Source organism: Olea europaea, unplaced genomic scaffold, assembly GCF_002742605.1.
Source record: "Olea europaea var. sylvestris unplaced genomic scaffold, O_europaea_v1 scaffold1333, whole genome shotgun sequence".
Taxonomy (NCBI): Eukaryota; Viridiplantae; Streptophyta; class Magnoliopsida; order Lamiales; family Oleaceae; genus Olea; species Olea europaea.
In genome coordinates this window covers 148,558-204,500 of record NW_019230814.1, presented here as the reverse complement: position 1 = coordinate 204,500, position 55,943 = coordinate 148,558, and the positions used below count along the sequence as shown (strand labels likewise).

The 55,943-nt window shown below is 35.2% G+C and overlaps 2 protein-coding genes, 1 long non-coding RNA gene and 1 pseudogene across 3 annotated transcripts; 3 read left to right on the top strand and 1 right to left on the bottom strand.

Annotated features, from left to right (window-relative positions):
• Positions 1-6,410: 6,410 nt before the first annotated feature.
• On the top strand, positions 6,411-10,877 carry LOC111375071 (annotated as a pseudogene).
• A 22,891-nt stretch (positions 10,878-33,768) lies between these two features.
• Positions 33,769-35,763, bottom strand: LOC111375070 (LOB domain-containing protein 20). The gene is made up of 2 exons (XM_022997857.1): positions 35,191-35,763; positions 33,769-34,170 (listed from the first exon to the last, which is right to left on the bottom strand). Exons 1-2 carry the CDS (start codon positions 35,557-35,559, stop codon positions 33,832-33,834), a joined length of 708 nt encoding a protein of 235 aa, XP_022853625.1. The 5' UTR covers positions 35,560-35,763; the 3' UTR covers positions 33,769-33,831.
• A 12,168-nt stretch (positions 35,764-47,931) lies between these two features.
• Positions 47,932-49,390, top strand: LOC111375074. Its single transcript, XM_022997860.1, has 6 exons — positions 47,932-48,029; positions 48,107-48,233; positions 48,352-48,427; positions 48,472-48,639; positions 48,751-48,899; positions 49,211-49,390. The coding sequence occupies exons 1-6, from the start codon at positions 47,932-47,934 to the stop codon at positions 49,388-49,390; spliced, it is 798 nt and encodes a 265-aa protein (XP_022853628.1).
• Positions 49,391-53,308: 3,918 nt separating this feature from the next.
• Positions 53,309-53,739, top strand: LOC111375069. Its single transcript, XR_002699251.1, has 2 exons — positions 53,309-53,462; positions 53,628-53,739. It is a non-coding gene; the product is annotated as an uncharacterized LOC111375069 (long non-coding RNA).
• The last annotated feature ends 2,204 nt before the right edge of the window (positions 53,740-55,943 follow it).

Here is a 55,943-nt window from a genome sequence, read left to right as displayed (position 1 = left end):
ATGTTGAATATCGCTTTGATCTTGTATTTTAGTGCTTCACTTGTAATATTTATTTTTTAGGAGAGTCGTTCAGTATTACCTCCGTCGAGGATGTCACCTCTACTGAGAAGATCGCGTCCACCAAGGATGTCACCTCCACCGAGAAGATCACGTCCAGCTACGCTAGAGGTTCAGATGACTGAGTCCAACGTCGATCCAGATAGAGTACGTTACTTAAAAATAATTTATCGATTGTCGTTTAGATTTTTGTGTTAAGTTATTCATTTATAACAGTTATTTTTTCAGGAGGGCCGTCCAGTATCACATCCTACACCTAGTCATCGTGCTTCTACGATTGATTTGTTTGAACTCCTAACGGAGATGAGAGGAGACACGGTAGAGTTACAGGATGATGTCGCGATACTCTGAGCCGGGTTTGGAGATTTGGTAGAGTTACGATATGATGTCGAGATTTTACGAGCTGGAATAGGAGACCTTCATGCTGAGGTTGCAGCGATACGTGGGGACATAGTAGGCCTGCATGAGATGGGAAACTTTAGGGATGGAGGAGATGGCGGAGGGATAGGTCAGTACCAGGACGGAAGGGATGACGGAGGGATTGGCGGTTATCTGGACGGAGGGGCTGACGAAGGGGCTGACAGTTATCATGACGGAGGGGTCGGTGGTTATCAGAGGGGAGGGAGTCAAATGGGGTATGTTGACTCATCGTGGCCATCAGTTGCTACATTTGATTCATTTTTAAATGACATGATGGGGACGGAGGAGGAGAGGGTACCCGAGGATGCCAAGGGGGTACCGAAGGAGGAGAGGGTACCGGAGATGGAGGTGGTACCTGAGAGGGCGTCAATCGATGTAGAGGGAATACCCGAGGAGGTGGGGGTGCTCCTATAGGGGATATTCGAGGATGCATGGGGGTACCGAAAGAAGAGAGGGTACTGAAGGTGGAGGTGGTACCCGAGAAGACGTCACCCGAGGTAGAGGGGATACCTGAGAAGGTGGGGATGCCCCTGTAGGGGATACCCGGGAATGCCGAGGGTACCGAAAGAGGAGGGGGTACCGAAAGTAGAGGTGGTACCCGAGAGTACGTCACCCAAGATAGAGGGGATACCCGAGAAGGTGGGGTGCCCCTGTAGGGAATACCTGGGGATGTCGTGGGGTACTGTAGGTGGAGAGGGTACCAGAGGTGGAGGTGAAGGTGAAGGTGGAGGTGGTACCTAAGAGGACGCCAGACTCGCTGAACGTAGTCTTTGTGTCAGAGGAGGTAGTCCCGATAACTGGCAAAGGGATGGTCCCGATGGCCGGGGAGATGAAGATCCCTGAGACGGAGGAGGAGAGGACGCGTGCTGCTGACGTACTGGAGCTAGTGGTTGGTAAGAGACCGAGAGTGCCATCACAATACGTCATTTCTCCCTTTACCGCAGAGGCGAAGAGGAGGAGGTTAGTCGACGGGACGCATCTCAATTTATTCAGGGAGGTAGACCATGCGAAGTGGAAACCCTTCGAGACGGAGTGAAGAGCAATTAGGCCTAGGTAAGTTTTGTGTTTTATAGAATTAGTATAGTACGCAGACGCTGACACATGTATACTTCTTGTAACTAAAATTTATATTCTTATTTTTTCAGGGCCAACCGCATGATTGCTTAGAAGACGATCTCAAACGCTTACAAGTGGTTCCACGACATCACCACTTTGGGGGCTTAGCTCGCCGACGATGTAAGCGAAATTAAAATATTGTTATTTATTATGTATGTTCAATTTTAATTTTTGAATCAAATTCATAGAATAACTCTTTTTTATTAGTGTTTCTTAATGCAGCACATCGACTTGGCCATGAATTTGCTACGAGATCGAGCTGAAAGACATCCAAAATCGTTCAACACTGATAGCCAACTCATATTGAACACAGAGTTCATCAGTGCCGTTGACATTGAATACTAGTCGCTCCAAGTTATGGGTAACGAGTACACGTTGCTGGCATATATGATCGAGTGACTCGTAGGGATGTGTTTGTATGTCGGAGAAAAGTCATGGGAGGGCTATACGCATCTGTACATGCCGATGTGCGTGAATCATCACTACATTGTAGTGAAGATCGTACTCATCGACTCCACTATGTATGTGTACGATCTCGATCATTCATGCCTGACACAAAGTCAACTCGAGCGAAAATCTGAAGTCGGTGTCTATGATAGTTTCCATGATGGCTAGACGAGTGAACATCTCTGTGCAGGAGACACTGGCTACCGTAAGGGACATGATGACGGCGAGGCAGTAAATATCGTAAGTGTTTGTGATTTTATTTTTTTAATTTACAACTTAGGTTCTAACTAAACAGTTATGTGCTAATACAATCTTGTTTAATTGTAGGGGTGATTGCGGTATGTTCGTCATCAAGTACATAAAAAAAATTTTAGTGTAGCACATAAGGTTAATGCAATCAACTAGACATTGATACAAAATTGGAGAAATAAATTAGCATGTGATTTGTTTGAATTTAATGGGGATCCATAAATAATTGTACATATTTTTACATTATTTTAACATTGTACATTTTATTCATTCATTTGTAATTACGAAAAAAATTGAAAATGTTGATTATTTATGTAATATTTAATTATTTATTTTACAGTTTATGTGTTTATTTATAATGTTTGTGTGTATTGTAAAGAACGCAGTGTGTCTATAAAAATTTCGAATACTTCAATTTCAAATAATTAATATAAATAATATGCATAAATAATGTGGGTAACAAATGAAACTAATAAATGAAATATTTAAATAAAAAATTTAATCAAGTTATTAAAATAAATAATATGCATAAATAATTAACGTCAATGTTATAAATAATTATATTGCCAATAGTTATTAACAAATGTAAAATTATACATCTGTTATATTGTCATGCAGATAAATCTGACTTGTACAATATTTTCTAGTATGCCCTGTTGCACAACACCTACCGTACTTACGAGGCTAGAGAAACTATTTGGTAGATGATATTCTAGATGTACATGTACGTTCAGAAGTACGTGGTCTGACTACTGGTGGCAACAAGTTATTCAATGGGAGAATGTGGTCGGGAACTACCCAATCGACTTCGTTTCGTACAAGAAATATTGTCTCCTCATATGCTAATCTCCAATAATCAATCAGATAATACGCACTGCATAAGGTGTGTGATGGAAATCCTCTATATATAGCCACTGCAACTGCATTTGTACACGGAAAACTCTCCAACTAAAACTGTCTATACATGCACGTGTTATCATTCAAATCCACGATGTATTCAAAATTACCTGCACATCTCACGGAAAAGCGAAATTGATCCAGTGGTTCTACATATACCTTTCTCGCCACATCTAGAATCTTGAAGAGTTTATCTTCCTGAGTCGGGATTAGCACACTTATACAAGTCTGTGATTTCTCACGTCAATCATGAAACCACTGTTGTAACTTGTCACAAATGTTCTCAATCATTACAAGAATTGGTAATTCTCGATCTTTCTTGAATAAAGCATTAAGCGACTCTACATTGTTCGACGTCATCATGTTGTATCGACGTCCTGGAAAATGTGATCGTGCTCAATGTTCCATCCCCATCTCTATTAGATACTCCCATGCAGCATGTGATTTACTATCCATTTCAACCATGAACTTCTCGAACTCTTCAAAACTGTAAGCCTTTACAGCTCTCCTAAACAACGCAACGATGCCCTTGCCTCGATACTTGGTTTTCAGGTTTTCCTGTATATGGTACATACAATAACCACGATGTGCTTTGAGGAAGACTTCGGCGATACCATTTATTATTGACTGACCTCGATCGGTTACGAATGCAAGGTTTTCGACATCTCCAATTACTTCTCTCAACTTTGTAAAAAATTAACTCATTGCTAGATCATTTTCTCCGTTGACTATGCTGAACGCAAGAGGGTAAATTTGGATGTTGGCATCTTGACATGTTGCAATAATCAACTTGCCCTCGTATCTCGCTTAAGGGTTGTACTGTCAACTAGGATTAGGGGTCGCATTGCGTTTCGAAATCCTCGAACGCATTGTTCAAGGACCATAAAGAAATACTTGAAGCGATTATCGTCATACTTCTCAATAAAAAATATCGATCCAGTATTAATTATTCTCATGTTATAGCAATACCTGGCCAATGTAAATAAATAATAATCATGATTTAAATAATCTATTCAATATGAAATGAATAGAAAAATAAGCAATTCAATTAAATAATTAATTACATATTAAATAAACAATTGAATTACATAATTACATAAACAATTGAAATAAAATAATTAATAATTAAATAACAAAGAAATAAACACCAGAACAATGAAATACCTGGCCAATTTAGCATAACTCTCCTCGGTCGAACCCATCAAGTCCTCCAATGCACGTTCTTTGACCTTCCAAACCTTCTGATAGTTCATGACCACCCCGTACTCTCGTTGAACGTCATTAATGATGTCCGAAAGTCTAGAAATCGTTCGTGGGTCCCAAAACTTGTGCATTATTTCTCGACCAATGAACCATGATCGGGCCTACTTATGATCATTTTTACGAATACTCACTTCGCAAATATGTTCCCGTACATACTTACGAACTATAAAGACCCCATTTGTGTCCATCTTTGTCGCTCGCAAATGCCAATAGCAATTGTCATCAACGCAGATAATTGTGTACGTCAACTTTTTTGATTTCTTTACTTTAAACTCGAAGTTATGCCTTAAAGCAAGCTGGTGCACAGCTTCTTGCAATTCTTTCTTTGATTCGAACAGTTGCTCGACATATACGTCTTCATCATCGAGAGTCAAAAGTGAACAATTAGAGGACCGTGGACTCGGTCCGGCCTGTGAGCTCCCACCGACTTATGTCTCGCACGGGATAAAGCAATCAAATCATCGTTTGTAAATGTGTTTTCATTCTCGTTGTCTTCAACTGCCGATAGAATTCTGTGCGTAACAGTGTGATCATGGTGAGTAGCATTGGTCTCGGGAATAACCACGTCATCTTCATGAACAATCTGAATTGTATCCCAAACATCATTTACATTACGATTCTCTTCACCGAAAACTTCACGTTCACCTTCGGGGACATTCTTCCTCAATAAAGTTATGCAAATAGGAGTCGACTTTCGGTATTGGTTCAATTTAATTAGATGCTTCATCTCTACTTTAAAAGTAACTTTCATAGGTGGAATCGGAATGGTTGAATGCTTATGAAACAAAAATCTCAATTCCATATCGTACTAAGAGGGATCGACGTTAAGTATGTTTTGTATATCATGGTACATTTCTGTAAAAGATGTACTCCGTATTATAAAAATTGTTTTAACCACATATCCTTCACTCGTCCATTTTCATTCCCACTGAGCATTTTCATTTTTTTGAAATTCACCGAAATAACAAATTGGGATATGCTGATGCTATATCTGCCACAAATTAAAAATATTAGATGATAGATTAAACATAAGGAATTAATACATAATTTTTTAAATTATTCATTTCATATTTAATTTAATTTTATACTTATAATAATTCATTGATTATTTTAATTATTTCAAAAATATTTATTTCAATTAGTATTAAATATTCATTAATAATTACAATAAACAATATACATTAAATATGAACAAATGAATTATAAAATCTTAAACATTAAAAAAATAATTAAATAACAAAAAAAATGTTGGAGGCCTGTATGTTCGGGGTGGATGGTTCTGAGCCGGCTAAAATTTTTTCCCCAACGACATACTATGAATTTTTCCTGAAATAATATGTATACAGATGAATTTTTTCTTTGTTTTTGCTAAAAAAATAATATATCTGTGTTTAATACTGTAATAATTCATCTGTATTTATCGAAATCAAATTTAAATATTCAAACGATATACTACTTTAACTAAAACGAAATTAAAAATACGTATTTACACTTACAAATTTCGAGCGCCGACTGTAAGTAATGTTTTTTTGTTGAACCTTTAATATTTTTGTGAGATTTCAGTGTTCTAACAGATGAAAGAGGAAATTTCTTTTTAACTGTATTGAAAAAACTGATAAGTAAAATTGATTTTGAAATTTATGTGGGGAAGTGATTGAAATAATTTAAAATCTTAAGGGTATTATTGTCTTTGAAAAAATTAACGTATTTTTATAATTGTGGAACATAATAAGGGTACAATTATTTTTTTAACACAAGACCAATGTGATGAATGTAAAAAATAATAATAATAATAATAAATAAATAAATAAATAAAAATAATAATAAATAAAATTGGTCAAAGTAAAAAAATTGTCCATTGACTCAGCCCATTTGGAAAGTACCCCAGTGAAAACCCCCTTATTTTCCATGAGTCCGCTTCTTCAGATACGTCTCCTTTCCCACGCTGCTTTAAAGAAATCCGACAAGGAAAAAAGATAAAAGATCGTTCTATGAAAAAGTGAAAGCAGAGTGACAAAGGCAGAAATGCAGGAAGAGATTTGTAAAAGACGAAAAGAATCCAAATCAGCATTGACTCTTTCCGTGCAACAAATCCTACTCTTTTTTGTTGCTCTCTCTCTATATAAACAGGTTTATACATGTATATGAGTATATTGTTTTGAAAAACATATTGGGTCGGCATCTTAGATTAAAAGTTCATCTGGGTTTTCTTTCTTTTAACTTGTAAGTGCATTTCCTGTTTCCACCGAGTCAATTAAACCCTTTTTTAGTTTCCCTACTCTGATTCTCTGTTTTGTCATTATGAAGTTCTTTTTCTTTCATATTTTGGCGGGTTTGTTGTATTAAATTCCATTTATTGCGTTTCTCTAGTCGTGCTACATGAATTTATTGCTCACAGATTGGGCCACTGAGAAATGTTATATGATTTTATAGTGAGATGTGTTCAAATTCATGGTCATACTTGCTTTCTTAACGAGTAATTTTGTGTCCAAATCTTGTACTTGATTGATATATCAAAAGGGTCATCGAGTTTCATATTTCCTCTTGAGATACAAAAAATAAAAATTACAGTGTTCTGGTCTTTTATTCGCTGTTTGGATGTCAAAAATGGGTCTCCTTACTCACAAGTCACTCTCCTTTTTGTTTTTGATGACATCAGTAGTGTTCATATTATCTTGGTTCTTCGTGTTAAGATGGACTGGTCTGCATCACTCTGTCGATTTTACCACATTACCAAATTCGAAGCTTTTTGCATTGGCTTACAATGAGAATTCTGATGAATCCTCAGTAATGAGCGCTTCAAAGGATAAAGAAGAAGAAGCAACTTGGAATAAGCATTCCAAGAATTGTAACCCCAAGAAAATTCTGAAGGTTTTTATGTATGACTTGCCCTCAGAATTTCATTTTGAGTTATTGGGTTGGAAAGCCGAGGGAAAGAATATTTGGCCAGATATTCGTCCAAAGGTGCCTGAATACCCTGGTGGATTAAATCTGCAGCAGAGTATAGAATATTGGTTAACATTGGATCTTTTGAACTCTGAATTTGCTGAAAATTTGAGTGGTCGTAGTGCTATAAGAGTGCGTAACTCAAGTGAAGCTGATGTGCTTTTTGTTCCTTTCTTTTCATCCATATGCTATAACAGGTTCTCGAAGCTTAAGCCTAACCAGAAGAAGAGTTACTAATTATTTGTTACAGGAGAAATTGGTTAAGTTTTTGATTGCTCAGGAAGAGTGGAAGAAGTCTGGTGGAAGAGATCGTATAATAGTTGCACACCATCCAAATAGCCTTTTAGATGCAAGGATGAAGCTGTGGCCTGCAATAAATATTCTTTCAGATTTTGGAAGGTATCCCCCGACCATAGCTAATGTTGAGAAAGACGTGATTGCACCATACAGGCATGTTAGCACAAGTTTCATTGATGACTCATTTGATTTTGATAGTCGTCCAACTTTGCTCTATTTCCAGGGAGCTTTATATCTAGAAGATGTAAGTTCACTTTTATCCCTTGCACATAGATGCTCCATCATCAATCTTCACAATGCACATTTTGTTCTAATTTGTTTTTATATCTTAAATTATGTCATGTAGGTTTCCTATTTTGATGTTAAATTTTCTTCGTAATTTTATTACGATATAGTTGGCCGTGAGAATTAACATTTCGTTTTCTGATATTTTATCCTTCAATCTTCATAATGCACATTTTGTTCTGGTTAGAACTTAGCTCTGGCTTAACCTGCTAACTTAAGCGATTCAAGATAACAAAATTTATCCTAAATTTCACTTCCTTTGATCCTTTGATGATTTACAAGCGGCTAAAAGTGCTACTGTTTATCATAAGCATGATTTTCTACCAAGGATTTTCTCTCTCAAATAGATTTAATTGATCTAGCATTGGCATTTTTATTGTTTGTTCAGTTAATAGCCGTATGTAATTTGAATAACCAACAATTGAGTGTAAATATGGATTTTATTAGAAGAAAATTAGGATAACTGCCTCCTAGTTATGGTGGTACAATTCATCTTCTAGCTAGGAAAAAACTGAAGAGGAACATACAAATATCTATTAAAAGATTCTTCCAACTTAGATTGATCATATAAAATGGGAAACCCTTAAAATTCTTTATCTGTGAATGCCCAAAGAGAAGCTAAAATCCTTCCGTATTCCATACAGATAAACAATCCAATTCTTTTCCTTCAAAATATCTGTTATAACCATCGACTATTCAAGTAAACTAATCAATGCAGAAGAAGTTGTTTGCTTTCTGAAATAATAGTTCCTGGTCACTGCAAAAGGAGTACATGAAATGAAAGGAGATTTTGTCTTCTTTCATCCTTTTTTTCCTTTCTTTTTTCTTTTGTTCTTTTTATTTTTTATTTTTGAGAGATCTGTTGTTTCACTGGTTGTATCTCTCTCCCATCAAAGGCAAAGAAGCTCTACCATCTATTTCCTATTCCAATACAGTGAATAATTTTCCCAAAAGAGAAAAGGAGTTCTGCTTTGAGGCCAAAAGACACCAATATTATGAATTGCCCATTTAGACATTTCATGTCTACAGGGAGATCACTGGACCAACGCATGGCTCCAAAGATGAATCTAAAATGAGCTACTAAAACAAGATAAAAGAATGGCTTTCGTACACTCTTTTATAAAATGGAAGGGAAGGTTCATGGAATCCTTATATATGCTCTTTTAGTATCCCAGGCTTTCCTACATCTCAGATCATGCTCTACTTCTCAAATTTGCAAGTTGTCCAAAATTATTGTGGTACTATTTTTTTCGCTTACACGTTCTTAAGATTAATTTCACTGTTTCCTATTATTTGCTTGTTCTGGGCTCTGTAAGTTTTTATCTGGTTTAGGATTATATGTAACAATTTAGATGTCCCAATTAGGAAGGGAGCCTCATATGGGCTGTACTCCAGGGCTGTTCGTGGCCCAATTTTTTTCATTTTGTCTTGATATAAATTGAGTAAAAAAATTTAGCCCACAGTAAATCTTGCTAGCTGTCGAACATGGAGTTTACAGCATTATAAAGGTCTTTGGTTAGTAAAATATAAGCTTTATTGTGTTATGATGTACAAAATCTAATTGTTCTTTGCTAGTTTATTATTCATTCAACCTCAAATTTTAATTAAAACCAGCTAAAAAACTGTCTTTTTTCCCTTTCTTTCTTTATTAATTATCAAATTTCCACTAATATAATAGAAATCAAATATACTATAAGTTGACAATTTTGTCTACACTTTTCTCCATCGAAATTCTAGGCCACCCCAAACGCTACATCTCGATCGTCCCTGATCCCAGTGTAATGATATATTGATTGTGGATTGCTTCCTCCATGTAAGTAATATAAAGTATTCAGGATAATTTATAATGCATTTATATGTGAAATAGCTCTTTATCCATGTCATTACTAATCTTCAGTAAAATAGTGTTTATCATATACTCCAGAGCAATGAATGCACTTCATTGATGGCTAAATTTTGAATAATGCTATCTACCACCATTGGTACTAGAGCACAAGTCTAAGTGGCCACACTTGATTGAATCATGTGATCTTACATTTAGGTAAATCTACAATTTATTGTCATGTAGTTGCCGCCGAGACCCATGCTATCCGGCTAAATGTAGACAATCTGGTTTCAAATGTCCGTCTTCAATTTATTCCGATTTGGCTAGATTTGCTATTAAAAAAAAAAAAAAAATCAGTTGCTTTTGATACTTACATGTCTAATGCTTCTGGATTCTTCTTTTACAGGGTGGAAAAATAGAGTTATTCTACATGTTAAAAGACGAAAAAGACATGCATTTCTCATTTGGAAATGTCCAAAAAGACGGTATCAAGCAAGCCACAAAGGGCGTGCACTCGTCCAAATTCTGCCTTAACATAGCAGGTGATACTCCATCGTCAAATCGTCTATTTGATGCCATTGCCAGCCACTGCGTCCCTGTCATGATTAGCGACGACATTGAGCTTCCCTACGAAGATGTTCTCGACTATTCTGAATTCTGCATATTCATCCGTACATCAGATGCTCTCAAAAAGAATTTACTCATAAACCTTATTAGGAGCATTGGGAAAGAGGAATGGACAAGGAAATGGAAAAGGCTGAAAGAGGTAGAAAACTTTTATGAATTTAGGTATCCGTCAAAGGACAATGATGCTATTCAGATGATATGACAAGCTGTTGCTAGAAAGGTTCCGGCTATGAAAAGGAAGCTTCATAAGGCTAGGCGATTTTCTCATACTATTGTCTCTGGACAAGGAGAGGTTATGTCAGTCAATATCCCGGGAAACTTTTGGTGACCATTGTTGATTTTGGCTTGAAATTGTTCGACATATCAAGGTTTGTCTTGAAGATGGTGGATGCCGTTTGTGGACGTGCAAGTGTTCGGTAGAGGATGATTATGAGCAAAAAACATGGAGAAGTGAAATTGGAATTGTGTGTGGGGGCGTGGGGGGTGAGGGGGAGGGGGTNAAAAATCGAACCGATGGTGCAATGAGACGGATATGATATTTGATTTTAATGAACCGGTTCGGGACGGTACGGGTATGTTATTTTAACTGTCGCCCCGAACCTAACCGATTACCCGTTAAATTTATTTTTTTTCATCTAAATAGTAATCCAATGCAAAACATATATTTAAAAAAATATATCTAATTTTGCAAACTCCACAGAGGCATTTTTTCTTCCTTTTTGCAGTTGATAGTTATCAACTCACTCGCTCTTGTAGCGAACTCAATCAACAATTTCAGTTTCAAAAAACTTATTCTCTTACGATAAATTTGATCATTTGATTAGTTTTAGGCATCTGAATTGACTTGAAATTAAGTATACATAATCTTTGTCTTTTTTGACTTTGTTATTAGTAATCTAGACATCACCTTTGGTACCGTAAATCACTGCCTTCTTACAGATATAGGCTCTATCGGCCCTTTGTACAATTTTGATCTGGTAAATGATCAACAACGCAAATTGTTTGAAGTGCTCAAATATAATTCACTTGACTATCTGTTGATAACCATCATGTGTGACTTTTTTTCATAATTTTTTTTTTAATTTGACAATTGGACCTATGAAAAATAATTTATTTTTATGGTTATTAACTGTCCCGAACCGAGTCGAACTGAGATACGAACCGAAATCGACTTACGTGGTTATGGTGCGATTGTGATATGGCAAAAAGAATTGGTGGTTCAGTGTAGTTTTGTCAAAACCGATCCCGAACCGAACCATTGCCAACTCTAATCAATTACATTGCAATAAATCATGACAAATGGATCGTGTTCATAAAAATATGCACGTATTTTTATTGAGTGTTTTCAAAATACTCACTCTTACTCTACTTTTCATATTAGAACGGGTTGTATGGTTGACTAGAAGATTGACTGAGTAATACTTATGAGGTTACCAAGTAAAAGTTTTAGAAAGGATTATTGCCAATTTCTATTTCAAAAATAATTTTATGTTTAATTCCGTGCATGTTATTTTAGTAGTTTCGACATTTAAGTTATTTAACATGTTAAATTGGCAATTTAATTCATAGTATTTTAAGTTAGATAAAATTCAAAATTTTATTTTGAATTGTTGAATTCACGTTATTGGTTATCGATCAAATACCAAAATTTATATATTAGTGTTAAATTCCGTTCAAACTATAAAAGAAAGATTTTGGTAACACTTTGAATCTTTTAAAAAAATAATAATAAATAAAATAAAATAAAATAAAATAAAACAAGGGGTAGTGGATTTGGGGCGTTACAGGTATCATGATGGCACTTTCCTTTTCATGGGTACCCCTAATGCACTTACCTAAACTCAATATTCTCACGTCTAGGTGTGAGGTGTGGACATAATGCTTTGACTTGACAGTAAACTCGAGTAAGCGGCCAATTGCTAAGTTGATCGCTTAATTAGCACCTAGGCTCTTTATTAATTTTTTATTTTTTCCTCTTTTTGTCAAAACTTTATATTTGATTTTAGTTTATTAACTTTATTTTATTTTTTTTCTTTTTCCTTTTTTTAAAATGCGTTTATTTGACTTAATTTCAAGTTTTTAAATTGACTTTATCCGTAAAAAATTCCAAAATGACTATATCAAACAAAGATTTTGATCTAACTATGGTGCTATTTACTATCTATATTATGTATTTGTTATTTTGAGACTTTTCATTCTTGATGGAAAATTTGAAAAAATATATGAAGTTCCTATAAAACTGTTAAGTATGACTTGTCTGGTTGAAAGTTTAAACTTAAAAATAGTCTAGCGTTTGCATTTCAAAAACTTGAAAATTTTATAATGACTAATTGTAGAAATTATTAAGTAAATATAGTATTTTATAATTTTAGATGTTTGGTATATATTATTTTATTATTAAATAATTTTTAGAATGATTAAAATTTTAAAATAATATTAAAAATAAGTAAACGCTTTTTTACTCCTAAACCTCGCATAATTCGTAAAGCTTGAAGATTTGCTGGCCTTCATACCTAGTCATACTTTACACTTTTAGAATACTGCCTAAACCTACTCCTTCCCACTTTTACGATAAAATACAAAAATTACATACACCGCATATAAAAGACACAAAGAAAAAGAAAGAAGTAATCCATTTTCTAGTAAGTGTTTGACAAACCCCAATTTGATAAAGCACTTTTTCTCAATAAACAATTATCAAGGTAAATACAAACTTTCGTGCTTCACAAAATTCTGAATCGTGTTTTGAATAAAGATATTTCTATGGTGATCCTAATAAGTTCTGCGTTACGATGGACCAAGTTTAGTAACGCTATGCATGGTATCGTAGTCACCATAAGTTCGACCTTGATTCCATGTCCCACTTACGATAAGTTGTCCTAAGATGTTATTTATTCTTTCACGTATTCAAGATTTTTGTATATTGAGATTCATGTCTCAAACCTCTTTGTTGTTGTTTATTATGCCCATGCTTGGTTTTGATTAAAATTTAATTTTAATCTAAGTCAAAATCAAACAATCGATATCAATCATATTTTTTATGAGTTTTACAGCTTTTCAACCGTACATTTCAAAAGTTTCTATCACAATCTACTAAAAAATCTAATTTTAATCCCCACTAAACATCTTCTATAGGTAATTAAAAGCTGGTTCGAGCGCGAGCGAAGCTAGAATGTGCCTACATTGGCGAAAGAGAAGGAGTAAATTAAGTAGGTTAAGAACTTTTATGACTGTTATTACTGATTTCAAGTTTTGTATTTTTAAGTAAAAATTATGTTTTTCCTTTATGAAAGTTTCGTTATTTTACAATACGATTTAATGACTCCAATGTTTAGGTTTAGATCTTTACAATATGGTATAGAAGCAAGTCTACGTTTCTATAGACTCTTTAAAAAATAAAAAATAAAATAAGAATTTTGTGGCACACTAAAGCATGTATTTACCTTGATAATTACTTATTGGGAAAAAAAAATTGTGCTCTAACAAAGCAGAGTTTATTAAACGCTTTCTTAACCAATCATAGAGAGTGGATTACATCTTTATTTTTCCTTTTTTACGCAAATTTACCTACATGTAATTTTATATATACGTATATAAATATAGGGCAGATACAATCTTACCATTTCTAATTCATGAAATCAGAAAAAACAAAATCTCCAATTGTCTTAATTATCCTCAAAGATTTAATAAAACGTTGATTTTTTATAATCTTCTTTTATGTACATTTATTTGCCCTGAATTAAAAATAGCAAAAAATTCAAAATTTCCGTGTCTTTACGATCTAAAATCAAAAGCTCCAAAAATTATACATCGAGCCTCGAAACTATGAGCAAGTGTGCAATTTGGTCCCTAATTTATGGAATGTCATTGATTTGGTCCTCTTAACTTTTATCATCTTACACTAAGGTACTAACTCAAAATTAATGGTTATAAAGGGACTTTTGGGTGTAACTTAGATTGCATCTCATCCTAGCATTCTCAAGTTGTCTCTTCAGCCAAATTGTGTGGTGTTTCTTTGTTGCAAAAATTTTGCAACTTATGAACTATAACATAAAGTGAGATTTCTTTATAAGTCAACTCATACTTAATATTCAATGGTTGATATTTTATCACGGGGACGTACTTCTTGAGTGCCAATATATGGAAGACGTCGTGTACTACAGAAAACTTGGTGGCAAAGCCAATTGATAAGCTACATTCCCAACCCGTTTGACTATCTTGAAAGGTCTAATGGACCTTGATCGAAGTTTTCCTTGCCAAATTGTAAGACACCTTTCATTGATGTGACTTTAAAAAATACTCGATCACCAACAGCAAATTCTAGTTCCTTTCGTGCATAAATTTTGATAGTCTTGAATGATATCCATACTAGCTCAAATCTTTTCAATAGCCTGAACTATTTGTTCCACGATTTCAAGACCCTAATATTTTACATTCACCAACTTTGTCCTAGTGAAAGAGCGAAAAACATTTTGAAACAACTCGAACCTCTGTTCCCAACCCGTGATCATATGTATTGTCTACTTTAAGAGGGTATCTGCTTTCATACCCCCATGGATTTTCGTCACGTCCTATAGGATTTGAATTCAAAACATCTATCATATGATAGGCTTAAGTTGAATACTAATAACAATTAGCTACGTATAATATAACGACTTGGATACAAAAGTCGAGTCGTTGCAAAAAACTCTAATACCAAGACTCAAGTAAAGTCTCTCGTAAGGTAGAGGTCAGGTCCAATATTGAAAGACGTAACATAAATTCGTAAGGGACAAGAGGACAGACACTTGAGTGGACAATACGTACGATATAATAACTTAAGAACAGAGCCCAAGCCGTTGCAAAAAAGATGCATAGTTTACTGTAACAAACTAAGCATCCATGCCCAAGCCATTATATCATTTGTATTGTCCACTTTAAGGGGGCATTACCCTCTTACCCTACAATGATTGCTATTGCGTCCTTCAAAATTTGAACTCAAGACGTTTCAGCCTTCTAAGAGACTTTAATTGAATCTCGGTGTCGTCGATTTTATCCTACAAGTGGACGGATCGTAACAAGTAGTAAAGTAGACATTTTGAGTCCGAATCATCGTTCCAACGAGGACTATACTTTGATACTCAATTTATTATTTTTAACTTCTATTTGAGGAAAATAAACGAGAACAATGATTAAAAGTGATTTTTATTCTAAATACTTAAAAGTTTGTGAGTGCAACAGAAAATGAGTGATAATTCAAATAATAAATGGGTATTAGGACGGAAAAACTTCACATATTGGTCACCTTTATTTCTAATATTGAGATTCATAAAATCTAATGTAGTATTCGGTCGAATTTTTCTATAGTATTCAATTTACCCCTCTCGAGTTCTAATTGAGCCTATTTAAATAATTCAATTCCATATCTTTATGCGAATCAACATTATTTAAACGATATAATAGTTCTAAGAATTCATATAGGACTGCAGCAATGAACATAGGTATCTCTACACGTTATATTAATTTACCGAATTTTAATATGTGGTCTAAATCAGAATCTGCATCTCTACGCAATTATTGTTCATGAAATCATTGAATAATTGGCTAGAAAATTCAAAGCATTAAGAACATGATTAAAACCCACACATATAATCATAACGAACAAGAATCTCAAATAAAAGAAATAAAGGGTCCTAAATAGGTTACATTATTTGCCTTGACAAAGGATTTAGTTACGCATAATGAAAGAAGAGAAATAACAAATTGTTTTAGAGTACATCACCGAATTTAGAATTAAATATGTAGAAAAAAAAGTAGATCTTACACCAAGAATTCTTCCAATTGATGCTTCATACGATGATTTGTCGTTGTTTTCTCCCTTTGAATCTCTCACTTTTTCTCCCAAAACGTGTTTCTTGCCTCTTAATGTGTGGAACCCTATTCAAAAGTGTAAAAAAAAATTGTATTTATAGGTGCCTCCTCGTGTGTAGAAAGTATGATTTTTATGAACTTCAAAACGGGCCAAAAATGCGCCCTAGATGCACCCAGGCGGCGCCACGGCGCCTTAGAGTGGCGCTACAGCGCCAAGTCTCTATTTTGGTGGCGTCGGGTGAAAAATTTGGCTGCGCTTTTTTCAGTATTTTTATCATAATTTTTTCTCCCGATTTTCGATTGAGGCGATTAAAGATGAGTTGGAAAGCTAACTCAAAGAGCTACAATTTTTCTTTAGACATCATTCTCCAATTTGATCGTTTGCTATATCAAAAATGAGTCTCAATGTAAGGCTGAAATTCTAGAGCATAACTTTTCGGTTGGAAATTGATTTGTGATCATATTTTGCCTAAATTTGATTTTTTCAACATCTTTCTTTATCTAATTGACTCCTAACGCTCTCAGATCTTCATCGTGAGGTTCGACACAACTTTTGAATATTTGCACTTTAGTCCCTGAACTTTGGATTTCTTACAATTTAGCCATTTTCTCCAATTTTGTCCACTTTTACTTCTTCCTTCAATTTCTTGTATCATCATTGAATTACGCATTCAACACAAAATGCTATAATTTAGACCATAATTCATCCGAGAAGCAACTAAATATCATTGTTTTAAAGTCTTGAATAAATGTATAAAATACACTTATCAAATACCCCCAAACATAAACATTTGTTTGTCCTCAAACAAAATTATCATCCAAATAACTACGAACACACAATCATGTAAGGGATAATTAGTGGACAATCAAGGTTTTTACCTTAGGATGCGAGATTTTGATATTTATTCCACAAACATGCTTCAAAGTCACAATACCAGATCGATATATATTCTTCTAGTGCAAAACCAACATGTGTGTGAAGAATTAAGAAATCAACCATGACTGTACAAGTTTCAATTCTCGACCCTTAATGGTCATAAATGTCCTTTCATCACCCATATGATTCACACACCCCCAAACTTGTTCTTTTTCACTCATTCCCAATGAGTAATCTAATATTGAATATTTCATTACTATCCTCACCCTTTCGAGTTCAAGAGGACGTTATTAATTGCAAGTCAACACTTCAGTGAACAAGGATTTTCCAATTAATTTGATTGCTTCGACCGCCACAACTCAACTAGCTAATTATCTTGCATCAAAAGTCAAATTCCCTCAAATAACTGTTAGGGCTTAACCAAGGTATTTAGTGCTTTTGCTCTTTTCATGCACTTGCTTTTTCTATTTTTCACTTTTTTTTTTTGGTTTTTTATTGCATTCTCTTAATTAAGCTTTATAGATGACCCCTATAGCAGGTTTTAGGCTGATGACTCCCAAATCAGATGAGTTTAGGGCAACATGTTTTAAACACCCTTACAGACTTACTGACCCGAGTCAAAAAGGTTTCAAAGAGAATCAATTTTTGTTTCAAGTGCAGCTCCATCTTTTATTGCCTTTTAAATGACTCATATAGCGAGCTTTAGGTAGATGACACCCAAGTCAGACGACTTTAGGGTACCAGGTTTTAAGATACCCTTGCAGGCTTAATTACTCGAGTCATGAAAATTTCGAAGAAAAGTTTTTAGATTTCAATGTATATACCTTGATTAGTGCAATGCCCATTTTACACATTTATTCAAATAAACTGACCTCCAACTTAAGACTTTCGCCTCGTTTTATCATGTTAGTCCAAGAGAATTTACACATAAATTTTCACACATGGAATCGACATTCACATCCACATCTTCCTACAATTGTAAAATCACCCCAAACTGTGCTAAATTTGATCTAACAATAGATAATTTATTATGGTTTAGGTAAGACATCTACGTCCAATTAAATCAACCTATCTAACAAATGAATCAACTTGTTTCATCATAGTGTCAGACTCAATTATAGTGCACATATAATATCAAGTTTTGGAAAGTTGAGTTTCAATTAATCTAGCATGCATCCTTTCCACAATTCATAAATCAACACCAAATCTCAAATTAAATCATTATTGTTTGCCAGACTGTCTAACTCACACAAGCACACAACTGAACAAACGAGATTTTTTTTTAAATTTTTTAAAATTTTCGATTTTTTTAAACAAACACACAAAAACATAAAAACATAAAAATAAAAAAAAAACTAAAAGTTTTTTCACCCCCCCACACACAAAAACATAAAAACATACAAAAAAATAAAAACTAAAAGTTTTTTCACCCCCAAACTTAAAACTGACATTGTCTTCAATGTTATAACGCATAAATAAGCACATAAAGGGAGTAGGGAAGAAGAAGGTACTCCCTAAATTTTTCTGTTGAATGTGTGAGGCACTATGTGTAACGGTTGGATACTCTTTGTCATCATGCTTTCCCTTGGGTCTATGTTGGTTTGAATGTTTTACGACGTCATGTTCTTGAAAAATAAAATTTCGCAAATTAAATAATGGAACAAGGGTTACTTAACTCAAACAATCAAAATAACCAACAAAATTTCAAGGGCTTACTGGTAGAAAGGGTATGGGTGCTGACTCCTAAATAAACTAAACTATCCCATAACTTGAAAACAAAATAAATAAAGGAAAGAAAGCTTGGGTCGCCTCCCAAGAAGCGATTCTTTTAAGTCATTAGCTGGACTTTGTGCTGCTATTATTCTGGAATAGTTAGGTCAATGCTCTCTTTAGTGGTGGGAAAATCTTCCACATAGTGCTTGATGCCTTCGCCATTTACTTTGAAATTTCCCTTTGTTAGATGACGTAGTTCAACTGTGCTGTAGGGAAACACTTGAGAGACCGTGAAAGGGCCTGACCATCTAGATTTCAATTTTTCTGGAAACGGTTTTAAGTCTAGAATTGTATAAGAGCACTTGGTTTCCCACTCTGAAAATTCGTTGCCTGATGTTCTTGTCATGCTATAGCTTTGTCCTTTCCTTGTAGATGGATGCATTCTCATATGCTTCTCTTCTGAATTCCTCCAATTCATATAGTTGTAGTATTCTTGTTTCTCCAACCTTTTCGAGGTCCATGTTTAATTGCTTCAACGCCCAGTATGCTCTGTGCTTAAACTCCACTGGTAGGTGGCATGCTTTTCCAAAGACTAGTCAGTATGGGGACATTCCAATAGGTGTCTTGTAAGCAGTGCGATATGCCCATAAAGCATTGTCTAATTTCTTTGACCAATCCTTGGGAGATGTATTCACATTGACTTCTAGAATTCTTTTCAATTGTCTGTTAGAGTTTTCCAAGTTGATGTTGTACCCCGTACTTATGCAACACTGCCTGAAATAATCGATTGTGGAAGTGCGTTCCACCATCACTTATAATGGCTCTAGTTGATCCATACTGGTTAAAGATATGTTTCTTTATGAAGTCTACCACCACCCTACGTCATTTGTAGGCAATGCTTTAGCTTCTACCCATTTAGAGACATAGTTCACTGCTACTAAGATGTACTTATTGTTGTAAGATGATGGAAAAGGACCCATAAAGTCAACCCCCCAGACATAAAATATTTCCACCTCCAAAATGTTGTTAGTGGCATCTCGTGACGCACTGATATGTTATCTGGTCTCTGACATTTACACATGGCTGCTGAAATTGTGGCAGTCCTTGAATAGTGTAGGCCAAAAGAAACCACATTGAAGTACATTTGCTGCTGTTTTAGTGGAGCCAAAAATGTCCTCCATAAGCCAAAGCATGAACCCGTGAAATGATCGAATTCATCTTATCCTCTAGCACATATCTCCTGATGATCTGGTCTTTGGTGATAGGTTATTGGATGAAAGAAGGCCAAGCTCAAGTAAAACATTTTGGAAGCTCTAATATGCAAGAAAGATATTGGATACTTGTGGCTAGAAGAAGGCAAGATAATATGATTGACAACATCATTAAAGACTTCAAAAAATCTTTCAAAAGAAGTTGTGGAAGATTAATTTGCAAAAATATAATAATTTAAACAATTGAATTATAGTTAAACAAGTGCCAACTTAATTGGAACTTACTTAAACTAGGCATATACAAATGGTTGATAGTTAATATGTGCCAATCTAGTTGGGATGTATTTAAAATATAATCACCCAATTATAAAGAATTATTGAATTTTTTTGGAAGTTAGAAATAAACCAATGTAAATCAATTTAATTTTTTACTCCCATTTATGTTAATTTCATCTTTGTTATTTATAAGATGATTGGAGTTTAAATATAGTCCCTATTTGACGAGGATTAAAATCAAATTTTGATAAAAATTGATGAAATATGTTATTGATAAGTTTTGTATCTCATAAAATATGTGATTGAAATTAATTGTTGATTTGGATCTAGAATAGAATTTGATTTTAATCCGTACCAAGAAGGGGCATAATTTTAATTCCTCCAAAATGCACAATAAAAATCTTGCAATCCAACAAAAAATTAAAAAAATTTAAGTTGCTTATTTTATTGTCTTGGCATACTTTTTATTGAAAATTTATTTTTGGAACAATTTTTGAAAAGATAATTAGTCTAAAATAAAGGATAAAACCTAAAATAATTAATTTCATGATAAATGTGACTATCATGTTAAAATATCCATTTTCTTATCTTAACATTAAAATAAATGTTCAAAAGCAATATATTCAACTTTTGAATTGAATTCTCGTGCCACAATATGGAAATAACATAATTCTTGCATTCAAAAGTAATTTACTCTATCACCTTTGCTATTTTGCATTAAATTCTTGGCCACGGTATTATTTAGTTACAAATAACAGCTTTAATTAAAACTGACGATCGAAATAGAGTATTTAAGTTTAAGTACTTGTCTGGTAGGGATTTTAATAATTGATTTTTTGGCCGTTAAAGATAGAGTTGGTCCTACCTGTGAGAAAAAAATTCAAAAATGACGATTAGAATAGTGAAATAATGATAAAAAAAAATTGATTTTAATTGGTTTAAAATCTGTATCAAACAAACACTAAATTAAGGACCACTACTTATAAAGGAGGTCCGGCTCAGTCCAAACTAGACTTGACATCTTCGAGGGACCACCGATAGTGTTCTAGTTCGTGGGTGATCCCTCTGGTCAATACAGATTTTTGTGGGTCAAGGTCGTATGGAACAACTTGGTTCAATAATGGATCGGGTCATTTTTTTTATCACAAACACTTCCAAAAAAAAAAAAAAAAAAAAAAAAAAAAAAAGAGAACTTGGGTTTAGACACAAGTTTTTCGTTCCTGAAGCCCCAATAATAATTTTCCAACAGAAAATGACCGATTGAAAATTCGTTATTATTTTGTGGGTCTTCGATAAATTGCCAACGAATTTTTCGTAAGTAAAGTGTAAAACTTTTATCAATGGAATTTTCGTAGGTAAAGTCTTTTCATTACCAACAAAGTTTCCGTTGGTAAGATTATTTTCCATACCAATAGATATCTACACTTTACCAATGAATTTTCCATTTGTAAAGACAATACCATTATCAATTGTATTTTTATTGGTAAAAACAGTTGGTAAATATCTACCATTACCAACAGAAATTTGGTTGGTAATGGTAGATATTTCCATACCAATAGATATCTACACTTTACCAATGAATTTTCCATTTGTAAAGACATTACCATTATCAATTGTATTTTTATTGGTAAAAATAGTTGGTAAATATCTACCATTACCAACCGAATTTTCGTTGGTAAAAGTATTACTATTACCAACTGAATTTTTATTGGAAAAAGTCTATGGATACCAACCACGTCCCATTGGTAAAACTCTAAAAACTGTATTATTACCAACCAAATTTTTGCTGGTAAAAATATTATCATTACCAACTGAAAATCAGTTGTTAAAAGTCTACCTTCACCAACCGAATTTCCATTGGTAAATGTCTAAAAACTTTAATATTACCATCCGAAATTCTGTTTGTAACTTTGTTCAGAGGTGAAGCTTAATTTATTTACATTTTAATAAAATTAACTAAAAATTTATGAAATCTGCTAATTAATACTCAAAATTATCAAAACCCACAAAATAATCAAAATCGTCAAAATGAGCTTTAATAGATTAATCTATTACATCGAAATTTCAATGTATGAACATCATGTCTTACATATCATTATTTCGTGATCCCAAGCTAGAATGTTGAAAGTTTGGAAAATTTATTTCGCTAAGCATGCTTCGCACTGTTTCTCGTATCTCAATCTTATGATTTCTTTCAAATCTTTCAAGATGCACAGTGAGATCTTCAATCATTTCGTTGTTTTCTTCTATTGTATTTCGTATACTAACCAACTTTGATTTTAACTTATTCATCTCTTCATCATGTGAAAATGTTGAATGTATACGTGAAGTGGTGTGCCAAGAACATGCGAAGTAGGTTGTAGAGGATTAAAGCCATAAACACAGTCCTTAGATGAACTATTGACATAGTTCATTCATGAGTTGCTCATCTCTAACGGCGACACACTCTTGATTGAAGCCTTACAAGTATCTTGTGAAAAAAAAAATATTGCTTGTCATGCTCACTGACCCTTTGAAAACCCACAAGTGCACGGGATTGTGATCAAGCAATAAATGGTGAATTAAGTGTCGAACTCACAATAACTATGTGTTTGCTCGAGTTAAAGTTATTAATACCCTTAATCGAATATTAATATTGAGTTGTAACAAATCGATGTCTAATTTGTCAACTAACTCCAAAGCAAAGTAAAAGCGATCAAATTTGTGAGATATATTGTTAAGATGTAGAATCTTCCTTGTTAATCCATTTTAGTTCAACAATTTAAAATTATTCTTGTTGATCAATGTTTCTTTTTTAATTAAAAGCTTTTCTCAATAGCAATAATATCTAATTCTATATGTGACCTTCCTATATTTTTATGAAAGGTACGAACATGCAAGAAGAATTAAATGACTTAGAACATTTATAGAAATCATGTGAAGTACAAATGTATATATCTATCCCTCACAATACTTATCACTACGTGCTAACTATCCTATTATCTCTCTCGATGACATTAGAGCCTACAAACAATTCAACTAATGGCCAATTATTTGAAAAGCAAACTAAACCATAATAAATATACAAACGTTCAAACAAATTAACGTCAATCCAATTATTCAAACCAAAAATCTCATAAAAAAGGGTTCATCTCATCCTAACAATGTAAAAATCTAGCTGAACATATTGAAATTATAAGGAAACATTCTAAGTTTAATAAACATCACTTGGAAATTAAATAATTGAAGAGAAGTCTTGAATGACTTCAATGAATTCTTGTCATCTCTTAAATTTTCCTTCTAAGCATTGTGCAAATTTCTTGGAATGAATTTTACTTGATAATCTTCTTGCAATTCCACAATTGAATTCTCTCACAAATATAAATTTACCCCCTTTTGCCAATATATTTCTTTAAGAATCTTGAAGTTATTATTATTATTATTATTATTATTATTATTATTATTATTATTATTATTAAATTTTATTATTATTATTATTATTATTATTATTATTATTATTATTTTCATAAAAGAGGCTCATCTTGGTATAGAAGACATTTTAATATTTATATGGCTCGAATCTAAGTCAAAGATATCGTCAAAATCTCACTAAGTAGAATTTTAATCATATGAGAAGACTTCGAATTTAACTCATTTTTATAACTATGCAATCGTATAGTTCATTGTAATGCGACCACATAGTTCAATTATTGGGCTTCAACATTTTTTCTTTTGAGCAGCATGGGATTGCATGCCCAAATGCACTATGTGACCGCATAGTACAATTTTTGGCTACCTTCTATATTCTTTCACGTTTTGGTCCTTGAACTTTTATTGATCATCTTTTTCCCTCCCTTTTGCCTATATTTTTTGCCCTCCTAGCTTCCAAGTGCATCAAATTGAACCCCCTAGCATCTTCAATCTCAATTCATGGTCCAATTCAACTATTGGATTGCTGCAACTTGGTCCTCCTCTTCTGGATTTCACTATTTTTTAGGACTTTTCCTTTGTTTTTTTCAATTTCTTGTTTAACAATTGAGTTTTATCTATTTAACATAAAATACAACAATTAAAAATATGTTTCATTAAAAGAACAACTAAATATCGCTATTTTAGGCATTGAATAAATGCATAAAATACACTTATCACTTACTATATGAACAAACTATGAAATACATAGATTCTAATTGTACTTGCATAAACTTATTTGGATTTTTTATCAATAAAATGGCCAAGTCCATAATTCTTCCTGTAAACATAATTGAAGAACTCTAGTTAAGATTTTAGATGGTCCATATCCTTCTCCTAAAAATACGCAACTCATTAATCATAATCAGTTAAAAATATAAATGAACTTTAAACTACAAAATGTAAATAAAATGTTAGAAAAAATACCAATCTCTTCTTGGTAGTCACAAAGGAGACTAAACCGGTAGTATACTTTTTCATTTCACCATCTTGTCCTTGTGTAAGTTTATTCTAACATGCAATCTTCTTTTCCACGTGTCATACACATCGACATTAGTCGCCATCGGCCATACATATTTTATCGTTACAAATTAATAAAAAAATCAATTATAGACATAATGAATAGCAAACTTAATAATTATAATAAATTATAATTACTAGAAATCGATCTCATAAACAATCTCTTATGGGTTGTGGCATTGAGCAAAATATGGCATATGGGCCATAAAAATATGCTTTGATGGTGGCGATGAGTCGCACGATACAAAAAGGTTCAACAAACCAGCATAAATGATATAAATTATAATAAAAAAATTGATAAGTTACACAACCAAATAAGAAACACAATCCTATTTTGCTTTCCTTTTCAAGGTAGAAGACTTTGAAGTTTCGATTAATGTCCACAATCAGAGTGAAAAAGGACTCCTCTCGAATGGGAGCTGTGGTTGAGAAACAAGACTATTGTAGAAGGTCTTGTTCCTCACACTTGGAAGCAACCAGGTTGAGGAATGACCAATGAGAAGCTAACAGACCACCCTCTATTCTTATTCATTTGCATTTTTTATTTAAGATCGCATTTTTTATTTAAGATCTCAGAATCTGTTTTTTAGCTTGTTGAATGCATGCATGTCTCCACCAAAATGGAAAAGGATTCTTAGACAAAAAGGAAAATGACTCAAAGTTTATAATAGACTGTACCTCAGAACTATTAGTCCCACAGTATAATTCATCAAGTAAATAACATGAAAGAAGCACCCATAATAATCGTCCAAGACATTTCCCGAGCTAAGCATTCAATGACTTTTAAAACAATGCTTACTGCTCGTGGTAGGCTTCATGTTCCCTTGAATCATAAAACATCCCCTAGAATGATAATTCAGAAAAAAGTTGTGTACATGTCTCATCCTATCTAATTAAAAAACATAATCCTAAAAATAATCAACATCACCATCACATAACAATTAGTTTCACTTGTTTAACATTTAGCAGAGTACCTTCCAACTAATAGACATTTCCACTATGCTACCCAAACATGAGTGCACAATGCACAATATCAAACATAATATATATTACAAAAGACCAATAAATATGTTTCCAAGTGTTTAAAAACCAAAATAAATGTATACTCATGTGCCTTTTTCAATTGTTATTTCTATATGTTGTGATTGATAAGCAGGCATAGGAGTGCCCTTATTCCTAACCCGGCTAGTCCTTTTTCTAGCTTTGGGCACAGCATCTGCATGCTCACTGCCCAACTCATCATTGGGAGTATTAGGCTCCTAATGTTCATTATTGCTCTATATAAAACTTGCACCATCACCACGGGTTGATTAAAATATAGTCCGTGTTTGGTGGGAATTAAAATCAAAGTTTTAGTAGATTTTGATAAAAGTTGATGAAATATGTTGTTAATAAGCTGTAAGTCCAATAAAATATGTGGTAAAATTAATTGTTGACTTTGATTTAAATTAAATTTAGATTTTATATATGTACCAAATAGGGGAATAATTTTATTTTCACAAAATGCACAATAAAAATCTTACAATCGAACAAAAAATTAATAGATCGACCGCGCTAGACGTATAGAATACAGCCTCACAGAAGTATCATAGAATGACATGGCAGTTGCCTAATAAAAATGACACAAAAATAAAAACAACGGAGGGAGGAAAACGACCGCGCTAGACGTATAGAATGCAACCTCACAGAAGTTTCACAAAATAACCTCGCAGTTGCCTAATAAAATAAAATAAAATAACGGAGGGGGAAAAAAGGGGACGAATGCATTATTTACATTTAGAGCTTTAAAAATCGTCGCTATGAAGGACCATCAGCTACACCATTAACGAATCACCACTGTGAAATCCACCTCTGACTGCTTATCTTTGCTTCCCATTTTCGTTGATCCGAAATCGTACAACCATCTCCACCTCCGAAAAAGATGTTTGTCCACAGTAGCCTCACTCGTCTCCACCTCCGGCCATCGATCCCATCCACAACCGTCGCAGTCTTCTCCACCTCCTGTCGACGTCGAAGTCTTGAAGAACACATTATCTATTGATTTTATGTGAGCTCGGAACTCCTTCTCAACCTTATTCCTTAGTGCTCTTTCGTATTGTCCAACAAGCTGCTTCAACGAGGTCTTCGAATGGACATATTCATCAAAAAATACATTCATACTCTCGCTTCATTGTGTTGTGGACATCCATGCCCAGAAAGTTGTTCTCAGAAAGTAAGGTACACAACAACCTCGATTTTCGTACAGTCCCGACAACAATCATTGTCATGCAAGTTAAACTCATCAATCATCTTCTCCAACCGTTTTCAAATTCATCAATAGCCTACGAATCGTATACCAATTCATGTATAGTCAAGAATATTGAACTTCTATCGACATGGTAGCCAAACTTACCTAGCAATTTCTTTATAATGTGTCACGAACACCATCTATATTTAGTATTTGGAAAAACAATCTCAATTGCATTTTACATGGCTCTATCTTGTTCGATAATAATTCCATTGGAAGGTTGACCCCGCATGCATTGAAGCCTTGTCCTAAATAGCCACACAAATGTACTTACATTCTCATTTGATAACAACCCACAATCAAGCATTGTTGATTGTCCGTGATGATTCGTATCAACAAAAGGTACGAACGGCATGTCATATTTATTTGTCAGATAAGTGGTATCCAAGGTGACAACATCACCGAACTCCTTATAGCTTGCCTACATCTATTATCTACCCAAAATACATTCTTAAGTCGAGACTCGTTGTCTAAATCCATAGTGAAGTAAAATTCTGAGCACCGTGCTTGCACCCTGTGAAAAGAAGGCTTGTAATGTTGTTGCATCTTCTTCTCCAAGTTGTAACCATCTCACTTGTTCAATATAGTTTCGATAATCTTTTTCAACGCAAGTCATGTTCTCATACCCACTTGCTTCTACAACTGCAGAGTTGAAACTTTTGTACAGTGGAATTCCCGCTATGTCATTCAATTCAAGCTTTCGTTTTACATTTGCGCTCAATTCTCGATTGCAATGATACAATCTAGACTTGGAAAGACTTGTCTCATGGTTGTGCTAGAGGTGGATGGTGTTAATTTTCCATGTTCCATGACAGTCAGAAGATGCAGATATCCTTGCTTTACAATCTATGTGACTTGTTGGTTGCGGCTTCAAAGCAGTGTTTGTATTATTGTTTCTTCGCCCTTCACGGTTATATGTAAACTTCATATATCTAATGACTCCATCATCCCCTTTTTTCGAATTTCGTTTCCTAACTAGAAAACCTACTGTATAAGCATATCGTTCGTAGAAATCAAACAACTCATTTTTCATCCATAAATATCATAACCACCTCAGGCGCAATCTCTCATCACCTCCTAATGTTTCATTGTCCACAACATTGATATTGTCTGAAACTACCTCATTATCAGACTGCACGAATTGATTTTCATTCACGACTTTCATAATTTTCACAACCTGCGAGCAAGTCTATGATAATGTTCAGCAAAATGAAAACCAATCACAGTATAATAATTAGATGGAAATGACCACATTGCAGCAAACAAGGAAGTTGAGTGATTTTCACAAACAACGCACTGTATATGACTACCTCAAGATCTATTTTAGAAATTAGAAAATTGGTACACTATATCAATTTCAATCAATTCGTTCGAAGAAAAAATTAAATTTGGAAGACAAATAAAGATGGTTTTTACTTGCATAAACTTTCAAGTATAGAGTCCAGTCAAGGGAAAACAATTCCAATCTTGAATGCCAATATGAGATTCTAATTCCAATTTCAAACTTCTACTGGCATGTAAACAAGCAAAAAAATAATAATAATAATACAAAAAAAGAAAAGAAAAGAGAAATAGAGTAACAATGGTAAAGAACAGATGCAATAGTAAATAGAGCTTCGAAATTTTAAGACCGTGATAGACCAATATCCAAACAGCCACAATAGTCAACCAACACAATCAAATCCAAATTTCTAGTATGATCATAAAAATGTGTCGGAGAAGACGGACTGGAATTTCATCGGAAAGAGGAAAAATGACCTACTCCTTTACAGCTGCTACTGATTGATGCACAAGTCCAGCTAAAAATCAGCTACGTTCATCTACCAGAGAAGATGAACGAGAATTTTTGCTAGAAATGGGTTGGGTTTTCAGTGTTTCTAGGGCTCCGTTTTGGGGGAAATGGTCTTCCTTCCCTCGTGTTTGATGTTTCCTTTTTTCTAACATTCTCTTCCCCCTTTTCCCTTTTCTTTCCTTTTTTGGCCACGTCACCCGGTTTTTTTGAAATTCTGTAAGACCTATGTGAACTTTGGTCTGTACATCTAGAATTACTGTTGATAGATTTTAAGTTGTTCATATATTATCTTAACGTACTTTTTTATTGAAAATTTATTTTTTTGGGAACAAATTTGTATTAATTTCATGAAAAATGTGATTGTCAGGTTAAAATACCAATTTTCGTGTCTTAACATTAAAATAAATTTAAAAAGTAATTTATTTAGCTTTTGAATTAAATTCTTGTGCCACAATATTGAAATAACATAATTCTTTTGCATTAAAAAATAATTTATTCTTTTGCCTTTGCTATTTTTTATTAAATTCTTTTCTACAATATTATTTGGTTATATAAATATTTAATAAGGTGTTCATTAATGTGACTGCCACAACAGTGAGAGTCTTAAACGATAGTTTGACTTTCGAGCGGTCACTTCTTATAAAGGTCGCCGAGTTCTGTTCGGACTAGACCTGACCATCTTGAAGGACTACCCGACAGTTTCTCAAGATCACGAGCGATACCTCAAGTCAATACAATTTTTTACGGGTCGGATTGTATTGAATAGCCTGGTTCATTAATGGATTTGGGTTATTCTTGTTCACGATCGATCCGTCCATTTGACACCACTTTACGCCTGTTCTGACGATGCTCCAAACATCAACCGTATCAGTTAGGAAGTCCGATCAGGTCTACATTCTACATCACTGTTGGAGTCGAACCCTAGTTCTCTCACTTTGGTGCTCTCCAGAATTTGTGTTGGTTAAAATTGTGTTTTTGTGAAACACGTCTTTATTAGTTAAAACGCCTTTCTGGATGGATGACACGTGTGATATTCCCGGTCGTTGGATAAAGTGGATCTAGAATGATCCTTGGCTTTTCTGTGACGATTCATTTGGACTTGGACTATTTGATTTTCTTATTCATCTCATTCATTTGGCTCTTAGGCTTCTTGAGAGAAAAAGATAGAAAAGGGAAAATGCTAGGGTTGGTTCTTTCGCTGTGATATCTACTTAAATTTCTAATTTTAAGTTGAGAGTGAGAGCATAAACCTTCGATTGTGTAATATTCTGTGTGAATATTGGGGAGAATCTATTTGATTCCATTATTGTTGGTTTTGGTCCTGTTTGAGGGGTTTTCTGAAGATTTCTGGGTGGATCTTTAAAGGCTATCATTATATTTTGAGAGATAAGTGTTTTGTTTACATTTCTCTGAACATTTTGTAATTTTGTTTCCATTTTTGGCCGTTCTTAGTGCAACCGAGCATAATCTTTTTCTTGGATACTCAACGAGGAATGTAGGTGTTAGAAGTGGTCACCAAACCTTCGAGGCTTAAGCCAAAATAATAGTTTGGTGTTCAACTTTAATTTTTTGCAGTTTTACTTTCTGTTTGATCGAGTTATTCTTGTTTCTTGACGCTTATATTGTGTGATCCTGGCTTTTCGGTGGTATCAAGCACTGGAATTATAAACAAGATCCTGGATCTTCAAAGAAAGAGGTAGATCTTGAAGTTTTTGGATCTGCTTTTAAGCAAAATTACAAAAAAAGGAGTTTATACAAGCTCGTTTGGTGAGATCTTTAACTTTTTTAAAAATTTACTTTTTGAAGTTAAGATTTCTTGACTTTTTTCTTGATTTATCGTACACCATTGAAATTTCCATGAGAATAGTCTTTGTCCAGTGGCTCCTGCAAGGATTTTGGAATCTAAGATAAATCAAGTACGGGTGTGTACTTGGAGAATGTTGCTAAAGAAATCAGTGAAACATAACTAATTGATCTCTGTGTTGTTTTATTTAAGTGATTTTGCCCGCACTTTTGTTGATACTGCTAAAGTTGATTAAATCTTGTATTATTGTGTATATACTGTGATTTTTTAGAGTAACACCGACTCGTGTACTTGACTCCTTTCTTATTGTCCATATACCTTTGTTGACATTTGTGCGTCAATTGTCTGTTAAAATGGCGACTGCTAAATTTGAGTTAGTCAATTTGATGGTAAAATTGATTTTAATATATGGAGTCATAAAATGAGAGCCGCTTTAATGGAAATGAGATGTGTTAAAGCTTTGGATGATACTTGGCCACCTGATTTTTCCCCTGCTAAGAAAATTGTAATTGAAGAAGTTGCTTGGAGTACTATATTTTTATACTTGACTGAAAATGTGATCAGAGAAGTTGGAGGAACTAAAACTGTTGCTGATCTTTGGGCAAACTTATGGTCAAATATGTAACTAAAACTACTCCAAATAATTTTTTTCTTTTGAAACAATTCTCTTCTTTCAAAATGTATCCTTCAATTCATTTGGATGAAAATTTGAACAGATTTACAAAACTTACCCAAGATTTGGCCAACAGTGATGAGAAACTTTGAAAAGATCAGTTGGCTGTAGTTTTGTTAAACTCCATTAGTGATGGGTATAAGGACATTAAGGTTGTCCTTGAACATGGCAGGGATGATCTTACTACTGATATCATAATTAATGCTTTAAGAAGTAAGGCACAAGAAATTAAGGCTGAGTTAAGTAACAGTCGCACTCGGGTAAATTTGTTGTCCACTGGTAAAACTTATGGTGAGTCTAAACATCATCCTAACTTTTCTAAAGAAAACAAAATAGACTGAAAGGAATAAGACCAAGAACAATGCTAAAGGCAAGAAATGTTATTATTGTGATAAAATTGGTCATTTTGCTAAAGATTGTTCTAAAAAGAAAAATGACGCAAAGGGAAAAGGTTTTGAAAATGGGAGTAATACCTTGGTCCATGAGAAAAACCAAAACTGAAAATGGTTTAGTCCTAGTAAGTGTTGAAAAGAAGTTAAGTGGTGAATGGATACTTAACTCTGGCTATTCTTTTCTCGTGTCCTAATAAAAACTCTTTTATTGATTTTGAAAATACAAGAGGGGGACAAGTTATAATGGGTAATAACTTTGCCTACAAAATTAGTGGAATAGGGAATGTTAAAATTGTTATTAGAAAATGGAAATGTTTTGTTTCTAAAGGAAACTAGATATGTCCCAGATTTAAAAAGGAACTTAGTGTCCTTAGGCATGTTAGATGATATGGAGTTTAACAAAATTTGGGGAAAGGACACATCAAAATTCTTAGGAGGGATAAAGTGATCATTTCTGCCCCTAAGAGACATGGTTTGTATTGTTTGAATGCTAAATCTTTGTTGGCTCTAACTATTTCCACTGTACATGAAAATTTTACTTTGGCAAAATTGTGGCATGAAAGACTTGATCACATTGGTAAAAAGAGTTTGAATTTTCTGCAATCTAAAGGAGTTTTTGGAAAAAAGAAATCTTGGTGATTTTGGTTATTGTGAACAATTTATTATAAGAAAACAAGTTAAACTTCCTTTTCCAATTGAAATTCATAAATCCAAACAAAAACTTGAATATTTGCGTGCTGATTTGTGGGGTCTTGCTGCTATGTCGACTTTATCTGGCTTCAGATACTATCTGTTGATAATTGATGAATTTTCAAGAAAATTTTGGGTGTTTTTCCTAAAGTCCAAAGATGAGACATTTTCTGTTTTTAAGAATTGGGAAACCCAAGTTGAAAATCAAGCTGATCTTAAAATGAAAATATTGAGAACTAATAATGGCTTGGAATTTTACAATCATAAATTTAATAATTTCTGTAGAGAGCATGACATTTTGAGATATAGAACTGTCACTTACACACCACAACAAAATGGAATAGCTGAAAGGATGAATAGAACTTTGTTAAATAAAGTAAGATGTATGCTTATAAGTTCTAGTTTGCCTAAAATGTTTTGGGGTGAGGTAGTTAAGATTGCAGCCTATTTGATTAATAGGAGTCCTAAAAGTGCTTTGAATTTTGTTACTCCTGAAGCTGTGTGGTCCAATAACTTTGTAAATTACTCTTACTTGAAAGTTTTTGGCTGTGCTGCGTATGCTCATCAAAATGTTGGAAAGTTAGAACCTAGATCACTTAAATGTATTTTCTTGGGTATGATGAATATGTAAAAGCGTACAGATTGTGGGTTAAGTCTGAAAAAGGTTACATGGCTATAATTATAAAAGATACCATTTTTAATGAATCCTTAATGCCCTGTCATGAAGAAAAATAGAATGTTTTAATTGAAAAGGATGTTCAAATTGAGATGGGTTCTCTAGTAATGACCAGGTCACTCCTGAGTCTACTGCTAAGGATATTGAACATGAAGAAACTATTATTGTGCCTGAAACTGAAATTGAACAAGAAATAGATTATGTTAACAATCTGATCCTACAATTCTTCCCCTTGATGAGTACCAATTGACAAAAGATAGGGAGAGAATGCATATGAAACCATTCACTAGATTTGATAGTGATAATTTTGTTTCCCTATTTATTTATCAAGAACTTTCTGAAAATGAACCAAACTCTTTTGATGATGCCATAAGTTATAAAGAAAGTGAAAATTAGAAAGCTGCTATGGAAGATAACATGGCCTCACTTCTTAAATATAAAACTTGGGAACTTTTAGTAAGGCTTTTTTCCTTTTGTATTTTTTACTTCTATCTTGTCATTAAAATGACTGCCCATGTTGAGTGTTCATGGCGGTACTTAGTTATGGTTAAGTTGCCTAACTACTAAATTTCCATGCACAAACAGAGAGACGCATCGTTCTCATTTTTAACACGCATTGGAATCTGGATATTTATTACTTCTAATCACAAGGCAACCATATAAATATTATTCATTAGAAATAATTACACATCTCTCAGTGAAATATCTGATTAGTGAATGCTAATCGATCACGACTCTCCTCTTCTTCTTCCTCATCCCCGTCATCTTGTCCAGATTGGCATAGTCGAACAGGCTCAAAATTGTTGGAGGGAGCAGCAGTTTGTTCGAAGTTAGAAGCGCTGCTGAAATTGTTGATGCTAATAAGATTATTGTTTGAAGCTGAAGAAGTGTTTGAATAGGCCGGCTGTAACACTGCAACATGTTGCTGCTGTTGTTGCTGTGATGATGAATTCTGAAGGGCATTTACCATTGCAAATCTACTGTTCATCAACTGAGTTTGCACCACTGAAAGCTCCTCTTGAAGAGATGTCACCTACATATATTTACATAGCAAGTCATCCCCGAAAGGAAACAAGAAATAATGGGGCACCAAAATGCTATTTTCTGAAAAAGTAAGACATACGAAACGCTTTGGTGGTTATAAGCGTATGATGTATTTTGTTTCAGTACGGATAATTTCTTTATCAGTAACTATTGATTGTTAAATAATTGTGTTTCTTTTTCCTATATCTTCATTTACAGAAATTTATCAGCACAGAAAGCAGAGATATATGTGATACAAAATTAATTAATCCATCCCAAATCAGATCTAAAGTATACATCATATATAATCAGTTTTTTCTTGGTAAATTCCACTATAGAATCCCTTTTTGGTTATCTTATTCATCGTCAGTCTTTTCTGTATTAATTTAAATTATACATGGGCGATGTAACTTACTAATTGACAGTTTGATGTTTTTTGAGTTAAAAAAAACTGTCATAAAAACAAATATTTCATCAATTTGCTTAATCAACAATTTGCATATTAGCTATGTTGTGCACAGAAACTAGAAAGTATATATGACTAGATCATTATTCCTGCAGACATTGTTTATATTGAACAAAAGTTGGTAAATTTAGCTTGCTAATAGACCACTTTAGTTGTCGATCATAATCTGTTTTCCAAACTATGGGGATACACTAACTTTCCACTTCCACTTCTGTAACAGAGGTTAAAAGGTGCGAACGAAGAAAGCTTGTTAAAGGCTTCGCAAATGTTAATGCGAACTCAAAGAATGGAGAGGGGAGATATTGAATTAAAGGAATATTTCCCATTCTCTCTTAAATAAATAAAGCTCGCCCTCGAGCCCTGGGCCGGTCGGCCGTATCCCGAATACAAATAAAAAAACTGTGTTTGATATGGCCCATAACTCTAGTGGTGTCTCTTATGCTCGACTCATTAAAATTAGATAAGACAAAAGAAGAAATTTTTTTTTTTAATTGTTCAGTCCATTTGATAAACTAACATGCCTAGTAATGTTCTATTTTGAGAAGGTCATTCTTTTGCACAAACCTGCTGCTGCAAGGCAATAATTGTTGACACACAACCATAAACCGGATCCGAAAGTCTGGCCTGAGCCTCATACGATATTGTCACGACTGCATCATGTCTCCGGTTGGCTGGAATATGCGACAGGAGCTTAGACACATTGCTAGCCCCAAACACCTTATGCACCGCAGCAAACCGAGCGGCACCTTGATCGGAGCCAAAATGAGGAGCAAATATGCATCCACTAATACACTTCCTCCTCAAGAATTTGCATGCACCACAAGGTGCATTAAGCGCCAGAGCCCCTGCTGCTGTCTCGGCTTGCCCCGCCGAGCGCTTTCCTGAGCCCTTGCGACGATTATCAGATGTACCATCACCTTGTGATCCATCCATGCAGAAGAAAATAAAAAAATAAAAAATAAAAAATCGGTTAACAAGAAAAAAGGGTGTTAAGAAGTGTGTTTATAGTAGTGATGAGTGCACGTAACTCTCGTGGGGGGTTATCATCGTTATTGAACCATTACAGAGACATAGAGATGTGTAAAGTTGGTAATAGGGGGAGGCGAGGGGGAAAGGGTTGGTGTGTGAATTAGATGTGCAAAGGGAGTGTTAATGTGTACGATCTTTTATTAGGCTACAATCTTTCTACAAGGGCAATTTGTTTGATGGATAACATTGCTGTCCTCTAGGAAGGCACAAGATTTGTGCTGCCCGTAACGTGCGGGATGGTGAGAAACAAAAGTATTTGGTTGTCAATTCATGCAAGGAAGCATAAAAACGTATTTGGCTGTCAATTCTTGCAAGGAAGCATAAATCAACATTGTTAATACATCTATACTAATGTATGAATACATTTAAAATGTGTAAGTGTTTTTGTCAAACGGTTTCATCAAGTTATTGTTCGAGTGCTACTCTTCAATTTTTTAGGTGTCGCTATTTATATTCACAGTTTTTATATCTTCATCTCATTCTATATTCATACTCATTAAAATATCAAAATTTTAAAAAATATTATTTTTTTCCATATCAAATTTCAATATTGTCTTTATTGAATTCATTCATTTAAACATAACAACACAGATTTTACATATTCATCCCACTCTAAACACATCCCTAATACAATTTCAAAAAAATAAAAATCAATATATTCCTTGACGCCAAGTAGGATAGTGATTATCCTATTGGTTTGTTGTAACAGATGATTCACAAGAAAGAAACGAAAGAAAAATGCCCAAAAATTAGAGAAAATACTCTGAAATCAACTCAATATTATTAATAATGCCGAATGACCAAAATTAACCCACAAGCTCGGTTAAATAGCTGCGAAATACGAAATTATAGGAAAATTACCAAAAATGGTAAAATCCTGAAATTATACCAGAATAAAATATTTAGTAAAAGAAGTAGGTTGCCAAAAATTTGGCATAATTCGAGTTTTCTAACATATGGAAAAAGGGAAGCGAAATATTACCATAAATAGTAAAAAATAACTAAAAATTAAATTTTGGAAAGGAAAACAGCAGATTTTGGACTCGAAATTGATGTCCACCAAGTATAGTTGGGTGGCCACAACATGCGAGCCGAAGAGAAATTTCCGGATTGGGGTCATAATAGCAATTCCGATAACCGTAGCTAAAGTTATGGCCAAATTACCTAAGACATGTCAAATTCCCCCAATCAAGGAAATAATTGCAATTCACTTTCCATCTTTGCGCCAATCTGCCATCTCATGTTATCTCAGCGCCATCATCGTGCTATCTGACAAATCAACATCACTCGTCTCGGATCCTCCTGCATCAATCTCCCTGGGTTGGAAAGAACTCGCCCTCGAGTTCACAGTAACTTCATCGGACTCCATAAAACAAGGGCTTAGGTGTTTCACATTGAAGACGTCAAAGGTCTTCAAATGGCTAGGGAAGCACAACCTGTAAGCATTATCATTGATCTTCTATAGCACAACAAGGTCCAATCTTCCACTCCTTTAGCTTATTGTACTCCCCAACTGGAAAACGATCACGAGTTAATACTGCCCAAACAAAATCACCAACATCAAACAACACCTGGCGCCGATGACTATCTGCCTGAGCCTTATACTTAGTATTACTATCATGTATGGACAGCTTCACTTACTCATGGATACCCCAAAGATGTTCAGCCATCTCATCAGCTTTGTTATTGAAGCGACCCACACGTGGAATTAGAGCCAAATCAAGTACTCCGGATGGATTCCGACTATAGACAATTTCAAAAGGACTCAGTCTGATGGTTTTATTCCTCGACCGATTATAAGAAAACTCTGCTTGAGGTAATGCCAAATCCCACTGCTTTGGTTTAGTCCCTACCAAGCTTCTCAAAAGATTTCCCAAACTTCGATTCACCACCTCAGTCTGACCATATGTTTGGGGATGGTATGCGCTGCTAAAATTCAACATTGTTCCAAGTTTCTCCCACAAACTCCTCCAGAAATCACTCATAAACTTAGTGTCACGGTCAGAAGTAATTGACTGTAGAACACCATGTAAACGCATAATCTCTCTGAAATAAAGATGAGCAATCCGAGTAGCATCCATTGTCTTCCAGCAAGCCACAAAATGAGCCATCTTTGAAAATCTGTCAACCACAACAAGAATGGAATCCATCGCCCAATGTGTACGAGGTAAGCCCATGACAAAATCCATGCTGACATCAAACCAAGGAGCTTCAGGTACGGGTAATGGTGTGTACAATCTAGCATTAGTAAGAGCTCCTTTACACCACTGACATACATAACACCACTCCACATAATGCACCACATCACTGCTCAACTTGGGCCAATAATAATCAGAAGAGATCAATGCCAATGTCTTGTCTCACCCAAAATATCCTTAGTTCTGAAGCTCACTAATAATCTGCTGCCTTAGTGAACAATCCAGAATGCATAACTGCAATCCACGTTATAGGTAACCATTATGTAAAACAAAATCATGTCGGGGATTATCAATTACCTCCTGAATTATCTTCCCAAATGAAGGATCTACAGCATACATATTAGGAAACGTCTCAAATCCGAAAATCTTGGTGCTCATGGTGGTGAGAAGTAATGTACGACGGCTTAATGCATCTGCTACTCGGTTCAAACTCCCTGTTTGATGCCTTAGTGTGAAAGTAAACTCCTGCAAGTATGCCACCCACTTTGCATGTCGCCTACTCAGCTTGTGCTGACCATTGATGAACTTCAAGGCCTCATGATCAGTAACAAGAATGAACTCCCTCTGTACCAGGTAATGGCGCCAATGCTTCAGAGTCTGAACTATGGCATAGAACTCCAGGTCATAAGTGGAATAATTTTTCTTCGATCCCGATAGCTTCTCACTAAAAAGGCTACTGGACGTCCCTCCTAACTTAGAACACCACCAATACCAACTTCAGATGCATCACATTTTACCTCAAACACCTTCTCAAAGTCCGGAAGTGCCAAGACTGGGGCCTCCGCAATCTTTTGCTTAACCAACTGAAAGTTAGCCTCTGCCTCCTTGGTCCACTGAAAATCACACCCTTTAAGGCACTCTGTGATAAGAGCAATCAAGGTACTGAATTTCTGATGAACCGACGATAGAAGGATGCCAATCCATGGAAACTCCTAACATCGTGCAAAGTTTTTAGCTTGTGCCAATTCAAAACTACCTCAATTTTGGATTGATCTGCATGAACACCATCAGTAGACACAACAAAACCCAAAAAAGTTACAGAAGTTGTGAAGAAAGAACATTTATTCTGATTAATAAATAAGCACTCCGCCCTCATTGCATCAAAGAAAGAACAAAGATGATTAAGATGTGACTCCCATGTCGGACTATAAATAAGTATGTCGTCAAAATAGACTACCACAAACTTCCCCATGAAAGGCCGTAAAATATGATGCATAAACCTCATAAAAGTGTTGGGTGAATTGGATAGTCTAAAGGGCATGACCATCCACTCGTACAACCCATGCTGTGTCGTGGTCTTCTACTCATCTGGTGGTATCCGCTTTTAAGGTCAATTTTGAGAAGACCTTAGAACCGGACAATTGATCCAACATGTCGTCCAGACGGGGAATTGGAAATCTGTACTTCACTGTAATCCTGTTAATTGCCTTGCTATCAACACACATACGCCACAACCCATCTTTCTTCGGCACTAGTAGAGCGAGAACTGCACAAGGACTCATACTCTCACGAATATAGCCCATTTCCAATAATTCTACCACCTGTCGCTACAACTCTTCAGCTTCCTTGGGACTGAGGCGATATGCTGGTCAGTTTGGTAGACTGACCCTAGAATAAGGTCGATCTGATGTTGAATTTCCCTCATAGGTGGTAATCCTGGAGGAAGATCCTCCGGCATCAAGTCAGAAAACTCCATCAGTAGTTGTTGTACTTCTGCTGGTAATTCCGAATCCACATTCGCTGCACTATTTTCACGAGGCATTAAAGAATAAACTATTTTTTTACGCCCAACCTCAACCAAGAACCTGGACATAGAAAGTAGATTGGGGTTATTAACTACCAGGGTAGGGATGTTTTCTTCCCTGCGAGGCGCTAAAACAATTCTCTTCCCTTTGAGGCTAAGAGAATAAGTATTCTTCCGCCCATCATGGATAACACTGTGATCATACTGCCAAGGTCGTCCTAATAAAACATGACACGCGTCCATTGAAACCATATCACACCAGGCATTATCAAAATATTTTTTTCCAATCGAAAAAGACTCTAAGCACCGTTTTTCTACTGTTACCTCACTACATTTATTCAGCCAAGACAATTTGTATGGTTTGGGATGACGATCCATCTTCAGTTGCAGTTTCTCGATAGCCTCCTTAGACACTACATTCTCACAACTGCCACTATCAATTATCAGCTTACAGACTTTATCAGCAACTGTGTAGGTTGTGTGGAATACGTTGGTCCTCAACCAATCGTTCCCCGAATTGCCCTTGGCAGTCAACGGGCTCTTTCGAACAACCAGGGTCTCCTGACCATCTCCATAAAGCACGTCCTCATCTTCACCATCATCATACACGGGTTCCCCAACTTCCCCGAACTTCTCGTCATATCCTCCTCAATCAGAAGATTTTTATTCTTCTGACCAGTAGGCTTCCTGCAATCAGTCGCCCTATGCCCCTGTTCACTACAGCTAAAGCACTTAATACTTGAGTTGGAACTGTCTCGCTGTGGCTGATAAGCAGGACGAGATTCTTAAGGGCGAACTGGCTGACTTTCTTCACCTCTGACCACTGGCTCCTACTTTGCTGTTTTTCCACTGCAAGTGCCCGCTGATATGCCTCAGAAACCGTCCACAATGAATGAAGGCTGAGAACATCCTGCAGGGGCTAACTTAATCCCCTCAAATACCGTGCTACCATCTACTCCTCCATCTCAGATAAATCATTCCGAGCCACCAGCTAATAGAATTTCTCAGTATAATCATTGACTGATCTTGCGCCTTGTCTCAGTGAATGGAGCCTCTAAAACAAGGTTTGAGTATAGCCGAAAGGAAGGAAGTGCCCTTTCATCTTCTTCTTCATCTTCTCCTAATCAGTAATTTTAGATTTCCCCTATCGCTCCCGTGAACGCTTCAACTGTTCCCACCATGAAGATGCTCTACCTTTAAGTTTGATGGCAACCAATTTCACTTTGACACGATCTGGAACCTCCTTATATTAAAAAATTCGCTCCACTTCATTCAGCCAAACAATAAATCCTTCAGCCTGCAACGTACCAGAAAACTCGGGCAGATCCACTCTGAAATTGAGATCCACATGATGATCCTCCCGTCTACAATGCTCCCAAACTCGAGCACGATGGTGATACGGGTTTTTGAAACGGTATCGGAATCGTGACCCTCCATATCATGATAACCAAACTCCTGCTCAGCCAAACGTTGGGTTAACTCCTCAACTTGTCTCTTTCAATCGTCACATCCTGAATATTACGATCACGGTGCGGGACTTCCTCAATCGGAACCTGCCCTCGACGACCACGACCACGTCCAACAACTATTATAACTGATGGAATTTATCTCCCAAGAAGATGCTGACGCTCTGATACCAACCGACATCGGGTAGGATAGTGATTATCATATTGGCTTGTTGTAGCAAATGATTCACAAGAAAGAAACAAAAGAAAAAAGCCCAAAAATCAGAGAAAAAACTCTGAAATCAACTTAATATTATTAATAATGCCGAATGACCAAAATTAATCCACAAGCCCGGTTAAATAGCTGCGAAATACAAAATTATAGGAAAATTACCAAAAATGGTAAAATTCCGAAATTATACCAGAATAAAATATTTAGTAAAAGAAGTAGGTTGCCGAAAATTTGGCTCAATTCGAGTTTTCTAACATATGAAAAAAAGGAAGCGAAAGATTACCATAAATAGTAAAAAATAACTAAAAATTGAATTTTGAAAAGGAAAACAGTAGATTTTGGGCTCGAAATTGATGTCCACTAAGCATAGCTGGGTGGCCAAGACGTGTGCGCTGAAGAGAGCTTTCCGGATTGGGATCATAATAGCGATTTCGATAACCGTAGCCAAAGTTATGGCCAAACTACAAAAGACATGTCAAATTCCCTCAATCAAGAAAATAATTACGATTCATTTTCCATCTTTGCGCCGATCCGCCATCTCATAGTATCTCAGCGTCATCATTGTGCTATCTGACAAATCAGCATCACTCGCCTCGGATCCTCCTGTATCATTCCTCCAATAACTATAAACCATGAATCTGATTTTTACTTTTTCTTTTCTATATTGTCATGTCGGTACTTTAGTATTTAGCTGCAAAGGATAGCGAATCTCTTTTCTTGAATTTATTGTATTCTCTCGAGAATACACTGCTCACACTACTAAACAAATCTCTCTTCAAATAATAAGTTAATTAATTTTTTTCTTATAAGCTAATAATTTTGGTTTGTAATTTTAAATTTGTTTCCTTTTGTAATATAAGAATATTTGGATAGATATTAACACTAATTTTGAAACTTCCTATAAATTTCATCCATCAAACTATTACTTAAAACAAAGCATAAAAAATAAGATTCTATTTTCCATATCATGAAAGAATTATAACTAAAATAACATGTTGATTTATTTTTATTTTTATTTTTTGCATAAAAGATATGAAAGCACAACATCGGTAGCAAATGAATTTAAATAAAATAAATACGTGTGGATGGATTTATTAGGATTTTAGTTGAAGATAATATTTTATGATTATTAGGATTTTAGTTAAACAAAAATTTTAAAAGAATATAAAAAGGTTCAAAGAATTTAATGAAAATAATTATTTGGCCAACTAGATTAATTTGTTCATTTTATTGCAATTTAATCTGCTATATTTTATTAAGTTCACTACATATACAGTATATGCAAGACCGATATATACAAATACGGTAAGCTGTTGCATATACGACAAGCTGTATATACGGTAATCTGTTACAAATACGGTAAACTGCATATACAGTAAGTTGCACATACGATAAGTTGTATATACGGTATGCGTAAATATGGTATGTTGCATATACAGTATGAGTAAATTCGATATCTAAATTGCATTTACAGTATGTGTTAATCCGGTATTCATTTACCATAGTTATTAGACCCGGACCGGACCGGCAGGTTCGAATCGAAAACCGTCGAACCGGACCATGGTCCGGTCCTAATCACCTAATATTTTACCTATGCTGCTAACCCAGAAAAATCGAAAAAATCGTTGGTTTCCCACTGAACCGCAAGCCCATTTAGAAAGAAACTGCCTGGTCCGTGTAATATATATAAAACCTCATTACCACTCACCAGATTCGTCTTCACGTTAAAATCACAGTTGATGCCCTAAACAGAGTAGCCCGACAACCGTCCTCTGCAACTTCCAATTTTTCTCCCAAAAATCCAAACATTCAAATTTCAAGTTGTTATTAAATGGAAGAAGAAGATGTAAATTTAATTTTTGTGATTTCTTTGTAGATTTCAGGTTTTGTCCTCAAAGTATGCATAGAAATATATATCTAGATTGGTGTTTTTGAAAGATTTTTACTTGAATTTTAGTGCTCTACTTGTTTGTATTTGTATTATGTTGTATACTTTAATTTTACATGAATCATGCTATACCTGAATTTTTACTAGATTTTTACCTGAGTTTCAATCGAAAAATATATCAAAATTAAAGTTCTCAAGTTCTAATTGCCTGCACCAATCCCCTCCACCAATGTGTGGGACAATTACTGGAGAGATGATAAATTTCTAATCCACTCTGGTGATTTGGGACGGGTCATGTCAAAGAGGGATAAAGCACAAAGAACAAATTACCTTCTTTCATGAACATCCATGAATCTGATAGCAACAACTATAGAAGGAAACATCAAGAGATATGTGAATGCACGGGACTTTCTTGTCATGGGATAATCTTGTGCAATTTTCTCAATTATAGAACTGGTCTATTTTCTTTCCTGTCAATATGACAAATTTAACAAATTGATGAATGAATCAGGCTAGTACAAAATACACTAATGATTATTATCACATTTTCATATTTTAGCTTTAATGATTAAATATAGTATCCAACATTCTTAATTTAGCTTCATCACAACTTTTCGACAAAAAAAATGTGCTAGTGTCATATAAAATTATGAATAGCAAATAAGCTATAAGTTTCTAAGTTAAGGGGTTTAGCTATTCTAAATTTCTGTTAGAATGGCCTAGCGGGAACAAATTGGACTAGCAAATTTGTTGGAGATAAACAAATCGGCATTAGTCAAATGGCCATGGCATCAAACAGAAAACCAAACAAAGAAGTGTTAGTGAGAAGTGGGAAAGAAGAATAAAAGCCTTTGAAAGTAGTAAAACATTGCAGAGATCTACTTTAAACTTATAGACTCTGTAGTGTATGTTGCCCAATATACTTATTGAAATAGGACGTGGAATGAAAAGAGAAATAGGGAAAAAGAAGAGATGAGAGAATGTGATGCGAACATCATCCTCATCAGGCCATTTGTTGGGCCATTTTATCTTCTATTTATTTATTTTAGGTTTTATGTCTTATTGGGCTTGTATATGGGTTTGGCCCAAGCCCAAGTTTATTATTTTGTTATTTATTTGATTGTAATTTGGATTGAAAGTTAGTTTGATGAATGAAATACATTTTGGTTGTTGCTTGATCACGTCTCTTCCCTCTCCTCTCCTCTGTTTTCCCACTATCTGATTTTTCCCTCTTCTGCTATTTTCTTCTTCTTCTTCTTCTTCTTCTTCTTCTTCTTCTTCTCATCTGCTGCTTATTATCTTTTCTAACGTTAACCACTTCAATTGGTTCTACATCAACTCTTGGTATCAGAGCCAAACCTGGGTCAACAATCAAACTAAACAACGTCCCAACATCTACTCTGGTTTGCAACCTGTTATTCTACTACTACAAACAAGCCGCTAGTTTCACTCAAGCCACAAACAGTGTCCAGTCAATTGTAACAAGACAAACACCGCTGTCCAACAATCACCCCACTGTACTACTCAAAACTACCATCCATTATCTCCCAGCGATATCTTCATCAAATTCCCAAAACTGTTACTACGTAGCCTATGATACCTAAAATTTACCTCCAGCAATTTGTAATTCATTGCAACCTGAAATCTTAGTTGCTTACCCAGCCATCTTCTTCTCAAAATCAACCGTCCAAAAAAAAAAAGGAGAGAGATATATAAAGAAACTACCACAAACAATAACCACCTCATGCATGATCTAATACGCCACAAGACACTCTCCACCCAACAACTCGCTACAACCACTGCTACCACTATCACCCACTACCAATCATCACCAGAAACTACCACCAACAACTATCAACGCCACAACCCTTTACCCAAATTGTAAATCCAACTCCACTTCACTATTTATCATCGCCATCGATCAAAGCTGGACCATAATCGCAATCATCTGCAAGCCCCATACACTTAACCTATCACATTCAAAGCACCATTCGTCTATTCACAAACCTTCGCGCAATCACTATAGACCCCCATAAATTCCAGCTGACGCTGCCTCTCATCCAAGAACCACCTTGCGCCGACGACCCATTGTCGGTAACTATTAGAGAAATCAGTTTGCTTGTTAGGCTCTTCCATTCATCTGGCCGATTGCCTTTGGAAGTCTTGATTTTGAGTTCTCCACTTTGACCTTGCATCTTCGGCCTCTAGTCTACTGGAAGGGAGTGGAAATATACACATCAACCTCAATACAGCTATATACCAGTTCAACAAAAGGCCTAATACCCATTATCTAAAATTCATCGAGCCCACAACCTAAAAATTTACGTGGCCCTGTTAAATTTGGTCTTATTTATCACAATTCTTTTTTGTAATTTTAAGAGGGTTTTATTTGTTTGTTTGTTATATAAAAAAATTGAGCTATTTTTCTAACATCATTTTTTCGGTATCTATTTGTACCGTTGATTGGCTCTGTTACTCCAACGAACAAAGGAAAGTTACTGTTTTTATTTATTCTCAGTTTATATTACTATTTATCTTGAATTGCATCGTTTAACTTTTGTGCTGCAGTTTTTACATAAAATTCACGTGATTAAATCCCTAGACTTCCTAACTCTCTTTACTTGTCATACTTTCACCTTTACCCCCATTTATTTTACGTGCTTATGTCGTTGACTAGTGTTTGACCTCTTAATTTATTATTTTACATAGATTAGCAGTATCAGTTTGACATATTTGAATTTCCATAATTTCCAAAAACAAAAAAAAAATAGTAAAAAAAAAAAATAATTAAAAAAACTAAAATTTAAATACTCAAGTTGTTATCTTCATTTCTTGAACTAGTTGTTTATTGATCTCTTCATTCATTGCATTTAGCAAGTGTTACATTGCATGCATTTGTATAGTGGTTGTCTTATCATACCCAGTTCCAATACTTTGACCATGGACCTTTCTCAATTTGATGCCCTTACTCGACAATTAGCTCAAGTACAAGCTCAATTAGCAACTGTCCAAACTGAGGTGACTGCTACTCATGAAGAGAGTAGAGAACTAGCTGCTAGGGTGAACAATTTAGAACAAACCTCTCCCTTAAACGATGCTGATAACTCTGAAGCATCTCATAACATACCTTATCATCATCGACATGGTGGTCAACAGCATGTTCGTCATGGACTAAAGAATAGAAAACAGGAGCACAATCATGAATGAGGCAATGACCATTATGGTACTCATTCACCCCTCGCTATGAGGAGCGTTACTTTCGAAACATCAAGTTAGATGCTCCTACTTTCGATGGTTGTTTAGATCCTAGAGTTTTTACACAATGGATTAGAGACATGGATCGTTTCTTTTCATGGTATGGAGTCCCAAAGGATCGATGAGTTCAATTTGCCAATTTGAAATTAATTGGTACTGCCCAACTTTTTTGGAAAATCGTTGAGGACCTTCTTAAGAGGCGTCATGCACCTCCTGCTGGAAGTTGGGAGAAAATGAAGCGCCGCCTTCAAGAGAAGTATTTACCACACTCTTATAGGAGCAACTTGTTGGACCAATGAAATGCTCTCACACAAGGAAACCATCCAGTGACTGACTATGTTACTCAATTTGATGAGTTTCGAATGCGATGTCACATCATCAAGGATGAAGCCATAACTTTAAGTAGGTTCAGATAGGGCCTAAGAGATGATCTTTGGTGTGAGCTTGTCTTTCGAGGTGTCACCACTCTCGATCATGCTTATTCCTTAGTCTAAGATTACAAGTCGATTACTAAGATTCCTATGGAAGGCGTAGTGATAATCGTCCTTCCATCTCATCGGTACTACCTCCTCCCACCAAATCTCTCCTAAGACCTCCACCATCTAACACACCTCCTACTTTAGACAATAAAGGTAAAGCTCCTAAAACTTCAAGAACTTCTCGCTTGTAATGCTTCGATTGTAAGGGCTTCAGCCATATCTCCTCCAGATGTCTGAGCCAAGCCTTAGTTATTGACGAGTGGAAGGATGCCGTAGATGAACCTTTAGAAGATCAAGTCTATAAGCCTAACTTTGAAAATTTTGACGATCTGTGTTGTACGTTGTATCCTTACCCAACTTAAGGGCGTCGATGATTGGCGTCATCATGCCATTTTTTATAGTGGGAGTTGCATTGACGCTGTCTCTGTGACCATAGTGTCCCGTCTTGGGTTGAAGTCAATCCCGTACCCCCAACCGTATAGTGTTTCTTGGGTTGACACTTCTTCTATAGCTGTGAAAGAGCGTTGTCTGGTGTCTATCCATTTCCTTGAGAATAAGGATTATATATGGTGTGACGTCATCCCTATGGATGTCGGACATGTCATTCTTGGTCTCCCTTGGTTGTTCGATCTCCATGGGTGATCAAATTCATGTTCCTTTTTATTTAATGGAAAGAAGATTCACCTTAACCCTTTACCACCAAAATTTGTTGACTCATACCAAACCAAAAAAATTGTCGAAAGGAAAGGATTACATGTGATTAGCCCTACAAAATTTGAGCGAACAATTGTAAATGACTCAATCGTATTTGCTGTGATTGTTATGGAAGTCTTGTCCAATTTCCCAATAGTGACCCCTACTGAAGCCTAATCACCCCTTCAGGAATTTAAAGATGTATTTCCTGACAATCTTCCTAATCTATTGCCTCCCTTACAGGATATTCAACATGCTATAGATCTTGTTCCAGGTTCGTCTCCCCCAAATTTGCCTCACTATAGAATGAATCCTACTGAACATGTCGAGCTCTAGAGACAAATGGGTGAACTCCTTCACAAAGGCTTCATTCGTGAAAGTTTAAGCCCTTGTGCAGTTCTAGCCCTTCTAATACCTAAGAAAGATAGTTATTGGAGGATGTGCATTGATAGTCACGCTATCAATAAGATCACTGTCAAGTATCGTTTTTCCATCCCTTGACTTGATGATATGCTAGATATGATGCCGATGCCACAATCTTTTCCAAAATCGATTTGAAGAGTGAGTATCATCAGATTCGAATCCGCCCAAGAGACGAGTGGAAAACTACATTTAAAACAAAAAATGGTCTATACGAGTGGTTGGTAATGCTTTTTGGACTATGCAATGCTCCAAGTGTTTTTATGAGGGTGATGACATAGGCCGTTCGGCCTTTCATGGGCAAATTCATTATGGTATTCTTTGATGACATTCTCTATACAGCAAAACAAGGGAACAACATCAAGATCATCTCATGCAAGTTTGCTCTACACTGCGTGCTACAAGCTTGTATGCCAATGTGAAGAAATGTTCTTTCTTCACGGATAGAGTTGTGTTTCTCAGATTCATTGTTTTCGCTATGGGAGTATGCTGATCCTATGAAGATTTGGGCAATTGTTGATTGGCTTGACCCCAAGAATATACATGAAGTTAGGAGTTTTCATGATTTAGCTACCTTTTATCGTCGTTTCATCAAGGGGCTTAGTACGATCATGGCTTCTATCACAGAGTGTATAAAGAGAGGATAATTTTAATAGATGCAGGAAGTGGCTAAGGCCTTTCAGTTAATCAAAAAGTAAATGACAAAGGCTCATGTCATGTGACTCCCAAATTTTTCCAAAGTTTTTGAGGTCGAATGTGATGTGTCCGGGGTAGGAATAGGTGGAGTCTTGAGTCAAGAAAGCCATCCTATTGCTTATTTTAATGAGAAATTAAATGATGCCAAGCAACGGTACTCAACTTATAATAAGGAGTTGTACATAGTTGTACAAGTCTTGCGCTATTGGCATCATTACTTATTACCCTATGAAGTTGTCCTCTTTTTGGACCATGAGGCTCTTCGTTTCCTTAATTCCCAGAGACAATTGAATTCTAGGCATGGCCACTGGATCGAATATTTGTAGGCCTATTCTTTTGTCTTAAAGTATAAAAAGGGTATTGAAAATCGAGCTGCTGACGTTTTAAGCTGTCGCATCTCCTTTTTATCCATCATGAGTGTTAAGGTCATAGGGTTTGAAAGACTTAAGGAAGAGTACGAGTCATGTCCTGATTTCAGAGACATTTTTCCTGCTTTGCAAAATAGGAGTTGGACACCACTGATGGTTTTCGTTTAGAGGAGGGCTATCTTTTTAGATCCAACAAGTTGTGCATCCCGAAGACTTCAGTACGAGACTTTATAGTGTGGGAAAGTCATGCTGGCGGGTTGGCCGGACATTTTGGGCGTAATAAGACCATAGAGGAGATTGAACGTCAATTCTATTAGCCCAGTTTAAAGATAGACATGGGCAAGATTGTTGGCACATGTAACACCTGTCAGCGTTCTAAGCAAAAGAGGCAGAATACAGGCCTCTACACGTCTCTCCCCATCCTTAGTTATCCTTGGCAAGACGTTAGTATGGATTTCGTGCTAGGGTTGCCACGTACTCCAAAGAATCACGACTTCATTTTCGTTGTCGTAGATCGCTTCTCGAAAATGGCACACTTATTCCCCGTACCAAAACTTCTGATACATCTAAGGTTGCTAAGTCATACTTTCATAAGATCGTCAAGCTGTATGGCCTTCCTAAGACCATTGTCTCGGATAGGAATGTTCGTTTCACTAGCCATTTTTGGCGAACCCTATGGAGTAAGGTTGGCACTAAACTGAAATTCTCTACTGCATGCCACCCACAAACGGACAGTCAAACTGAAGTTGTTAACCTCAGTCTTGGTAATCTATTAAGGTGTCCAGTCCAGAAAAATCTTAGGAATTGGGACCTAAATTTTCCTACTGCCCAACTTGCATATAACAGTTCAGTGAATCGGTCTATAGGTATGAGCCTTTTTGAAGTTGTTCATGATTTTGAGCCTAGGAAGCTGTTAGACCTTCTTCCCTGTCTCCACATGCTAGTGTGTCTATGTCAGCTGAGTCTTTTGCATAATATCTGCGTGGCCTGCATACTGAGATCAATAAACAGCTGGAAGCAAGTAATACATTATTAATCTTCGAGCTGATTTGCACAAATGCCACGTTGAATTTAATGTTGGAGATTATGTTATGATTCGAATTAGGTCGGAACGGCGTCCATTTGGGCCTGCTTCCAAATTACAAGCTTGTGGTACTAGTCCTTTTAAAATTTTAAAGCATGATGGTCCAAATGCGTATGTCATTAACTTACCCTCACATTTTGGCTACCACTCTACATTTAATGTTGAGGACTTAGTTGCTTACAAAGGCCAATTTCACCCCGCTGATGATCCTTTCACACCTCCATCTGTGGACCCTCATTCTGAACATGTTATCTCTTCCCCAATTCTACCTGCTGCAGTACATAAAGATAAAATTGATGCTATTTTAGATGCACATATCATATAACCAAGGATGGAGACATTTAGCGCTTCCTTGTTCGTTGGGAGGGTCGTCCTGATTCTGATTGTTCTTGGATCTCCAACAAGAAACTTCAGCAGCTTGATCCTGATTTGTTAGAGCATTATAAAAGTCAACAAGATCTTCCCTTACCCGGACCACCACCCTTACGTGTCTACAGACGTCGAAAGAAGTTTCCTTAACCGCTAAGTTTGTGGCTGGGAGATTGATAGCAGCTTTTTGTAATTTACCAACTCGACGGGCTCGAGTTTTTTCCCCCACCCCGAGATAGTTGATGCAGACATCATCCTCATCAGGCCATTTGCTGGGCCATTTTATCTTCTATTTATTTATTTTAGGCTTTATGTCTCATTGGACTTGTTTATGGGTTTGGCCCAAGCCCAAGTTTATATTTTGTTATTTATTTGATTGTAATTTGGATTGAAAGTTAGTTTGATGAATGAAATACATTTTGGTTGTTGCTTGATCACGTCTCTTCCCTCTCCTCTCCCGTTTCTCCCCTGTTTTCCCACCATCTGGTTTTTCCCTCTTCTGCTATTCTCTTCTTCTTCTTCTCATCTACTACTGATCATCTTTTCTACCGTTAACCACTTCAATAGGTTCTACATCAGAATGAAGAATAAGAATTTAGAGGAAAGAAGATATCAATATTCAATCGTCAATAATAGTGATAAAATACAATAGTACGTTCCTTTTATGTGCATTTATACATGGCCATAGAGTAGAAAGGTGAGATGGAGATGTTTAAATATTCGGTTGAATTATTTGGTTTTGAAAATTCTTGCTACTTTCAATTGTTTGTGGCTCTACTAATGATATATAATTCAACATGATATTGTGTCTTTGTATAGTTCATTGGTGATGATAATACACCACATTTTTCTCTACCAAAAAGTAATGCTAGAGGAAAAATGGATATAGCAAGGGGTCATTGTAAAGAGATTATTGAAGCTGGTACTAATGGGAAAAAAATTTGTTTGCTTGTATTGTGGAAAGACTTTTGCTGGAGATGGTATTAATCAAGTCAAACAACACTTAGCGAGAATAAAAGGTGATGTTGATTCTTATCGTAGAGTACCTCCCAATGTTAGATTTAAAATGAAAGAAAATTTGGACAACTTTGCTACAAAGAAGCATAGAGTTTAAGAAGTTCTTGATGAGTGTAACCCACGTAGCTCTTATTATCGGGAATAAGAAGAGCAAATGTATAGAGATTTGGGTAATGATGATGTTCAAGAGATCATCCCTCCTAGTTTTAAAGGAAAGGGTATAGCTATTCAGACAAGTCAAAGAAAAGGAACGGGAGCTAAACATTTAAAACAACAAAAAGGAATTGATTCCTACTTCATACTAAGAACGGGACCTAGTGACCAACCTACTATCAAAAGTGTTCTTCAGAGCAAAGAAGCTATAGAGAAATGTGATCTCACTATATAAAAATGGATGATTGATTCATGTATTCCTTTCAATGCTCTAAATTCTGTGTATTGCCATAGCGAGCATGTGCCCTAGCTATAAAGGCCCAAACTTTCACAATCTTTGTGGTTATTTGTTGGCTAAAAATGTCGAGGAAGTACATAATTATGTAGAAAGCTATCGTTTAACATGGAAGATGACCGGTTGAACAATTATGGCAGATGGTTGGACAGATCAATGTAAAAGAACTCTTATTAATTTTTTAGTTTATTGTCCAAAAGGAATAGTATTCTTAAAATCCGTAGGTGCTTTGAATGAATCAAAAAGTGCTGACATGTTATATAAGTTATTTCGAGAGGTTGTGATATTTGTAGGTTCGGAATATGTGGTCCATATTGTGACAAACAATGCTAGAAATTATGTTGCCGCTGGTAGGTTATTGGAGTGAGAGTTTCAAACATTATTTTGGTCTCCATGTGCAGCCTATTGCATTAATTTAATGTTTCATGATATTGGTAAGCTTGATGAAGTAAGTAATGTCGTATCTAAAGCATCACAAATCACCAAATACATATATAACCATTGGTACCCATTGCATTTGATGAGAAAGTTTACTGGAAGAAAGGAAATACTTCGACCTGCTTCCACTTGTTTTGCCACTAACTTTATTGCTTTACAAACATATTGGCCCAAAAGAATCCATTAAGAGAAATGGTGACATCTAGAGAATGGACTTTATCAGCATATGCAAAGGAAAGTAAAGGAAAAAAGATTTGTTGATATACTTGATTCTATGTTTTGGAAAGAGTGTGCTACTATTGTGCAATTTACTGAGCCCTTAGTTCGTGTTCTACGAATTATTGATAGCGATGAAAAGCCTTTGATAGGCTACTTGTATGAAGCCATTCATGTGGCAAAAAGTGAGATGGAATGTAGATTTCAAAGAAGGAAGAATAGAATAGCTCCTTATTTGCAAATTATTCAGAATTGATAGGATAGTCAATTGCGTAAAAATCTTTATGCCGCTGGGTATTGATTAAACCCGTCTTTCCAATACAATAATCCTGACATGGAAAATCATAAACAAACTATTTCTGGACTTTTAGATGTAATCGAAAGATATGCTTATGGTCAACATGATTTAAGAAGCAAATTGACTAGTAAAATGAGACTATTTAGGCAAGCACATGGTGACCTTAGACGTTTATCTGTTGTAGCTGATCGTCATAAAATGACTCCTGGTAAATTTTATTCTCATGTTAAGTACTTTATTATGTTATATAATTCAGATTTTAGTTTATACTTTATAACATATGCCTATTTCATTTTATCTTTGTTTTGGTACAGATGAATGGTGGATGTGTTATGGTAAAAGTGCACCAAATCTACAAGCACTTGCAATTCGAGTATTAAGTCAAACATGTAGTTCTTCAGGTTGCGAGAGAAATTGGAATATGGTTGAACATATTCATTCTAAAAAGAGAAATAGACTCGAGCACTAAAGACTTAATGATCTTGTTTATGTTCACTACAATTTACGATTGCAACAACGGTAATGTTATTTAAATTAATTTTTCATTCTTTTGTTTTTTTTTTTAATTTTAAGATTTTGCTTTCTGTTACTAAAATTCTATTTTGATTACTTGTGAATTGGATAATATACTTTCTTTAGGAACTATTTCAAAAGTTGAAATTATGATCCTATTGACTTTGAAAGGTTTGGCATTTATGGCAATTGGGTGTTAGAGGAGAAGCCACCGAATTTGGTCGATGATGAGTTGGAGACATTTCGTCGTGATTTGGGTGCATGCTCTATACAAAATGATAAACATGATGGTAATTGTTTGACTGATGCCTATTGTTTCGTCTTCTTCTTTTTCTTCTTCTTATTTTTTATAGTACGTATGCTATAACGTTCAAGTTTAAAACTATTTTCAAATGAATTACATTTTGATGATCTTGATCTGGATTGTGATGGAAATGATGGCAACGGAAATGATAATCGAAGTTATTCAAACGATGAAAACGAGGATTTTAGTATGACAGAGACTCCAAATGAGAAGAAATTGAAGAATTTATGTCCGAAACCCAGCATGGATGCGCTCAAACACTTCTTAATTGAGAACTTATTGACTTATTTCAAATAATTTACTTTGTTAACATGTTTTATATCCACGTTTAACTTTTCATTGATGATTTTACTTTTGCAAGAATATTATTAAAGTAGATGAAGCTATCTTGTTGAACTTTGACATATAAAGTTTATCTTTATATGATTGATTGTTATTTTTTATGGATTCAAATCCATATTTTAATATATATGATCTAGGATTTGTGAAATTAGGATACAAATTGATATTTAGTTAACAAAACAATATTAGGTTAGTTTAGTTATTAGTTGAAAATGGAAAAAAATTTATTATTCAACGAAAATAGTTAATAATATTTTAAATAGGAATTGGTTTGGCGGTTGAACCATTGACCCGTTGACCCATTGCATTGTCCGGGTCAACATTCGGGTCGGGTATCAGTGGCGGAGCCAGCACCCGGCGAGGGGGCGCGGCCGCGCGTGCTGGCTCCGCCGGAGTTTACAGTGGCCGCCAAATGAAATTTACAGTAGCCGCCGATGGAGAAGTGGAGGAAGATGAAACAACACATAGGTAAGTTTTGGGCCTTTTTTGTTTAAGTTTTGGGGCTTTTTATGTTTAAATCTTGGGCCTTTTATTTTTTTAATTAAAATCAGGCCCAAATCTCAATTATGAATTCCATTCCCCACCATTACTTGACATTCCAATTGAAAAAAATCAATTACATTTGCAAGCAGAAGAAAACTACAACGCCGCTGACCGTCCCAGTTCCGTCTGACTGCTGCTACCATTGGAAAAACATGACGCTGCCTGCCTGCCTCTCCAACTCTCCATCTCTGTTTTTAGCACGACAAATTGGAAGAAAAGAAGGTGTTTCTCTTTTCCTGAGTTTTATAATACTAGTTAAATACATTGAAATTAACATGCTTGATTGATAATGTTTTTGTGCTTGAAACACAGGAAAGCAAAATCCTTAAATTCCTTAATTTTATGCGGAATTCAATTTCTGACTTTCTTATATCTTCATTGACTGTGGTCTGGAAAGGTAAGTCCAGTCGCCTTTTTTCCCCTTTTGGTATGTATTAACTTATTTATTATGATTGTAAGAGAATAATGTGTAGAACTCAGAAGAAAGGTATTAAGTGACTAAGTGAGACTGGACTGTGGTCTGTCTTGAGAGAAGAGATGGAAGAATTAGAATTAAGAAGGGGAAAGAGAGAATGCATTTAAATAAGATGGGAAAAGAGATAAAAAGGCAAATATTAGAATCAATTTTAATCGAAACACGAGATAATAAAGTAAATATTAATAAACGACATCGTTATTACGATCATTAATTGTTGACAGTCAACGTCCGCCCTAGCTGAACTTTGATTCTAGATTCGCCACTGTCGGGTATGATAACTATGGTTTGTACTGTGGAAATAAATCAGAGATTTGGTGGGTTATCAAGCAAAGAAGTCTGCCTACTGCTTTTAAGCTTTATACATGTACTGCCTATTGCTGCTGAAAATTTATAAATATAGCAATTAAAACACCAATTGTCCTCTCCAATCCAATATAATATATTATAGTTGAAAGCTTGTGTCTTTTAATGATGAAATTTTTTAATATTATATTTTAGTTTGTAATCTTATGTTCAAGATTAAATTTAAAACATGGACTGACGAACAACCCCATTGTTTGTAGGAGTTCTTTTATTGGCGCTCATATATAAAAAACTACTTACTGATAACCGAAAATATTAAATTAATTGAAATGATTTTTTGTCTTCACTAGGCAGGATAAAAACGAGAGAACCATAAACGAGGTTTTCTTGTCACATCAGTAATGAGAATTTTTATCCTATTCACTAGGGACAAGAGATCGAGACTCCATAATCATGAGATTAGACAAATGATAATCAAATTCTTCGCAAATAATTTCAAGATATATATATATATATA

Coding starts and splice junctions, on each gene's coding strand:
- LOC111375070 (XM_022997857.1), bottom strand. CDS start 35,559: ATGGATGGATCACAAGGTGATGGTACATCTGATAATCGTCGCAAGGGC. Junction 34,171..35,190: donor TTATTGCCTTGCAGCAGCAG/GTTTGTGCAAAA, acceptor AAATATATGTAG/GTGACATCTCTTCAAGAGGA.
- LOC111375074 (XM_022997860.1), top strand. CDS start 47,932: ATGGGTGAACTCCTTCACAAAGGCTTCATTCGTGAAAGTTTAAGCCCT. Junction 48,030..48,106: donor AAAGATAGTTATTGGAGGAT/GTGCATTGATAG, acceptor ATGATATGCTAG/ATATGATGCCGATGCCACAA. Junction 48,640..48,750: donor CATGGCTTCTATCACAGAGT/GTATAAAGAGAG, acceptor ATTTTTCCAAAG/TTTTTGAGGTCGAATGTGAT.